This window comes from Cherax quadricarinatus, chromosome 19 (genome assembly GCF_038502225.1).
Source record: "Cherax quadricarinatus isolate ZL_2023a chromosome 19, ASM3850222v1, whole genome shotgun sequence".
Lineage (NCBI taxonomy): Eukaryota > Metazoa > Arthropoda > Malacostraca > Decapoda > Parastacidae > Cherax > Cherax quadricarinatus.
In genome coordinates this window covers 30,069,944-30,135,077 of record NC_091310.1, presented here as the reverse complement: position 1 = coordinate 30,135,077, position 65,134 = coordinate 30,069,944, and the positions used below count along the sequence as shown (strand labels likewise).

General features: G+C 40.4%; 1 protein-coding gene across 5 annotated transcripts; it reads left to right on the top strand.

Moving 5' to 3' along the window:
• Window positions 1-5,340: 5,340 nt before the first annotated feature.
• On the top strand, window positions 5,341-50,207 carry LOC128688267 (L-sorbose 1-dehydrogenase-like). Of its 5 annotated transcripts, none has more exons than XM_070086619.1 (13): window positions 5,341-5,453; window positions 9,740-9,924; window positions 18,162-18,472; window positions 19,136-19,327; window positions 20,686-20,878; window positions 24,023-24,183; window positions 30,489-30,665; window positions 31,514-31,670; window positions 32,748-32,887; window positions 34,016-34,199; window positions 35,451-35,703; window positions 39,157-39,274; window positions 41,853-50,207. In XM_070086619.1, the coding sequence occupies exons 2-13, from the start codon at window positions 9,861-9,863 to the stop codon at window positions 42,087-42,089; spliced, it is 2,187 nt and encodes a 728-aa protein (XP_069942720.1). In that variant the 5' UTR covers window positions 5,341-5,453; window positions 9,740-9,860; the 3' UTR covers window positions 42,090-50,207. The 5 variants fall into 5 exon arrangements, with proteins under 5 accessions (XP_069942720.1, XP_053631968.2, XP_069942721.1 ...); XM_053775993.2 differs by having other exon boundaries at window positions 5,360-5,453; window positions 9,286-9,924; XM_070086618.1 differs by having other exon boundaries at window positions 5,376-5,453; window positions 9,509-9,924.
• Window positions 50,208-65,134: the final 14,927 nt, after the last annotated feature.

Sequence of the window (65,134 nt, the reverse complement as noted above, 5' to 3'; positions counted from 1 at the left end):
GGAGGTCATAGTTGCACGTCCCGTCTGTTTTTCCAGATTTCCCATGTCTGCAGATACCTAGTGCATAGTATGTGCACAGGCTTGGTTTCCGTTTGCCTTGGGTTTCTGTGACTGTATTCCCTATTGCTGTGTACGTTACCTGTGTATGTTACCTGTGTATGTTACCTGTGTATGTTACCTGTGTATGTTACCTGTGTATGTTACCTGTGTGTGTTACCTGTGTATGTTACCTGTGTATGTTACCTGTGTATGTTACCTGTGTATGTTACCTGTGTATGTTACCTGTGTATGTTACTTGTGTGTGTTACCTGTGTATGTCACCTGTATGTGTTACCTGTGTATGTTACATGTGCATGTTACTTGCGTATGTTACCTGTGTGTGTTACCTGTGTATGTTACCTGTGTATGTTACCTGTGTATGTTACCTGTGTATGTTACCTGTGTGTGTTACCTGTGTATGTTACCTGTGTATGTTACCTGTGTATGTTACCTGTGTATGTTACTTGTGTGTTACCTGTGTATGTTACCTGTGTATGTTACCTGTGTGTGTTACCTGTGTATGTTACCTGTGTATGTTACCTGTGTGTGTTACCTGTGTATGTTACCTGTGTATGTTACCTGTGTGTGTTACCTGTGTATGTTACCTGTGTATGTTACCTGTGTATGTTACCTGTGTATGTTACTTGTGTGTGTTACCTGTGTATGTTACCTCGCTATGTTACCTGTGTATGTTACCTATGAATATTACCTGTGTATGTTACCTGTGTATGTTGCCTGTATGTTACCTATGGATGTTACCTGTGTATGTTACCTGTGTATGTTACATGTACATGTTACTTGCGTCTGTTACCTGTGTGTGTTACCTGTGTATGTTACCTGTGTATGCTACCTGTGTAAGTTACCTGTGTGTTACCTGTGTATGTTACCTGTGTGTGTTACCTGTGTATGTTACCTGTGCATGTTACCTGTGTGTGTTACCTGTGTGTGTTACCTGTGTATGTTACCTGCGTATGTTACCTGTGTATGTTACCTGTGTATGTTACCTGTGTGTGTTACCTGTGTATGTTACCTGTGTATGTTACCTGTGTGTGTTACCTGTGTATGTTACCTGTGTATGTTACCTGTGTGTGTTACCTGTGTATGTTACCTGTGTATGTTACCTGTGTATGTTACCTGTGTATGTTACCTGTGTATGTTACCTGTGTGTGTTACCTGTGTATGTTACCTGTGTATGTTACCTGTGTATGTTACCTGTGTATGTTACCTGTGTATGTTACCTGTGTGTGTTACCTGTGTATGTTACCTGTGTATGTTACCTGTGTATGTTACCTGTGTATGTTACCTGTGTATCTTACTTGTGTGTTTATGTTACATGTGTAGGTTACCTGTGTGTGTTACCTGTGTATGTTACTTGTGTAAGTTACCTGTGTATGTTACCTGTGTATGTTACCTGTGTATGTTACCTGTGTATGTTACCTGTGTATGTTACCTGTGTATGTTACCTGTGTATGTTACCTGTGTATGTTACCTGTGTATGTTACCTGTGTATGTTACCTGTGTATGTTACTTGTGTGTGTTACCTGTGTATGTTACCTGTGTATGTTACATGTGTATGTTACCTGTGTATGTTACCTGTGTATGTTACCAGTTACCTGTGTATGTTACCTGCGTATGTTACCTGTGTGTGTTACCTGTGTATGTTACCTGTGTATGTTACTTGTGTGCGTTATCTGTGTATGTTACCTGTGTATGTTACCTGTGTGTGTTACCTGTTTACCTGTGTATGTTACCTGTTACCTGTGTATGTTACCTGTGCGTGTTACCTGCGTATGTTACCTGTCTATGTTACCTGTGTGTGTTACATGTGTATGTTACCTGTGTATGTTACTTGTGTGTGTTACCTCTGTATGTTACCTGTGTATGTTGTTACATGTGTATGTTACCTGTGCATGTTACCTGTGTGTTACCTGTGTATATTACCTGTGTATGTTACCTGTGTATGTTACCTGTGTGTGTTACCTGTGTATGTTACCTGTGTATGTTACCTGTGTGTGTTACCTGTGTATGTTACCTGTGTATGTTACCTGTGTGTGTTACCTGTGTATGTTACCTGTGTATGTTACCTGTGTATGTTACCTGTGTATGTTACCTGTGTGTTACCTGTGTATGTTACCTGTGTATGTTACCTGTGTGTGTTACCTGTGTATGTTACCTGTGTATGTTACCTGTGTGTGTTACCTGTGTATGTTACCTGTGTATGTTACCTGTGTATGTTACCTGTGTATGTTACTTGTGTGTGTTACCTGTGTATGTTACCTGTGTATGTTACCTGTGTGTGTTACCTGTGTATGTTACCTGTGTATGTTACCTGTGTGTGTTACCTGTGTGTGTTACCTGTGTATGTTACCTGTGTATGTTACCTGTGTATGTTACCTGTGTATATTACCTGTGTATGTTGCCTCTGTATGTTACCTGTGTGTGTTACCTGTGTATGTTACCTGTGTATGTTGCCTGTGTGTGTTACCTGTGTATGTTACCTTTGTATGTTGCCTGTGTATGTTACCTGTGTATGTTACACAGGTATGTTACCTGTGTATGTTACCTGTGTGTGTTACCTGTGTGTGTTACCTGTGTAAGTTACATGTGTATGTTACATGTGTGTGTTACCTGTGTGTGTTGCCTGTGCATGTTACCTGTGTGTGTTACCTGTGCATGTTACCTGTGTATGTTGCCTGTGAGTGTTACCTGTGTATGTTACCTGTGTATGTTACCTGTGTGTGTTAATTGTGTATGTTACCTGTGTATGTTACCTGTGTATTTTACTTGTGTGTGTTACCTGTGTATGTTACCAGTGTATGTTACCTTTGTGTATGTTACCTGTGTATGTTACACTTGTATCTCACCTGTGTGTGTTACCTGTGTATGTTAGCAGTGTATGTTACCTCTGTAAGTTACCTGCGTATTACCTGTGTATGTTACCTGTTTTTGTTACCTGTGTATGTTATCTGTGTATGTTACCTGTGTGTGTTACTTGTGTATGTTACCTGTGTATGTTACCTGTGTGTGTTACCTGTGTATGTTACCTGTGTATGTTACCTGTGTATGTTACCTGTGTATGTTACCTGTGTATGTTACCTGTGTATGTTACCTGTGTATGTTACCTGTGTATGTTACCTGTGTGTGTTACCTGTGTATGTTACCTGTGTATGTTACCTGTGTATGTTACCTGTGTGTGTTACCTGTGTATGTTACCTGTGTATGTTACCTGTGTGTGTTACCTGTGTATGTTACCTGTGTATGTTACCTGTGTATGTTACCTGTGTGTGTTACCTGTGTGTGTTACCTGTGTATGTTACCTGTGTATGTTACCTGTGTATGTTACCTGTGTATGTTACTTGTGTGTGTTACCTGTGTATGTCACCTGTGTGTTACCTGTGTATGTTACCTGTGTATGTTACCTGTGTGTGTTACCTGTGTATGTTACCTGTGTGTGTTACCTGTGTATGTTACCTGTGTATGTTACCTGTGTGTGTTACCTGTGTATGTTACCTGTGTATGTTACTTGTGTAAGTTACCTGCGTGTTACCTGTGTATGTTACCTGTGTATGTTACCTGTGTGAGTTACCTCTATATGTTTCCTGTGTAAGTTACTGTGTATGTTTCCTGTGTATGTAACTTTTGTGTGTTACCTGTGTATGTTTCCTGTGTATGTTACCAGTGTATGTTACCTTTGTGTATGTTACCTGTGTATGTTACACTTGTATCTCACCTGTGTGTGTTACCTGTGTATGTTACCAGTGTATGTTACCTGTGTGTGTTACCTGTGTATGTTACCAGTGTATGTTACCTGTGTGTGTGCTACCTGTGTATGTTACACTTGTATGTTACCTGTGTGTGTTACCTGTGTATGTTACCAGTGTATGTTACCTGTGTGTGTTACCTGTGTATGTTACCTGTGTATGTTACCTGTGTATGTTACCTGTGTATGTTACCTGTGTATGTTACCTGTGTGTGTTACCTGTGTGTGTTACCTGTGTATGTTACCTGTGTATGTTACCTGTGTGTTACCTGTGTATGTTACCTGTTTGTTACCTGTTACCTGTGTATGTATGATACCTGTTTATGTTACCTGTGTATGTTACCTGTGTATGCTACATGTGCATGTTACCTGTGTATGTTACCTGTGTATGTTACCTGTGTATGTTACCTGTGTATGTTACCTGTTTAAGTTACCTGTGTGTTACCTGTGTATGTTTCCTGTGTGTGTTACCTGTGTTTGTTACCTGTGTATGTTACCTTTGTGTGTTACCTGTGTATGTTACCTGTGTATGTTACCTGTGTGTGTTACCTGTGTATGTTACCTGTGTATGTTACTTGTGTGTGTTACCTATGTATGTTACATGTGCATGTTACTTGCGTATGTTACCTGTGTGTGTTACCTGTGTATGTTACCTGTGTATGTTACCTGTGTAAGTTACCTTTGTTACCTGTGTATGTTACCTGTGTTACCTGTGAATGTTACCTGTGTATGTTACCTGTGTATGTTGCCTGTATGTTACCTGTGTGTGTTGACTGTATGTTACCTGTGTATGTTACCTGTGTATGTTTCTTGTTTATGTTACCTGAGTATGTTACCTGTTTGTATTACCTGTGTATGTTACCTGTGTTTGTTACCTGTGTGTGTTACCTGTATATAAGTCATGCTGACCGGTTTTTGTTCACTGTTGTTGTTGCTGTTGACTGTTGTTACTGTTTACTGTTTTTGTTGTTGTTGACTTTTGTTATTGTTGTCTGTTGTTGTTGTTGACTGTTATTGTTGCATACTGTTGTTGTTGCTGGCTGCTGTTTTTGTTGACTGTTGTTGCTTTTGACTGTTGTTATTGTTGGTGACTGCTACTACTGTTGTTGTTGTTGTTGACTGTTGTTGTTGTTGATTGTTGTTGTTGACTGTTGTTGTTGACTGTTGTTGTTGACTGTTGTTGTTGTTGACTGTTGTTGTTGTTGACTGTTGTTGTTGTTGACTGTTGTTGTTGTTGACTGTTGTTGTTGTTGACTGTTGTTGTTGTTGACTGTTGTTGTTGTTGACTGCAGGTTAGTAAGACAGTGTAGATTGTCTGGTGAGGAAGAGTGACGCACTCTCCTTCGCTGAATCTTACACTGTTCTCTAATACATTAATACATATTTAATCTCTCTCTCTCTCTCTCTCTCTCTCTCTCTCTCTCTCTCTCTCTCTCTCTCTCTCTCTCTCTCTCTCTCTCTCTCTCTCTCTCTCTCTCTCTCTCTCTCTCTCTCACTGGAGGCGGAGGGGTGGTTGAGGTGGAGGAAAGGAGTGGGTAAGAGAGGGCTACAAGCTAGGCACACCTACGAGTGCCAGCAGTTACTCTCTCTCCTCAGTGAAGACAACACTGGCTCTTCCTCCAGTCACCTTGATAACTGGGAGAGCACGAGGGTGGTGAGGGGTAGTGAGGTGGTAGTAGTGGTGATGGGTAGTGAGGTGGTAGTAGTGGTGATGGGTAGTGAGGTGGTAGCAGTGGTGATGGGTAGTGAGGTGGTAGCAGTGGTGATGGGTAGTGAGGTGGTAGCAGTGGTGATGGGTAGTGAGGTGGTAGCAGTGCTGATGAGTAGGGATGTGGTAGCAGTGGTGATGGGTAGGAAGGTGATAGCAGTGCTGATGAGTAGGGATGTGGTAGCAGTGGTGATGGTTGTGGTAATGGTGATAACAGTGGTGGGCAGTACTGGAGTTCTGTCACTACAACAACAACAAACACACCAGCAGTGTGCTACTACTCTGTCTTACATGGTGGTTACACAGTGGGAACAAAAGCTAGCTATGTTTCCCTGTCATATTCCATCACACACGTTGGATTACATATTTACATGAAGAGCATATATATGTCGTGCCGAGTAGGTAAAACTTGCGATTTTGGCTTAAATAGCAACGCTCTTCATGCCGAATAAGGCAACTGAAAATTTGTGTATGCAATAATTTCGCAAAAATCATTCGGAACCTAACGAGAAAAATATATTTCATTGTGTTTGATTATTATTAAATTATTGTAAATTTATCTAAAATATATGTAGCTGGATTAGGCTAAGTTATATTGCACTTGTTATAATAAGGTTAGGTAAGTTTTCTAAGCTTCTTTTGGTGCAAAGTTAATGTTTAAATTAACATATATGAAAAAAATATATCTTTAAACGTATAAGAGAAAATTTCGGAAAGGACTTAATTTTTAATGAGTTCTTGCTAATTGACCAATTTTACCTTTTTCGGCACGACATATATATATATATATATATATATATATATATATATATATATATATATATATATATATATATATATATATATATATATATATATATATATATATATATATATATATACTGCAAGAGCAGTACACAAACACTGATCTCTGGCCAAATGAGACTCGAACCTACGAAACTTGGAACAAGGTGCAGAGTGCTTAGCACTGCATAGGTTCGAGTCTCCTTCGGCCAGAGATCAGTGTTTATATATATATATATATATATATATATATATATATATATATATATATATATATATATATATATAGAGAGAGAGAGAGAGAGAGAGAGAGAGAGAGAGAGAGAGAGAGAGAGAGAGAGAGAGAGAGAGAGAGAGAGAGAGAGAGAGAGTAAGAGGTGGATGGGACAAAAGGAAAATGGCAACAACAAGTAAGAGAGAGATGAAAGTTTATAAACTAAGGGAGGAAGAAGTTCGGGTGAGATATAAGCAACTATTGGCAGAAAGGTGGGCTGGTGCAAGTATGAGTAGTGGGGGGGTTGAAGAGGGTTGGAATAGTTTTAAAAATGCAGTATTAGAATGTGGGGCAGAAGTTTGTGGTTATAGGAGGGTGGATGCAGGAGGAAAGAGGAGTGATTGGTGGAATGATGAAGTAAACGGTGTGATAAAAGAGAAAAGGGTAGCTTATGAGATGTTTTTACAAAGCAGAAGTGTTATAAGAAGAATAGAGTATATGGAGAGTAAAAGAAAGGTGAAGAGAGTCTTGAGAGAGTGCAAAAGGAGAACAGATGATAGAGTGGGAGAGGCACTTTCAAGAAATTTTGCTGAGAATAAGAAAAAATTTTGGAGTGAGTTAAACAAGCTAAGAAATCATAAGGAACGAATGGATTTGTCAACTACAAACAGAGTAGGGTAGTAGATGGGGAGATGGAGGTATTGGGTAGATAGCGAGAATATTTTGAGGAACTTTTAAATGTCCACGAAGAAAGGGAGGCGGCAATTTCTTGCACTGGCCAGCGAGGTATACCATCTTTTAGGAGTGAAGAAGAGCAGGACGTGAGTGTGGGGGAGGTACGTGAGGCATTACGTCCAATGAAAGGGGGTAAAGCAGCTGTAACTGATGGGATCATAACAGAAATGTTAAAAGCAGGGGGGAAGGTTTTAGTGTTGGAGTGGTTGGTATTTTTGTTTAATAAATGTATGAAAGAGGGGAAGGTACCTAGGGATTGGCGGTGAGCATGTATAGTCCCTTTATATAAAGGGAAGGGAGACAAAAGAGATTGTAAAAATTATCGAGGAATAAGTTTACTGAGTATACCAGGAAAAGTGTACGGTAGGGTTATTATTGAAAAAATTAGAGGTAAGACAGAATGTAGAATTGCGGATGAGCAAGGAGGTTTTAGAGTGGGTAGGGGATGTGTAGATCAAGTGTTTACATTGAAGCATATATGTGAATAGTATTAATATAAAGGTAGGGAAGTTTTTATTGCATTTATGGATTTAGAAAAGGCAGATGATAGAGTGGATAGGGGAGCAATGTGGCAGATGTGGCAGGTATATGGAATAGGTGGTAAGTTACTAAATGCTGTAAAGAGTTTTTATGAGGATAGTGAGGCTCAGGTTAGGGTGTGTAAAAGAGAGGGAGACTACTTCCCGGTAAAAATAGGTCTTAGGCAGGGATGTGTAATGTCACCATGGTTGTTTAATATATTTATAGATGGGGTTGTAAAAGAAGTAAATGCTAGGGTGTTCGGGAGAGGGGTGGGATTAAATTATGGGGAATCAAATACAAAATGGGAACTGACACAGTTACTTTTTGCTGATGATACTGTGCTTATGGGAGATTCTAAAGAAAAATTGCAAAGGTTAGTGGACGAATTTGGGAGTGTGTGTAAAGGTAGAAACTTGAAAGTGAATATAGAAAAGAGTAAGGTGATGAGGGTATGAAATGATTTAGATAAGAAATATTGGATATCAAATTGGGGAGGAGGAGTATGGAAGAAGTGAATGTTTTCAGATATTTGGGAGTTGACGTGTCAGCGGATGGATTTATGAAGGATGAGGTTAATCATAGAATTGATGAAAGAAAAAAGGTGAGTGGTGCATTGAGGTATATGTGGAGACAAAAAACGTTATCTATGGAGACAAAGAAGGGAATGTATGAAAGTATAGTAGTACCAACACTCTTATATGGGTGTGAAGCTTGGGTTGTAAATACTGCAGTGAGGAGGCGGCTGGAGGCAATGGAGAAGTCCTGTCTAAGGGCAATGTGTGGTGTAAATATTATGCAGAAAATTCGGAGTGTGGAAATTAGGAGAAGGTGTGGAGTTAATAAAAGTATTAGTCAGAGAGCCGAAAAGTGGTTGTTGAGGTGGTTTGGTCATTTAGAGAGAATGGATCAAAGTAAAATGACATGGAGAGCGTATAAATCTGTAGGGGAAGGAAGGCGGGGTAGTGGTCGTCCTCGAGAAGGTTGGAGGGTGAGGGTAAAGGAGGTTTTGTGGGCGAGGGGCTTGGGCTTCCAGCAAGCGTGCGTGAGCGTGTTAGATAGGAGTGAATGGAGACGAATGGTATTTGGGACCTGACGAGCTGTTGAAGTGTGAGCAGGGTAATATTTTGCGAAGGGATTAAGGGAAACCGGTTATTTTTATATAGCCGGACTTGAGTCCTGGAAATGGGAAGTTCAATGCCTGCACTTTACAGGAGGAGTTTGGGATATTGGCAGTTTGGAGGGATATGTTGTGTATCTTTATACGTATATACTTCTAAACTGTTGTATTCTGAGCACCTCTGCAAAAACAGTGATTATGTGTGAGTGAGGCGAAAGTGTTGAATGATGATGAAAGTATTTTCTTATATATATATATATATATATATATATATATATATATATATATATATATATATATATATATATATATATATATATATATATATATATATATATATATATATATATATATATATGCATTTCCACATTCTGTAATGTTCTAATTCTATGTTTATGTTACTTCAGAAACACTAAGTAACTCGCAAATTATGAACTAACAAGGTGGATTAGACTAATTAATGAACATCATTTTAATCAAGGGTGGGACCAGGGAAGGTAACTTTGGTCAAAGCTGAGAGTAAGGAAGGTAGGCAGGCAGCACTCACACACACACACACAAACATTGCCTCTCAGAGTGACACAGAGATAGCAGAAAGAGCAGACTGACTTGTCAGTCTCGTGGCGACAGGTCATTGGCGAGGGAGAGGACAGAGACGGAGGAAGTGACTGACAGGGCAGTGTGTGGAGCAGTGGCAGACAGAACCACTGTCTTGAAGCTGCGACACACAGTAGTAGTGTGGGAAGCAGCTACCAACAGTGGCAGTGTCTGGAACAATGACTGACAGAGGCAGTGTCTAGAGCAGTGACTAATAGAAGCAGTGTCTGGAGCAGTGACTAATAGAAGCAGTGTCTTGAGCAGTGACTGACAGAGGCAGTGTCTGAAACAGTAAGGGGACAGAAGCAGTGACGGGGACAGCAGTGATCGCAGGTGTGGCAGTGAGAGGTGTGCAGTGCTTCAGAGAAGAGCTCCTCTCTACACCATGGTGAGGGAGGAAGCACAGCAGCAGGAGGAGCAGCGAGGAGGCTGGAACCTCGGCAGGATAGGTAAGAAGGATCCTAATGGTGTCGGTGAAAAGATCTTGATCCGAGGAATTGGAGCTACCCCTTTCCACTTCTTCCAATCAAATCTGATTATTTCCCACTGTTACATTAAAAAATAATTGTAGTAATAATATGAGCAAAAGCAACGAGGATATTATTATTATTATTATTATTATTATTATTATTATTATTATTATTATTATTATTATTATTATTATTATTGTTATTGTTATTGATATTATTATTATTATTATTGTTATTATTATTATTATTATTATTATTATTATTATTATTATTATTATTATTATTATTATTATTAATTATTATTTTCTTTTATTAATACTGCTACTATTACCACTGCAAGTATTATACTATTATTATCAATTCTACTACTATTACTATTATTATTATTATTATTATTACTACTACTACTATTATTACTATGTACTACTATTACTTTTATTACTACTACTATTACTATTACTATTACTACTACTATTAGTACTACTACTACTACTACTATTCTTTTAATAATAATTAAAATGAGGAAGAAGACGTACTATCAAGAATTATTCCATATTTCTCTTTTTTTTTTTTTTTTGCTAACTTCCACGTCCGGTCTTAAAAACCCGTCATTATTTATCCCTACCCAAGGTGACATGCTGCCCACGAGGCCACCTCTCACCCTCCCGCTGAGAGGTCAGTAAGTCTGACCAACATCTTACACGCTCGTCACAGAAACGGAAGATCAGCAGTGTAAATTATTTATTTTGACAATTTCTAGATGGCAGGTAAATCTTGCTAATTGTTAGTCTGCTTGTGAGTGTTTGTTTCGTTATTCTACCTGCTCGTCCTCTGGTAATTTCTTCGAATTTTCCACGAGGACGTAGGAGAGTTATTTCCGTACAGGAAGGACCGGTAGGAAGTGGTTGGTACCGAGGGACTAGTAGGAAGGAGTTGGTACCGAAAGCCTGATAGGAAGGGGCTGGTACCGAGGGACCGGTAGGAAAGGGTTGGTGCCAAGGGACCGGTAGGAAAGGGCTGGTACAAAGGGACTGGTAGGAAGGGGTTGCTACCGAAGGTCAGGTAGGAAGGGGTTGGTACCGAGGGGACTGGTAGGAAAGGGATGGTACCGAGAGACTGGTAATAAGGGGCTGATACTAAGGGACTGGTTGCTGTTTGTATATGAGTAGGAAGATTGTGAAGAAAAACTGAAGGTGTGCTGTTTGGATGCGCGTGAATGCAGCGCTGTTGTTTAAAGGGAAATACGTTTTAACGTAACGAATTAAACGAAACTTGATGACCCCTGGACCTGAACGAAACAAAGAGTTTCAGTGTGAGGAGTTAAAAGGAACATGTATGCCTAGTGACAGCACAAGAGCGAGTATGTTTGTATAAATGTAAATGTTAGCTGGACTTGAATCCTGGAGGTAGTGACGCTGCAGTCGGAAGGTCGTCTGAACTGTGATGTCAGCATACTTATGGAAAGACGGCGATTGAGTGAATGATGGTGAATGTGTTATTTTTCTCTGGGTCACCCCCTGCCTTGTTAGGTAAAAAGGACACATGCAAAACTAATGTGACTTTTTTTATGGCAACGTTCGCTCTCCAGAAGCTTTATGAAGTTGTTACAAACAACATAGGAACACAAAGGAAATGTATAGTAGGTAACAATGTGAGGCGAAAAGTATAACTGGATCATGTTGTTGGTAGTATTATTAATAGTAGTAGTAGCAGTAGAAGTAGTGCTTGTAGTAGTACTTGTAGTAGTAGTAGTAGTAGTAGTAGTAGTGGAGGTAACTCATGGTTGCTATGTGATTGTGGGATTTATTGCTTTGAGAACTTTTCCTAATACTTCAGAAATGAAGAAGCTGCCTTTATTCTGCTTAGTAGGAAGGGGCTGGAAAAGACAACTAAAGATGTCTCGAGGCATTTTCTTCCGCGGAAATTATGCTCCTGATAACAAGACGAGCGTCGTTAAATCTCATCAAATAGTTGACGGAATTCCTGCGTTGTACACATGCATTGTTCAAGTCATCGTTCATGAATGCATTGATGTCTTCACAGAGTCGTGTTTCCAGGCTCCGTGCTATTTCACCGACGTATACCTTGTCACAGCTTCCACAGGGGATTGTGTAAACACCTGCACTGATCAACTGGTTCGATGTTCTTTGCCTTGGTCTCGGTCAGATCTCTGATGATTGAGTTTTGGAAGTGGAAAGTATGGTGCTTGATCTGTAAAATTTGGTCGCTGATGCTGGGGTTTAGTGAGTCACTGACTCGTGATCTCTGTGCACGTTTGAAAAGACAGACAGGGAGCGAGTAATGGTGAAGTGAAGGATTAGAGAAAGAATAAGATGGTAAGTGTTGACCTACGGAGAATTAGAAGAAGAAGAAACCCACGAATGGGATAGACATCACTCGAGAATAACGAGTTGTTTAGGGAGAGAATAAGACAGCAAGTCTTGATCTACGTAGAAGTTAAAAGGGGAATGCCACGAAGAGTTGCAAAAATCAGTCGAGAATGATGTGTTGTTCATGGGGAGGAAAAAGCATGAGAGATGGATGTTTATCACTAGGAGTGCACGAGTGCAGCCTTCCAGTGAGAGCAGTTAGTTATCGACCCGCCAAGAAAGTTCTTGCAACACCGTGTACAGGAGACTGGAGGCCACGCCCGAGTTATCGAAAATGAATCAACATTCGAATGGAGCGGAGAAGCGAGGAAGAGAAAGATCAAAATAGTCAGTGCCTGTGTGATATAAGTGAATAATAAACATGTGAGTGTGAGTGTGAGGGATGGATAACCATGGAAACCCGAAGTTGCAAGCAAATGTAAAGACTGAAGAATTAGACACATGTGCATCATCTGGGTATCTTTTGAAGACGTTTCGCCATCCAGTGGCTTCATTAATACAATACAAGGACGTATTATATTGATGAAGCCACCGGATGGCGAAACGTCTACAAATAAAGATACCAAGATGTTACACATGTGTCTAATTCTTCATCTTGTAGTTATTGTTTACCGTTCATGTACAGACGTCACAACTGCACCAGACTTCAGTATAAGGTGATGAATCCATCTATCACAATGGATAAAGAGAGACCATCTACCTGGGAAAGAGACCTCACCAGGTAGGTCTGTTTGTGACTTGATAAAGGCCATTGTGCGGGGGAAACGTTGCCAATAAAGGATGGCATTATACGGTATTAGTGTGTCTATCCACCGTGTACGTACTCTATACCTTTTTCCCGCATCTATCACTCTAAAGCAACGCTACCTAGAAAATGCACAGCTTATCTCTCTCTCTCTCTCTCTCTCTCTCTCTCTCTCTCTCTCTCTCTCTCTCTCTCTCTCTCTCTCTCTCTCTCTCTCTCTCTCTCTCCTCTCTCTCTTTTTTTTACACAGGGTTTGACAGGTTAAGGATTCCTAGTTTTATTGACAAGCATTTACATTTTAAGGATTCCTAACTTTATTGACAAGCATTTACAGGTTAAGGATTCCTAACTTTATTGACAAGCTATTTACAGGTTAAGGATTCCTAACTTTATTGACAAGCATTTACAGGTTAAGGATTCCTAACTTTATTGACAAGCTATTTACAGGTTAAGGATTCCTAACTTTATTGACAAGCTATTTACAGGTTAAGGATTCCTAACTTTATTGACAAACTATTTACATGTTAAGGATTCCTAACTTTATTGGCAAACTAAGAGCTGTTACCTACATCAGCTCATTTGAAAGCATTTTTATTGTTATGAGACATACAAGTAGGGAACAGGATGAAGTTGGAGCCATCTGTGGGCCAGCATTTCCATTTGATCAACTGACTTTATCTCGTTGACATCATCATGCTGTACGAATGTGTTCCATACTCGAGTCATCCTGGGTATATATGATCTCAGATGGAGTGATGTTCTGGAGAAGGGTACAGCCAGAGTGAAGTTGCTGCTTTCTGCCCGTCTTGTGGCATAAAAGCTTGTTTCACGCTGTCCTCGAAGTGGATCCAAGTGTGGTACTTTGACAATATTGGCCTTGTACATAACAGTAAGGCCACCCACATCCCTCAAGTGTTGAAGGCTCTGCTGAAATGACAGATCTATCCAGGATGGATCCAGGCGAGAGATGAGACGTCTTGCTCTGTTCTCTACTCTGTCAAGCAGTCGCAGATGAGAGAGGGGCAGGCAAACCTAGAAAGTGGAGCATACTCAAGGTGTGAGTGTACTTGTCTCTCTCTCTCTCTCTCTCTCTCTCTCTCTCTCTCTCTCTCTCTCTCTCTCTCTCTCTTGGCCAGCTGAGTAAACTATTCGTTCTGGCGTGTGGTTGAGATGGTCTTTTGTACACACATACAAAAGTGTATTACAAAGAAACAGCGGATCAAGTCACTTATGAACACTGCAACTGCCCGGCATCACCTCTGTGAGTGATGCCTACCTGGAGTCTACCTGGAGTCTACCTGGAGTCTACCTGGAATCTACCTGGAGTCTACCTGGAGTCTACCTGGAGTCTACCTGGAGTCTACCTGGAGTCTACCCGGAGTCTATTTGTAGTCTACCTGGAGTCCACCTGGAGTCTACCTGGAGTCTACCTGGAGTCTATTTGTAGTCTACCTGGAGTTCACCTGGAGTCTACTTGGAGTCTACCTGGAGTCTACCTGGAGCCTACCTGGAATCTACCTGGAGTCTACCTGGAGTCTACCTCTCAGTAGTAGTAACCAGTTACCAGTAACCAGTGTACCGGTGGTTGACTCACTGCCAACCGTCTCTGCCTGAGTCACTGTCTGAACTCATATTGTGCTGACCTAGCACTATTCAAAGACCCCCTCACATATGGGTACTGTGGGCGGCCAGTCAGAGTTACGAGAGTGAGCAAGAGAGACAAGGTACGGCTGTAAGGGCTCTCCCCACATTATCTGTAATTATACGTACTACCAGCCTACGTGAGTATTACTTTACCCTAATCCACGTGTTTCGAACTCCCACATGATATACCTGGAATCTACCTTAAGGAAATCCCGGGGATCAACGCCCCCCGCGGCCGGGGTCCATGACCGGGCTAGCAGTCCCCCTTCACCTCATTAGCTGAGTTATCTCTACCTACCTGTATCTCTAGAGAAAAAAAAATATTAAGCCATCTCACACTCGTAGATCGACCGAAATCCTTCAACCTACATACACTCTCATGAAAGAGGCGTAGAATGATAAGAAGACACGAGTGACATGAACCTCCCTCTCCTTCCTCTTCCTCACCCCCTTCCTCTCCCCTTCCCCCGTCTCTCCCCTTCCCCAGCTTTACCCCCTCCTCACAGCCAGAGAAAGTATTCCCCCTCCCCCGTATTGTCTGAGCGTGCTGAATTAATACACACGTAATCGAATCTCCGTTTTAAATTAATGTAATAGTCACACCTTAAGTGGCGTCCTTAAGTGAATATCAGCTGCCTCGCATTAACGTTGAGAGAGAGAGAGAGAGAGAGAGAGAGAGAGAGAGAGAGAGAGAGAGAGAGAGAGAGAGGTAATGGTATGAGATATCGACACAATGTACTGGAGGCGCAAATAATTGTATGAAACCTTTGCTGGCAACGTTTCGCCCTCAAAGTGAGCTTTATTGACGACGTTTCGCCCTCACACCATCGCAGACAAAGTGGACGAGTCTCAAAGGGGGGTGAATACACACAAATGTTTGAATAAGACATATGCTACGTATGATGACACTTTTGTTTATGAGACGTTTCGCTCACCAGGAGCTCCTTCAAGCCAACACGGAGTACGTAAAATCGGAGAATGTGTAGTCGAAGGAAAATACTTGAGAAAGCTTCTAGCTTTGTTTAGGAAATCTTCTAGCTTATTTAAAGAAAACTTTTAGCTTTTTTTAAAGGAAACTTCTAGCTTTTGAAAGAAAGCTTCTAGCTTTTGAAAGAAAGCTTCTAGCTTTTTAAAGAAAGCTTCTAGCTTTTTAAAGAAAGCTTCTAGCTTTTTAAAGAAAGCTTCTAGCTTTTTAAAGAAAGCTTCTAGCTTTCTTTAAGTCAGCTCTAACACCGCCACCTCCAGTACTAGTTCTAAGAGTTAAAAGAGGGCGTATAAGAAGTGCGATCCTAATGAACTGAACCCGGGAAGCCAAACTTAGCGGATCCAACTCGCTGATCGTCAGCTGTTTTGTTTTTCGCTCTAAACATGAAAAGCCTTTGCCATGTGAAATGCAGCAGTGCTCTTATGAAACGGTGTACCGAGCTCACCATTACTCTAACAATAGACGGAAGCCGGTGAAGTGAGACTGACTAGTAGAAGCCTCGCTCATCAGGCAGACATACTGGTGCAACACACTCACATAATCCCCTTACCTCCATCACTACCAAGGCTGCATCTACCTACATGTATTGACGGCTACTACTGTTGTTGCTATTCTGCTGTTGTATGTAAAGTAAAAGGACACAAGTGCAACTAATGTGACATTTATTGTGGCAACGTTTCGCTCTCCAGGAGCTTTATCAAGCCATTACAAACAATACATGGACACAGAGGGTATATGGTACCTCACTAGTATTCACCTCACTCTGAGCCTTTATATACCCTCTGTGTCCATGTATTGTTTGTAATGGCTTGATAAAGCTCCTGGAGAGCGAAATGTTGCCACAATAAATGTCACATTAGTTGCACTTGTGTCCTTTTACTTTACATATTGTCGGTAATTCTACCAACTTTATTACTATATTCTGCTGTTGTTCTGCTGCTGATGCTGGTATCATATTACTGAAAATATAGAAAGCCAACAACTTGATGAACAAGACACGTGTGTAACACTTGTTTGTATTTACCTGTGACAGAAAAAAAAGCCTGCTGGACAGGCGAAACGTTTCGCTAGTATAGTTGACGAATCCAGCTTAAACCAGACTGCCTCGCCATTCTCCACAACACACAGGTGCAGTTAACATGTGTTTATGGTCTTAATAAAGGCATCTATTGCCCCTCAGTGCACGGTGTTTACGGTGTTAATGATAGGAGATACACTTAGAGTATCTTCACTAGATGAGTTTGTGTCCGGGGACCAGAGTGACTTTCTTGTGGTGTTATTACCTTCACGAGAGTTGTAAATCTGCACCAACCTTCACATGAGGTGGAAAAGTAGGAAATTTTGTTAAAATATATTCGTTGTTCCTCGTTATTATCGACGTTTCTGTGAAGGAATACGTTTAGAATGCAGTAGCTGGAACAATTCCTAACTAATCCACAATACCGTGGTAGAAGTAGTTCAGTGTTTTGGCTGCAACAATTCACAAATAAGGACAGCGTTTCGGTCCGTCCCGAAAATTTAGTTACCATCATCAGGATTTACATAAGAACAGACGAAACGTATGAGTGGAGCAACATATCAGACGGCTACTGGACCAAACTAGGCAGGTCTAACTCACAATCTCACCCACCCACACCCACTCATATACTTGTCAAACCTGGTTTTAAAGTTATCCCAGGATCACGCCTTAATGACGTTACTCGGAAGTTTGTTCCACTCATCTACAACTCTACTGTCAAGTCATTACTTAGATCCACATATATCCAGTTGGAATCCTCTGCTGCGAGTCCTCTCTTGGTTGAATATTTTCACCGCGTTATTTATATCCCTTTTATTTATTCCAGTTTTTCATTTGTACACTTTGGTCACATCTCCCCAAATTTTGCACCTTTCCAGAGAGTACAGATACAGTACCCGAAGCCAGTCTTCGTAGGAAAAAGTTGTGATATCAACTCCTTACTCCTCCTCCGTATATTTTTCAGCGCATTAATGTCCATTCTGTAATATGGAGACCATAAGTGACAATACATTCTAAACAAGACCTTACCAGGGACATATAATGTTGAAGTACAACCTGAGAGCTTCCATTGTTTATGTTACTTAATGTGAAGCCAAGTATCTAACTGCTTTATTTGCGAAAACACTAATGCGCTGTTGTCTTGGTCTGGAATTACTGCCAACCAGAACTTCTAAAGCCTTATCGCATTCAGTTTGCTCGAGACCTACAATATTTACTTGTTAGTCTCCATAGGTATTTACTTTCTGGAACCAAAACATTGCACTTCACAACCTTCCAGCAACACTTGAGGACAATGGACCAATAAAAAGATTACGGGAGTTCGTTTTATATCTTATATAAAATATATATGAAATATTTAGGTATCTTAATTGACGCTTTAAATATATGATTCCATATTTTACTGCCATCATCATATATTCCGTCTCATTGCAGGCGTGTTGGCAGTTGTTATAGGCGTGGTGGCGTGGCTGTGGCAGGCGTGGTTCGGCTCATCAGTGGGCGTGGTACATAAGGCTGACCCTATATATGACTTTATCATCGTGGGCGGCGGCACTGCAGGCAGTGTAATAGCTGCAAGACTGAGTGAAGAGCCAGAGTACAAGGTCCTCCTGATAGAGGCCGGGGGAGAGGAACCCTGGCTCTCTAAAATCCCTCTAGCTTCTCCGCTCTTGCAGAAGTCTCGCTTCGACTGGCAGTACCTGTCAGTGCCTCAAGAGCTGTCCTCCCAGGGTCTTATAAACAAGGTGAGTGCCGGAAAAAGACAGTACAATGCGATCCTTTATTGACGCCGTTTCGGCCCCCTACAATGAGGGCGAAACGTTGTCAATAGAAGATCGCATTATACTGAATTTGCTTCTTTTCCATCGTGTCAGTTTTTTATACCACTTCTCTTCAGGGTCGGTGGAGGAATCCACAACTAACCCGTGACCTGGTGACTAAAGCTCTCGCTTCACATGGTGAGGGTCCGGGTTCAATTCAGAAACATTGCCCAACTATAAATTTCAATTTAAGATTGATACAATGTGTTGCAGTGCGGAGGGTCACTGGAGCTGTGATGACTGTGCGCCCCTGCCAAGACAGTTGTTGAACGACAGACGATAAATGTGCTTTCTAATTTTCTTGTGCTCGTCCTGACCTGGTGGCTCCTCTGTGAACCTGACTGCAACAAGAGTACACAAATAACCCGCACATGGGAGAAAGAGGCTCATGACGACGTTATGATCAGACTTGGACTATTGACTAGTCACTATGGACTAGTGAATAGTCCAAGTCGGACCAAAATGTCGTCACAAGCTTCTGTCTCCTGTGTGTTAGTTATTTCTGTATTGTTCCAGTGACGGTATTGTACCTTTTTGTTCTTTGCAACAAGAGTGTGACGATGCTGCTTCTCTCTTGAATTACCACAGCAATCATCATGGCCCCGGGGCCGCATGCTGGGTGGGACGGGTTCCATCAACTTCAACATCCACATGTTCGGCTCACCTCAGGACTTCCAGGTGTGGGAGCAGGAGTACGGAGCTGAGGGATGGGACTTCCAGCAAATGAAGAAATACGCCAACAAGGCTGAGTGTCGCAGACTTAGGCCTAAGATCTTCAAGGTGGGCAGGAAATTTTTTTTTTCTTCTTGTAAGACATGTGTCACACTTGGGTGTCATTGTTGACGAGACGACACGTACCTGATGCATATGAGTGACACGTGTGATCACTGACGAAACGACACCTAGGTGATGCACGTGTGTGATACTTAGGTGCCATTGACAACTTAGGTGTCATTGAAGAAACAACACCTACGTGATGCATATGTGCGACACTTAGGTGCCATTGACGAAACGACACCTAGGGGACGCACATGTATCTCGCTTATCAACGTGACGTTGGTGAAGAGTTCTTGATACACGGAACTGAAACTGCCTTTCCAGTTCCCTAAACATTGTATAATCCTTACTTGTTTAGCGCTTCTCAGTGTTTATTAGGCATCACTCAAGGCGAACCTTTAAATGGATGCTTTATTTTTTCTTGATTTTTTTATATTCCTTCAAGTTTTCGATTTTATTTTGCTCACAACTCCAGAACGCCTCATCCGGTTGGATTCAAATTTCGAAGTCTTGCGTACGGTAACGAGAAGTAGATTCCAGAGAAATCTGTCATGTGCAGGTGCCCTACGACCAAAGTTATTAAACACAATTCCATCATCCTGGAAAGGCTGGGAAAACTTACTTAAAGCCTCTCAGCAGCATGGCTTCAAACCTTTTAGAAAACTGACTCCTGATTCGACGGCGGTGGAGAGTGAAATCCATTGTGTACGTATGTGTAGAGTTAACCATTTTAAGTTAATTTGTGTGAAATTTTTATTCCAGCAGCCCAGGACTGGGCCAGTGGGTCGACCACTCCACTACGGTAGTTCTGCATGTAATGAGAATACGTTAATAGAAGACGTTAAGCTTACCACGTTAAACTTACGATGTTAAATTTACAACGTTAGATTTACGGCATTAGACTTATGACTTTAGATTTAACACATTAGACTTTCACTGGTAGTCTGATGACGTTACAATTTCGACTGTCTTCAAACTTAATGTGCTGGTGTATTTTAGGATGTTGGTCCCTCTCAAATAACAAGAACATTTCTCATTAGTGTGTTTTCAAAGCAGTGTTTATTAGTGGAAGTTTTTAATTGATTTAAGTCTGTATATATCCTAATTTGTCACTTCTATTGAAAAAGGGGATATCAGGGTCTATGTGACATCTTGCCAACACAAAATCCAGTTTTGCTTCAGATCTTCAACTCTAATACTTAACTGCGCTGTAAACATATGCCACACTCTGCACTAATCTTTTTGCATGCATTGAGGTACAGGAGGCTGGAGTTATGCAATATGAGGATACCTTTCTCAGATAGCACAGTGACCAATGCATGACTAGTTATACCGACTTATTACTCTGAAATTTGCAACAGGAGCAATGCAGCAACGAGCAAGTTGAGAAGGGGCGGAAAGGCTGCAACAGCAGCAACAAGGAGGAGAGTAAGACAGGTTCAACACACGTAAGACAGCATCAAGACGCTGTTCAGTGCTACCATCCAGCACTACGCGTTCACACCTCGGACTCCATCCTCTCAGACACCTTCCTAGATGCTGGGAGGGAGTTAGGTCAGTGCCATCCCTTCTTCTATCAGGTTAGTGCCACGCCTCTCTTCGTCAGGTCAGTGACACATCTTCCTCCGTCAGGTCAGTGGGAAAATACACTGGCCACTCATTAGGGAAACAACAGATTCTTGACTCACTGTGATAGACTACTATAATCAACTCAGATAACATGATATTTGAAGTAACAGAACGACTATAATAAATTGGTAACCAATACTCAATAAAAATATATGTTTTCTGAGTTGCACGTTTTGTGTGTTTGTGTAGAGAGAGGCAGAGCAGGCAACTTTTATGAAATTTCAGGAAAAAAAGAGAACACCAAGAGACTAGGAAAGTGGTAATGGCATGAAAATTTACTCTCTGCAAGGCCATCAGTCACCTCTCACTGCACCAGGAAAAAGTTGAGTTGGGTTGGAAGATTTTACGACCTGTCAACCGCCAGGATCATTCATAAAGTGTAGGTTACTATCCACCTAAACACTAACATTAAGTGTCATAACAATAATGGTGCACAGTACCGACGCGATGAGGAATTACACACATGTAATATACGTATATATATATAAATATATATATATATATATATATATATATATATATATATATATATATATATATATATATATATATATATATATATATATATATATATATATATATATATATTTATATATATATATATATATATATATATATATATATATATATATGTATTCACCTATATGTGGTTGCAGGGATCGATTCATAGCTCCTGGCCCCGCCTCTTCACTGGTCGATACTAATTCATTCTCTCCCTACTCCATGATCTTTGTCATACCTCTTCTTAAAGCTATTTATGGAACTTGCTTCAACTACTTCACTCTCCAGATTATTCCACTTCCTGACAACTCTAAGGCTAAAGAAATACTTCCTAACATCCCTATGACTCATCTGGATTTTCAGCTTCCAATTGTAGCTCCTCGTTCCTGTTTCCCATCTCTGAAACATTCGATCCCTGTCCATCTTGTCAATGCCTCTCAGTATTGTGTGTGTGTGTGTGTGTGTGTGTGTGTGTGTGTGTGTGTGTGTGTGTGTGTGTGTGTGTGTGTGTGTGAGTGTGTGTGTGTGTGTGTGTGTGTATGTGTGTGTGTACTCACCTCACCTAATTCACCTAATTGTGGTTGCAGGGGTCGAGACTCAGCTCCTGGCCCCGCCTCTTCACTGATCGCTACTAGGTCCTCTCCCTCTCTGCTTCCTGAGCTTTGCCATACCTCTTCTTAAAACTATGTAAGGTTCCTGCCTCCACTACTTCACTTACTAGGCTATTCCACTTCCTGACGACTCTATGACTGAAGAAATACTTCCTAACGTCCCTGTGACTCGTCTGAGTCTTCAGCTTCCAGTTGTGACCCCTTGTTTCTGTGTCCCCTCTCTGGAACATCCTATCTCTGTCCACCTTGTCTATTCCCCGCAGTATCTTGTATGTCATTATCATGTCTCCCCTGACCCTTCTGTCCTCCAGTATCGTCAGTCCGATTTCCCTCAACCTTTCCTCGTACGACATTCCCCTGAGCTCTGGGACTAGCCTTGTTGCAAACCTTTGTACTTTCTCTAACTTCTTGACGTGCTTGACCAGGTGTGGGTTCCAGACTGGTGCTGCATACTCCAGTATGGGCCTAACATACACAGTGTAGTGTTTTGAACGATTCCTTATTAAGGTATCGGAACGCTATTCTCAAGTTTCCCAGGCGCCCGTATGCTGCAGCAGTTATTTGGTTGATGTGTGCCTCCGGTGACGTGCTCGGTGTTATGGTCACCCCAAGGTCTTTCTCCCTGAGTGAGGTCTGTAGTCTTTGTCCACCTAGCCTATACTCTGTCTGCGGTCTTCTTTGCCCCTCCCCAATCTTCATGACTTTGCATTTGGCAGGATTGAATTCGAGAAGCCAGTTTCTGGACCACATGTCCAGCTTGTCCAGGTCTCTTTGCAGTCCTGCCTCACCCTCATCCGATTTAATTCTTCTCATCAACTTCACATCATCTGCGAATAGGGACACTTCAGAGTCTATTCCTTCCATCATGTCGTTCGCATATATCAAAAATAGCACTGGTCCTAGAACTAACCCCTGTGGGACCCTGCTCGTCACAGGTGCCCACTGTGATACCTCTTCACGTACCATGACTCGTTGCTGCCTCCCTGTCAGGTATTCCCTGATACATTGCAGTGCCCTCCCTGTTATATGCACCTGATCCTCCATCTTCTGTGTGTGCGTGTGTGTGTGTGTGTGTGTGTGTGTGTGTGTGTGTGTGTGTGTGTGTGTGTGTGTGTGTGTGTGTGTGTATGTGTGTGTATGTGTGTGTGTATATGTCTCAGTAGTAGTACCAGTTCCTAGTAACCAGTTACCAGTAACCAATGTACCAGTAGATGACTCACTACCAACCGTCTGTGTGAATCACTGACTGTTATTCATGTTGCTGCTGACCATAGCATGATTTCAAACACCGCTCTCCCTGTAGGCACTGGTGAGTCAGTCTAAGATAGGGAGCAGAGAGAGGTAGGTCGGCTGTTGGCGCTGCCCATACTTCCCGTAATATATTATACGTACTACCAGCCTACGTGAGTATTTTTAGCCCATCCACATAATCGAACCCACATGACATATGTGTGTGTGTGTGTATGTATGTGTGTGTGTGTGTGTGTGTGTGTGTGAGTGTGTGTGTGTGTGTGTGTGTGTGTGTGTGTGTGTGTGTGTGTGTGTGTGTGTGTGTGTGTGTGTGTGTGTGTTTTGTCAGTGGTTTTATCAGTTCAATATTATTATTATTATTATTATTATTATTATTATTATTATTATTATTATTATTATTATTATTACTATTATTATTACTATCATCATTAGTATAATAATAATAATAATTATTAATATTATTATTATCATCATTATCATTAGTAGTAGTAAGTAACAGTTGTAGAAGTTTTATTATTATTATTATTATTATTATTATTATTATTATTATTATTATTATTATTATATTATTATTATTATTATTATTATTATTATTATTATTATTATTATTATTATTATTATTATATTATATTATTATTATTATATTATTATTATTATTATTATTATTATTATTATTATTATTATTATTATTATTATCACCCTGCAGGCCTGCCAGTGGGTAACCTCAATGACGATATAGACCACGGAGTGATGGCAGCAGAGACCATGGTCTACAAGGGCCAGCGCTGGAGCACAGCCGCGGGCTACCTCAGACCAGCCCTGGGAAGACCAAACCTCCACGTCCTCCTCCACTCCCACGTCAATAAAGTACACACTCCTGTTTAAACTATATTTTTTAATGGGGGGGTGGACGGGTAAGCCAGCGGAAGGCCTCAGTCAGATGACCAAAACCAGCTGCGGGCTCATCATATGACTAAGACCCGCGTTAGGAAACACTTGTCCTGTTTCCTGACGAACCTGTCTAACCTACTCCCACGTTAATAGATTTCTCACTCCCACAGTAAAGTTCTCACTCCCACAGCAAAGTGCTCACTCCCACAGCAAAGTGCTCACTCCCACAGTAAAGTGCTCACTCCCACAGTAAAGTGCTCACTCCCACAGCAAAGTGCTCAATCCCACAGTAAAGTGCTCACTCCCACAGCAAAGTGCTCACTCCCACAGTAAAGTGCTCACTCCCACAGTAAAGTGCTCACTCCCACAGTAAAGTGCTCACTCCCACAGCAAAGTGCTCACTCCCACAGTAAAGTGCTCACTCCCACAGCAAAGTGCTCACTCCCACAGTAAAGTGCTCACTCCCACAGTAAAGTGCTCACTCCCACAGTAAAGTGCTCACTCCCACAGCAAAGTGCTCACTCCCACAGTAAAGTGCTCACTCCCACAGCAAAGTGCTCACTCCCACAGTAAAGTGCTCACTCCCACAGCAAAGTGCTCACTCCCACAGTAAAGTGCTCACTCCCACAGTAAAGTGCTCACTCCCACAGTAAAGTGCTCATTTCCACAGTAGAGTGCTCACTCCCTCAACTGAACAATCTTCCTGCTAGTCCCTCCCAAGTCTTCCTTCTTTATCTCTATGTAAACTCCACCCCTCTATACCTTTCTTTTTATTCTGTAGCATGGTCTACCGTGAGTATACACTGCTAGGGTATACCAGGCACCTTCCACTTGGTTGGTGAATGAGATTTAAAGCCTATCGACTACACTGGGGTCATTTAGACTGGTAACATCCTCAGCTCACACACTGAAGTGCCTGGAATCGATCCCCGGACCGGGTGAAACATTGGTCATGTTTCCTTACATGTGCTGCCCCTGTTCACCTAGAAGTAGGTACCTGGGTGTTAGTAGAATGTTGTAGGAGGCATCCTGGGTACAAGATTTATCTAAGTTGCCAGAAATGCTCTACATAACCAGGGACTTTTTATACAGTATATCAATAATGTCAGCTAGATTTGTATCACTTGCATCATATACTTGTAGAAACAAAGATTATTATTATTATTATTATTATTATTATTATTATTATTATTATTATTATTATTATTATTATTATTATTATTATTATTATTATTAATCCCTGAAAGGGATAAAATTAAACTCTCTGTAAATATTCGCTGAGAGAAATATACCATTCGGTATACATGGAGTATACCTAGAAAGGGTTTCGGGGGTCAACGCCCCGCAACCCGGTCTGTGACCAGGCCTCATGATGGATCAGGGCCTAATCAACCAGGCTGTTACTGGTGGCCGCACGCAACCCGTAGTACGAACCACAGCCCGGCTAGTCAGGTACTGACTTTAGGCGCCTGTCCAGTGTCTGCTTGAAGACAGTCAAGGGTCTATTAGTAATCCCCTTATGTATGCTGGGAGGCAGTGGAACAGTCTAGGGCCCCCTCACAATTATTGTGTTGTTTCTTATCCTGCTAGTGGCGCCCCTGCTTTTCATTAGGGGGATGTTGCATCGTCTGCCGAGTCTTTTGCTTTCATAGGGAGTAATTTTCTTGTACAATGTTGCTACTAATCTCTAGGATTTTTCAAGTGTATATGATCCTGTATCTCTCCCGCCTGAGTTCTAGGGAGTACAGGTCGAGGAATTTCAAACGTTCCCAGTAATTTAGGTGTTTTATCGGACTATGTGTGCCGTGAACGTTCTCTGTACATTTTCTAGGTCAGCAATTTCACCTGCCTTGAAACATGCTGTTAGTGTGCAGCAGTATTCCAGCCTTGATAGAACAAGCTTCCTGAAGAGTGTCATCATGGGCTTGGCATCCCTAGTTTTGAAGGTTCTCATTATCCATCCTGTTATTTTTCTAGCAGATGCGATTGATACAGTGTTGTGGTCAATGATGGTGAGAACCTTACATTATCACTCCCAGGTCTTTTACATTAGTTTTTCGCTCTATTGTGTAATTGGAATCTGTTTTATACTCCGATACAGTTTTAATTTCCTCACGTTTTTCATATCAGAATAATTGAAATTTCTCATCATTGAACTTCATATTGTTTTCTGTAGCTCATTTAAATATTTGGTTGATGTCCGCCTGGAGTCTTGCAATGTCTTCATTGGAGGACACTGTCATACAAATTCGGGTGTCATCTGCAAAGGAAGACACCGTGCTGTGGCTTACGTCCCTGTCTGTCAGATATGAAGACGAGGAATAGGATGGGAAAGAGTTTACCTGGAGTTTACCTGGAGAGAGTTCCGGGGGTCAACGCCCCCGCGGCCCGGTCTGTGACCAGGCCTCCTGGTGGATCAGAGCCTCATCAACCAGGCTGTTACTGCTGGCTGCACGCAAACCAACGTACGAGCCACAGCCCGGCTGGTCAGGAACCGACTTTAGGTGCTTGTCCAGTGCCAGCTTGAAGATTGCCAGGGGTCTGTTGGTAATCCCCCTTATGTATGCTGGGAGGCAGTTGAACAGTCTCGGGCCCCTGACACTTATTGTATGGTCTCTTAACGTGCTAGTGACACCCCTGCTTTTCATTGGGGGGATTTTGCCTCGTCTGCCAAGTCTTTTGCTTTCGTAGTGAGTGATTTTCGTGTGCAAGTTCGGTACTAGTCCCTCTAGGATTTTCCAGGTGTATATAATCATGTATCTCTCCCTCCTGCGTTCCAGAGAATACAGGTTTAGGAACCTCAAGCGCTCCCAGTAATTGAGGTGTTTTATCTCCGTTATGCGTGCCGTGAAGGTTCTCTGTACATTTTCTAGGTCAGCAATTTCACCTGCCTTGAAAGGTGCTGTTAGTGTGCAGCAATATTCCAGCCTAGATAGAACAAGTGACCTGAAGAGTGTCATCATGGGCTTGGCCTCCCTAGTTTTGAAGGTTCTCATTATCCATCCTGTCATTTTTCTAGCAGATGCGATTGATACAATGTTATGGTCCTTGAAGGTGAGATCCTCCGACATGATCACTCCCAGGTCTTTGACGTTGGTGTTTCGCTCTATTTTGTGGCCAGAATTTGTTTTGTACTCTGATGAAATTTTAATTTCCTCGTGTTTACCATATCTGAGTAATTGAAATTTCTCATCGTTGAACTTCATATTGTTTTCTGCAGCCCACTGAAAGATTTGGTTGATGTCCGCCTGGAGCCTTGCAGTGTCTGCAATGGAAGACACTGTCATGCAGATTCGGGTGTCATCTGTAAAGGAAGGCACGGTGCTGTGGCTGACATCCTTGTCTATGTCAGATATGAGGGTGAGAAACAAGATGGGAGCGAGTACTGTGCCTTGTGGAACAGAGCTTTTCACCGTAGCTGCCTCGGACTTTGTTGACTACTACTCTTTGTGTTCTGTTTGTGAGGAAATTATAGATCCATCTACCAACTTTTCCTGTTATTCCTTTAGCACGCATTTTGTGCGCTATTACGCCATGGTCACACTTGTCGAAGGCTTTTGCAAAGTCTGTATATATTACATCTGCGTTTTGTTTGTCTTCTAGTGCATCTAAGACCTTGTCGTAGTGATCCAATAGTTGAGACAGACAGGAGCGACCTGTTCTAAACCCATGTTGCCCTGGGTTGTGTAATTGATGAATGTTACGTTGGTTTGTCCCTTATTACTTTGATAGTAAGGTTCTCACTACATGTTCTAGTGTGGGGTAGCTTTTACTTAATGGCCTTATCTGTCTAGGGGTAATACTTACATCATGGCTGATCATCTTGAGTGTCTCTGATACCCTTTCACCAGCCCTCTTCACAGGTTATGTAAACTACTACTATAAAAATATAACTGTATTCTCAATAGATATGTACAGAATATACAATCACAGCCTCCATTTTCAAAACAAAATCTACACACTCCATGCCTGTGCTCCACATGGTGTGTTGCAACAACTCTTGTCCTTCACTCTTCCTGACATAACTCTGGGCTAACCAGTGTTTTGACACACTTTAGTCACCCTGGGTATGGTGGCCAAAACTTAAATTATAAAAACTCACCCCTGGAGCACACATGATGCCCCAAAAGATAGGAGAAGGACCCAGAGATCCTGCCAGGTTGAAGGTCAGCCACAGAGAGAGGGAGTCAGTGAGAGGGAGAGAGAGAGAGAGAGAGCCTGGCTAAGCTCCTCCCACCAAAACAAAAGACTGTTGCCAAGCACAATTCTCCAGTTACCACAATTCTACCACACCTTAATTTTACTTTTACAAAAAGAAATACAACTTTATAATCTACTTATTTAAATTGTGTGTTTATGTGTCTATAGTATAACCTATTATATTGAGAAAAATAGGCTTGACCCAGCTGCCTCTCAGTCATAAGGTTGATCAGTCCTTCTGACATTTAGAGCAAAGTCCCCATCAATTCAATATAATTAGGTATTCCAGAGTAACTGTTATTTATAAATACATGTTGGGTCCTATAGCCCCATAACAATGAGTATCTAGATGGTTGGCTATCTAGCTTCTTAGGACCCTTTCAAAGATTTTTATGATATAGGACGTTAACGCTATCGGTCTGTAATTCTTTGCTATTGCTTTACTGCCACCTTTGTGGAGTGGAGCAATGTCTGTTGTTTTTAGTAACTGTGGGACGACCCCCGTGTCCATGCTCCCTCTCCATAGGATGTTAAAAGCATAAAAGTACATGATAGGTGCTTCTTGTAGTTCTTGATGAACACGAAATTCCATGAATCTGGGCCTGGGGCAGAGTGCATGGGCATGTCATTTATTGTATTTTCGAAGTCATTTGGCGTCAGGATAATATCAGATAGGTTTCAGCATATCAAATTCTGTGTCTCGCTCGTAAAAAATATCATTTATTCACTCAGTGGCCACTTTATTAGGTACACATGTACACTCGCTCGTTAATGCAAATATCTAATCAGCCAATCACGTTGCAACGCCTCAGAGCCTAAAATCACGGTCAAGAGGTTCAACTGTTGTTTAGACTGAACATCAGAATGAGGAAGAAATGTGATCTAAGTGACTTTGACAGTGGAATGATTGTTGGTGCCAGACAGACGGGATGGTTTGAGTATCTCAGAAACTGCTGAACTCCTGGGATTTTTACACACAACAGTCACTTGCATTTACAGAGGATGGTATGGAAAACACAGAACATCTAGTGAGTGGCAGTTCTGTGAGCGAAATATCCTTGTTAATGATAGAGATCAGAGAAGAATGGCCAGACTGATTCAAGCTGACAGGAAGGTTACAGTAACTCAAATATCCACACGCTACAGCAGAAGTATGTAGAAGAACATCTCTGAATGCATGATAATAGTAATATAATAATATTTTTATTTACTACAAGTACATGTACATGATATACAGTCCTAGCTGACATCAGTGACATACTACTATATAGAAAGCCCCTTGTTATGCTGAGCATTTCTGGCAATATTAGGTCAGTGTTCCAGGATGCGACCCACACCAGTCAACTAACTCCTGGGTACCCATTTTACTGATGGGTGAACGTAGACAACCGGTGTATAGAAACACGTCCAATGTTTCTACCCTCGCTGGAAACCGAACACAGACCCTCGCCGTGTGAAGGGAGAGCTTTAGCGACCAGGCCACGGGGCACTTCGAACCCTGAAGTGGATGGGCTACAGCAGCAGACCATACAGGGTTCCACTCCTGTCAGCTAAGAACAGGAAACTGAGACTACAGTGGGCACAGGGTTCTCCAAAACTGGACAGTTGAAGATTGGAAAAACGTTGCTTGGTTAGACGAATTACGATTTCTGCTGCGACATGCAGATGGTAGGTTCAGAGCTTGGTTTAAACCTTTGGGACGTGATGGACGGGAGGCTTGCCGATAAATCTGCAGTACCTGTGTGATGCTATCATGTCAACATTAACCAGGATCTCTAAGAAATGTTTACAGCACCTTCTTGAATCCATGCCACCAAGAATTCACGCTGTTTTGGGGGCAAAGGAAGACCCTACCAAGTACTAAAAGGGTGTTCCTAATAAAGTGGCTACTGAGTGTATATATCATGTGCTTATTTATATCCTTCAGTTTGTTTTAAATTATCCAATGTCAAATATTTCTTCACAATTAGTTCTGTATGAAAAAATCTGCAGATTTGTTTTACTTTTTATTTATCTGTTGACTGCTAAATATCTCTAATTTTAAATAACTATTTTTTCAGTTCACGGTCAATACTTTCCAGATTTTGTGGGAGGGGAAACGTGCTGTTGGAGTGGAGTTCACACACTGGGACAACCCTCACATCAACAAGTCAGTGTACGCCAGAGGAGAGGTGATCCTCTCAGCTGGGGCGGTCAACACGCCTCACATACTCATGCACTCAGGAGTGGGACCCAGCACTCTTCTCCACAAATTTAATGTAAATTAAACTTCTTGTTGTTGGACCTGTTATGGGGCCGCTACGGCAAGCGCCGCATTGAACCCTTCCTCCTCCCGGCTCTCAGGAGCTAGAGAATTCTCAAACACTTCATTGGTAATGATAATATTTGTGAAATATTGAGATTGTATCCACATTTTGCACATTAAGGCGACTCAACTAACTCAGTCACAGAAGGGCAGTAGGGGGTGTGGTATGTCCTGTAGGAGATGGAAGAGTCCAGAGGACTCTGGTCAGATATGTTGTAGGCAAGGAGTGGAAGCCACCGCTGAAGCTCTCTGACTCGTACAGAATCTGTGACAAAAACTAAATTTGTCTTGGTAAAACTGTCGAAGGAAAGTAGCAAGTGTGTAGGTCTGCCACTCAAACAATTATATTTGAGTCTAAGCTATTTGGGGAAAAGTCACTAAGCTAAATACCAGGAATTTTTTTCTCTGTAAGTGTCATGTTTCTTAAATTGTTCTTATTATATTTCAGAAAAGCGCTCATCCATTGTGAGTCATTCCACTCATCTTCTCCTCAAACGATTTATTAATAATCTAAAAATGCCTTTAAATATTTTATTATAATGAGATACATATATATTTCCCAGCATCTCGATTACAAATAAAATAAAAATTGTACGCATTATTTTTCTCGTAGTTTGTTGTCATGAAATTCATATTACACTCGACAACTCTCAGTTACTTTTCATGACATCTACGCCATCTCATGAAGTTTTATTTTTATTTACCTTTTTCACTGTCTTCTTAATCACTAAACAAAAAACAGCTGAAGAGACGATGCGATATGTCGTTGACAGTTTTACTCTCAGATGAACCTACCTACAGATTCCAGTAGTGTCTGTACTGGAGGGTGTAGGTGGCAACCTGCAGGACCACCTCTGCATGCCCGTGTATGTGTCCCTGGAGGAGGATGTCTCGCTCAACCCCGTCAAGCTGCGCACTGTATCTAATATTTGGAACTATTTCGTCAATGGTGGCAAAGGTAATAAATATAGTAACACATTCGCCGATTTTTTTTTTCACATAATTCACTTTACAGGCTGTTGTCTCATTCCATCTCGTTACAGTCTTGCCTATCATTATCCACACTACCGCTATCCCTCCTATCCCCAAGATGTCACCTGTATCCCTCAACTGAGACCCAGATACCTAAAAATATTGCTTCATTTCGAATCTGGTTTCAAAATATAGGTTTACCGAGTGGTTAAGTAACTACTACTAATGTGGAAAATTGCATTTATCTGAATGTAACTAATTATGTACATAACAGTAAATGATAACAAAGATAATTATTGTTTATCAATGTTACATAGACAAGTAGGAATTTGGGACACCTAGGTCGCAAAAAATGTCCCCCTTCGATACCTACCACTGTCATAACCACAAGTTGCTCTGGACCTATTAATTAAATGAAATATACATACACCAGGAATACTGGTAAATATATAAATTTGTGGACTGTATATTAAAAATAATAAATGGTTATATATATATACACAATTACATAACAGAAGGAAAATATATCTTAATATCACTCACCAATTTGACTGGATATTAAGTTGTATCATACTCAGAAAACCTCACTCTAACTAAATCTATGAAAATAATGCTGGCCAGAATTACACACAAATCTAGAGAGCTTATCTGAGGTTCCTGGAGCTGTCTTGTCCAGTCGTCTGATATCTCAAGTTATGCAGGAATGCACATCCACCAATTTCGCCTCCTATTTGAGAGGTGTCAACACAATTTTAACCTCTAGAGCACAAAAAATTCTTCCCATTACACCAACGTTTGTACAAAATTCAAAACCAAGATGGCGAGTCTCTCGTCTGCGCAGACGCAGGCTTTCCGTTTTCTATGACATAAATATTATTAAATACAGTATGGCCATCTATTTACATATAAATACTGAATTTCTGGAAAATATATACAGTATTTTCCACAACTAACAAAAATTCAGCGTTTGGTCTTACGGATAAGTTAAACCACACAACCTACATTGTGTTAAGTTTTATTATTTTTTTTAAGTTTATATAGTTGTGTTGACGTTGTCCTGCAGGTGACCTGGGTCGTGCAGCCATCGAAGGGATTGGTGTGATGCGCTTGGCCCATCAACAACCCGAGGTGGGTCTCATCCTCTTCAATATGGGAGCTGTGGACAAACATCTCTACGCGAGCGTTGAAAATATGGAACTGGACGTGAGTGCTCTTATGTGTGTGTGTGCGTATGTTTGTGTACTTTTTACAAATGCTATTAAAGTTTTGCTTATTGTGTTTAGTGTTAAAGCAGGAGGCGTGTCAATATAGAACTGTTCTTGTAGTGGAGGCAAAGACTACATAATGAGAGAGAGAGAGAGTTGATGTCAGTCTGAGGGAAAAATATTATTGATTATTATGATCATTGGGGGGCGCTAAACCCGTAGATTATACAGCGCATGTGGGGGGAGAGATGGAGCACAGATACAATTCCCTAGATCAAGAGCCCCTCACCAGCGTCAAGAACCCTCCCTTGAGGGGAAATATTGAAATCGTTACATTGATAATTAAGACGCATATGCAGCACATGGGTACCTTTACTGGCGTAACTTTTCGCTTGCACAGCAGACTTCTTCAGTCGAGGCAATACAAGAAGTAATTTCGAAGTGATTAATCTTTCAGCCTTGATAGGAGGTGCTCAGACACTTAACCTATCCGCATTGAATATCATCAGTAATATAAAATATTGCACTATCTTGCATATTTATGAGGAAGGGCTAAACCCGTAGGGTTCATACAGTGCCTGGGGAAATAGGAGTTAATCAAGTTTGTTTCAGGGAAGGATAGGATACCTTCAGTATTTCAGATCAAGAGTCCTTCACCAGAACGGTGACACTGAAGGACTCTCTCACTTTAATTTCAAGTGCTGGAATACGCACCCTAAATTTTCTGCTACTTAATGACGTAGCAGAAAATTCTTAATTATAATTTTCTGTTGTTTTTTTTTTTTTATATTTTATTGAAAATACACTTCATTACAACAATGAACCCTGTAACCAAGGGTGAAAACAATTAAATCATAAAACATACAATGTTGCACCATACCGGCATACACAGTTTACCTAGAACAATATATATAACCATCGCAAATTCGTGTATCGTTTTTACATATATCTCATTGAGCAGTGCATAGGCCTATGAATATTATTATATCTGCATTCTGCAAGAAGTGCTTAACCTAGACTTATAAATTTAGAGAGATGCATCAGAGTTTCGTAAGTAATTATCTTTCCTTTTTATTTGCAGTAACAGAACGGTACAAACCTAATTTTTCAAACAACTGTTTTGCAGTATTTTGAAACCTTATGCACCAACATGGACAACCAGAGTGCTGCCGGCTTTATGTTCATGGCGTTGTGTTTACATCCAAAAAGCCGGGGCCGGATAGACATAGTCTCCAGTGACCCTCGCCACCCACCCTCCATTAACCCAGACTACCTGCGTCATCCTTATGATATGACCTGCATGAGAGATGGTGAGCCTCACTAGCTAGTGAACACACTCCTACACTACTCTTTGCAACTTAATAATAACATTATATTCCTATTATTTTAATTTTCATGGGGTAAGCTTAAACCAATGGCATCACAGGAGTCACGCTACGCCTGAGGAATGGGAAATAGTAACCAAGTTTGATGAAAGAAAAAGGAGAGTCAGAGTCAAAGATTTAAGGGGCACGTAAGTATCCCTGTCTTCAAATAACAATGATCTATTGTTACAATATAACAATGATCTATTGTTACAATATATTCTACCTTGTCCATAATTAATATCGCATTTGCTTTGTCTGTTTCGTAAGTTTAAGTCTATGTTCTTTCCTTAATTCATGGTATAACTTAACAAATCTTTGAGGACAATTGTGTTGTAGACGTCTGAGCAGAGCTCACACCTCTGCAACACAATTGTCTTCAAAGATTTGTTAAGTTATACCATGAATTAAGGAAAGATCCTGGACTTCACCTTACGAAACAGATAAAGTAAATGCGATAGTAATTATGGACAAGGTAGATTATAGTGGAAAACTCAACATGTTATTAGAAGACGGGGGAACTTACGTGCTTCTTAATTCCATATGATGCAATGTTCGTACTGAGATGGGTGACATTTGGTTGCACATAGAGAAAGACCATAGTTATGCAGAGCATTTCGAGCAAGCTTTGGCGAATAGATGGCAGGGTAATACCGACAAGTGTTTTTTAAAGAGACGCTAGCAGCTTTTACCAAAGAGAGTGGCTTCGATTCTTGGCCTCAGAGCCCTGCACTAGCTAATACCATATTCACAAATAATATGAATGCAGAATACCGTGACTGAAACAACGCACAGATAACCCGCACATGGTTAGTTAGTTTAATATGTTTATTATGCACCCCATACCCATCCTGTGGGCGGCAAACGATTACAGAGGTACATAATTGGTCCAGGGACTGGACTCCAAAGTTTTGATAGCTGAGCAAGTTACAGAGGTAATGAACTCACAATTTACAAAGGTAATGAACTCACAATTTACAAAGGTAATGAACTCACAATTTACAAAGGTAATGAACTCCAGGATGGGAGAATGAAACTCAACGTTTCGCTCCGACTTGGACCATTAACTAGTCACAAGTCGTCATCAGTTTCATTCTCCTATGTGTGGGTTATTTGTGCATTGTTCCAGTCACGATATTGTCCCTTTTTGTTCTTTATAATATTAATTTATGCTTGTTTTTGTCTCTTTACCTTCAGCCTACAAGTTTGCGGTGCGCATGGTGCGTACGAATGCGTTCCAGAGCCTGGGTGCGTCCGTGCACTTACCACGCTTCCCGGAGTGTTTGGTGCGCACTAGTCAAGGTGGAGGAGTGGACGATGCAAGAGCGTTGTACCAAGAATATGTTTCCTGTATCATTCGTGTGGCGGCCATTAGTGGACACCATCCATTAGGGACAGCTCGTATCGGACGCAGAGGCGACCCTCTGGCAGTGGTCGACCCTCAACTCAAGTACATTAATATTGTTATTAATTAGTTTTAGCTATATTAACTATTATCATTATTAACAGCAGTAATAGAAGCAATAATAATAGTAGTTAGTAGCACATTATATATCCTATATTGATGCTGAGGTTGTCCAGACTCCATACATCTCATGAGCGCGCACGGGCACACACATACACACACACACACACACACACACACACACACACACACACACACACACACACACACACACACACACACACACACACACACACACACCCACACCCTTTTCGCAGATAATGTATACCTAACTTTCTAACTTATCGGTGAATTAAATCAGATGAGGATCAGGCAGGACTACGAAGAGATCTGGACAGGCTGGATACCTGGTCCAGCAACTGGCTTCTCGAATTCAACCCTGCCAAATGCAAAGTCATGAAGATCGGAGAAGGGCAAAGGAGACCGCAGACAGAGTATAAGCTAGGTGGCCAAAGACTGCAAACCTCACTCAAGGAGAAAGATCTTGGGGTGAGTATAACACCGAGTACGTCTCCGGAAGCACACATCAACCAGATAACTGCTGCGGCATATGGGCGCCTGGCAAACCTGAGATAAGCGTTTCGATACCTAAGTAAGGAATCTTTCAAGACACTACACCGGGTACGTCAGGCCCATACTGGAGTATGCAGCACCACTTTGGAACCCGCACCGGGTCAAGCACGTTAAGAAATTAGAGAAAGTGCAAAGGTTTGCGACAAGGTTAGTTCCAGAGCTAAGGGGAATGTCCTACGAAGAAAGGTTAAGGGAAATCGGCCTGACGACACTGGAGGACAGAAGGATTAGGGGAGACATGATAACAACATACAAAATACTGCATGGAATAGACAGGATGGACAGAGACAACATGTTCCAGAGAGGGGACACAGAAACAAGGGGTCACAATTGGAAGTTAAAGACCCAAATGAGTCAAAAGGATGTTGGGAAGTATTCAGTCACAGAGTAGTCTGGAAGTGGAATAGCCTAGCAAGTGAGGTAGTGGAGGCAGGAACCATACATAGCTTTAAGATGAGGTATGAAAAAGGTCATGGAGCAGGGAGAGAGGGGACCTAGTAGCACTCAGTGAAGAGACAGGGCCAGGAGCTGAGTCTCGACCCCTGCAACCACAATTAGGTGATTACACACACTGGAGAGTGAAGTAGTAGAGGCAGGATCCTTACATAGCTTTAAAAAGAGGTACGATAAGGCTCATGGAGCAGGGAGAGAGTGGACCTAGTAGCGACCAGTGAAGAAGCGGTGCCAAGAGCTGTGAATCGACCCCTTCAACCACACATAGGCGAGTACACATACAGTGAAGTGAAGAGGCTGCTAAGCGAGCTGGATACCTCAAAGGCGATGGGGCCAGATAACATCTCTCCATGGGTCCTGAGAGAGGGAGCAGAGGTGCTTTGTGTACCACTAACAACTATCTCCAATACATCTATCGAAACAGGGCGACTACTGGAAGTATGGAAGACAGCAAATGTAGTCCTAATTTTTAAAAAAGGAGACAGACACGAAGCATTAAACTACAGACCAGTGTCACTGACGTGTACACTATGCAAGGTCATGGAGAAAATTATCAGGAAAAAAGTGGTGGAGCACCTAGAAAGAAATGAGCTTATCAACGGCAGCCAGTGTAGTTTCAGGGACATGAAATCTTGCGTCACAAACGTACTGGAATTCTATAACAGGGTGATGGCAGTAAGACAAGAGAGAAAGGGGTGGGTAGATTGCATTTTCTTGGACTGTAAGAAGGCACTTGACACAGTCCCACACTACAGATTAGTGCAAAAGCTGGAGGACCAGGCATTGATAACAGGGAAGGCACTGCAATGGATCAGGGAATACCTGTCAGGAAGACAACAGAGAGTCATGGTATGCAGCGAGGTGTCAGAGTGGGCGCCTGTAACGAGTGGGTTGTCACAGGGATCAGCCCTAGGACCGGTGCTGTTTCTGGTATATGTGAACAACGACATGACAGAAGGAATAGACTCTGAAGTGTCCATTTGTGGATGATATGAAGTTGATGAGAAGAGTTCAATTGGACGAGGACCAGGCAGAACTACAGAGGGATCTAGACAGGCTGCAGGCCTGGTCCAGCAACTGGAGTTCAACCCCACCATGTGCAAAGTCATGAAGACTGGGGAAGGGCAAAGAAGACCACAGATGGAGTACAACCTAGAGGGCCAGAGCCTACAAACCTCACTCAAGGAAAAGGATCTTGGGATGAGTATAACACCAGGCTCATCTCTGAGGTGCACACCAACCAAATAACTGCTGCAGCATACGGGCACCTGGCACACCTAAGAACAGCATTCCAACATCTAAATAAGGAGTCATTCATGACCCTGTACACTGTGTACGTTAGGCCCATACTGGAGTATGCGGCACCAATTTGGAACCCTCATCTACCCAAGCATGTGAGGAAACTAGAGAAAGTGCAAAGGTTTGCAAGAAGACTAGTCCCGGAGCTAGACGTCCTGTGAGGAGAGGTTAAGGGAAATCGACTTGACAATATATATGATAACAATATATGATAATATATAAAATACTGAGAGGACTCGACAAGGTGGATAGAGAAAGGATGTTCCAGAGATGGGACACAGCAACAAGGGGTCACAGTTGGAAGTTCAAGACTCAGATGAACCACAGGGATGTTAGGAAGTATTTCTTCAGTCACAGAGTTGTCAGGAAGTGGAATAGCCTGGGTAGTGATGTAGTGGAGGTAGGATCCATACATAGCTTTAAGAAGAGGTATAATAAAGCTCATGAAGTGGGAAGAGTGACTTAGTAGCGGCAAGTGAAGAGGCGGGGCCAGGAGCTGTGACTCGACCCCTGCAACCACAACTAGGTGAGCATGCACACACACACACACACAACTAAAGGCCAGTGTCACTAACATGCAGTACGAATGTAACCCTAAACCTGGGCAAAGAATTATCAAAAGAATAGTGGGGCACTTAGAAAGGTTCAGATTCATAAACAAAAACCAGCACGGTTTGTGAGATGGTAAATCCTGTCTCATAAACCTGCTATAGTTCTATGAGAAGGACCACCCACAGGATGGGTAAAAAGTGCCTAATAAAGATAATAAACTTACTATAAGACGGTATCAAAAGTTAATACAGAAGAGAGAGAGGGATGGATGGACTTTATATATTTCTGAACTACAAGAATGCGTTCGATAGTTACCCGCAAGAGGCTGGAAGACGAGCTAGAGCAGCAGGATTCACCAGTCTACCTCTTTAAAAATTAAGGTTAAATTTACAACTATTTGGTTCTTGAGTAGTCGAGAGGTAGGAACAGCCACAACTAGTTAAGAACATAATATCAAGTTATATAATAGCCAGCATATTATTTTTAACGTCCTCCTCCCCCTTTGCACACCAAATAATAAGTGTATATCAAATTGTCACTGAAACACTTTTCTCTGGCCAGAGTGATAGGCACAGAGCGTGTGAGGGTGGTGGATGCTTCAGTCATGCCGACACAAATCTCAGGAGTACCCAACTCTGCCATCACTGTTATAGCAGAGAAAGCCTCAGATCTTATCAAAGTAAGTTCCTTCTTTTAATTGTCATCACACACACACACCTGTTTTTAAAACCTTCACCCAACACTAATACTTCCAGCAGGTCTGCAGTGTTATTACATTCACATTTTTTGCCCAGGTTTAGGGTTACACTCATATAGAGTTGTTACTTCATGTATTAACGTATCTGTGGTTCCAGAGATTGAGTGCTAGCTCCTGGCACTGGCTGCTACTGGATTCACTCCTTCCTCACTTTATGAGCTGTATCATAGCTAATCTCAACCTTATAGCTCCAGCATTTACTACTACTCTGTACAGTGCATTCCATTTCCTGACTACTCAGCCTTAAAATAATACTTTTATTTATTTATTTATTTATTTATTTATTTCTGACATCTTCCCGTTTCATGTGTGCTTTTAGCTTCCGATTCTTACCACATGTACCTATTTCTCACCTCTAGGAATTTTTATTGACCTAAGACAAGCTTTTGACACAGTAGACCACGGCATCCTACTCCACAAACTTGACCATTATGGTATAAGAGGCCATGCGCTTGCATATTTCAAATCTTACCTTACTAATAGGTATCAGTATGTCACCATTAAAGACACAGCATCAACAACACGGCCACTTGATACTGGAGTTCCACAGGGAAGTGTCCTTGGTCCCCTGCTCTTCCTCATATACATCAATGAACACCTGAACCCCGTTCTCTTTGCTGACGACACGACTTATGTCATCTCTCACCCTAATCTTGCCACCCTCAACACCATTGTTAACGAGGAGCTGATCAAAATATCGACTTGGATGACAGCCAATAAACTTATGCTTAACACTGACAAAATGTACTAGATTATGTTTGGTAGCAGAGCAGGAGTTGCACAAATTAACATTAAGATCGACAACACTCTAATTGCCAGACATAATGAGGGCAAATTCCTAGGCCTATATACCTCGACAACAACCTGAATTTCAGCACCCATATCCAACACATAACCAAAAAAGTATCCAAAATGGTTGGGATCCTCTCCAAGATACGATACTACGTACCACAAAATGCCCTTCTCACACTATACCACTCACTTATTTATCCATACCTCACCTATGCTATTTGTGCTTGGGGATCAACTGCAGCAACACACCTAAAGCCAATAATAACCCAACAAAAAGCTGCAGTAAGAATAATCACTAAATCCCATCCCTGGCAACACCCCCCCCCCCCCACTCTTCATAGATCTAAACTTACTCCCTGTGCAGTACATCCACACTTACTACTGTGCAATCTACATCTACAGGACCTTAAATTCCAATATTAACCTTGACCTAAAACGCTTTCTTGATAGTTACGACAGAACCCACAGGCATAACACCAGACACAAACATCTCTATGACATTCCCCGTGTCCGACTAAACCTTTACAGAAATTCAATGTATGTCAAAGGCCCTAAAATCTGGAACACCCTACCTGAAAACTCTAGAACTGCAGACACATTCATCACCTTCAAAACTACCATAAGAAAACATCTCATCTCCCTGATACACCCCGTCAACTAATTACACGAATACCACCTGGTGGTTCACACTTACACTCACTCACCCATTTGACCATAAACAGAAATATCAATCTCAATCTTAAAATAATGAATGCTAACTAGTCATAAGTTGGCCTGTGATACTCCAATACTGAAACTATGTATTGTGCCAAAACAAAAGCATTCACATTGCTAAACTCACAAACTAGTATTTAGTCACTTAGCCATAATACCAACTTACCTCATAATTTGTAATACGTATTTTAAATTTAAGAATTAATCTAAGTCTGCCCGAAATGCCTAGCCATGCTAGGTGTTCTAGTGGTGCACTCTCTAATTATTATTTTACTACATTATTATTATTATTATAATAAAAAAAGAAGCGCTAAGCCACAAGGACTATACAGCGCTGTTATTTTACTACATGTAAACCACACAATAACCAAATTCTGTAAACTCAGCATTGTAATCCTTATAGAGAACAAACTTTGAATTTGAATTTGAATTTCAACTGGCTGTCCCTGTCCAGTCACTCAAATCCTGAATATTTTGTATGTTATCATACCTCCACTGGTCCTTCTGTCCTCTAATGGTCATCAGGTTTAACTCCTTTAGTCATTCTTCTCTGGACTTGCTTTTTTTATATAGACAAAATAGCTGCAGTGTAAAGGGCTTATGAAATCCTATACTAAAGACCAAGGAAAAAATTTAGGACCTGCCATTATTACTTAATCTGTTCAATAATAATCAATCAAAACTAAGCACTAAACCCACAAGGGTCATACAGACAATAATAAGAATAAGAGACTGCTTCGAGGAGGTGAGAGTAAAAGAAGGTATTAGGTAAGGAATAAGAGCTTCCTGACCACATTTGTGGAATCTGCAAATTACTAGATTCATGAGGGAGAGCTAAGCCTATAGAGGCTATACAACTTGGAGAGGAGGGGTAGGGAATGGGAAACAATCTCTGAGGGAGTGGGGCCAGTTCCTTGGATGAAGAGAACCTTATTGAGTTTCCTTGAGGGTTGTACAGTAACACTAATAACCGATATTCTTTTGTTTCTAACAGGAAACTTGGAGTGACAAATCTAAACTGGCGAGCGAGAAGATTTGTTCCACTTCAGCAGACTGTGAGGAGAAGCTCCTCTTACTGATGACAAGTTCAGCAATATCTGTCTCTCACATCTCACCACTCATCATTGCTGTCTCAGCCCTCTGGGCTACATCTGTCTATCCCCATACACCGCCCTTATCTCTACCTCTCGTCATGTTCATCCATTATCCTGGAGTAGTGCCAAGACCATGAGGGAAAAGTTAGTTCAAATTCCTTGGATGAGACCAGCATCAAGGGACCTCTACTGAAGGAACAACATTCATACACATTCTTCAGTGAAGGCACTCTACTTCCCACCTCCAGGATTTAAGCCATGAATAAATTATTTTCACAACAAATAAAACACCCATCCTGTAATTCAATGAACAAAACAAACAACTTCATTTCTATAAAGTGGAGTAAAATGTACAATTGACATTAGAGTAAGTTACACCTGTATGAACTATATAGGAGCCCCTGGTTATGAAGAGCATGTCAGGTAGCCTTAAAATTAATTTATAATTACTACTAGACAATGAGATAAATATAGTATAGCAGGTTATTAGAATGTTAAGAGCTTGCCATGTTAGACATATATCCCAGGGTAAACCAGTCACTAGGAAAAAGGGTGCTACAGGATAATCATTATGATGGATAACATGGAAAATTTATTATTATAATCAAAAAGAAGCGCTAAGCCACTTATAACATGGAAAAGGTACCAAAAGATAATCATTATGATGGGTAACATGGGAAGGGTGCCACAAGATGATCAGAATGATGGGTATTATTATAATCATAACTAAATGTTAAACCTATAAGGGTCCTACAGCAGAATGATGGGTAATGTGGGTATTTGAGATACACAAGGCACCAATATCACTTTATAGTGCTTTGTTTTACAGCATTTTGCTAATGCAGTAGTTTTCAATTATACCCATTCATTTATTCAGATTTCCTACAATAAATGTATATTCACTCACTTTAAGCTAAGGATGAAAATATTTTAAGGTAAGTAATGTTTACCTGGAGAGAGTTCCGGGGGTCAACGCCCCCGCAGCCCAGTCTGTGACCAGGCCTCCTGGTGGATCAGAGCCTGATCAACCAGGCTGTTACTGCTGGCATATATATATTTTAGGCCTAGCTCTATTTCTCACTTGATATATAGTAGTGTAAATATGTTATCAGGCTTTTTATATGCATTTGAAAGTGAAAAATGGCTATGTTTCCCTCTACAGTAGCAGCCCAGAACCTAACCTATAAGCAGGGCCCTCCTCTATTATTACATTCATGAAGCACCAAACCCTTTAGGATCATAAAGTGCCATGGGGACTGGGAGGTGATCAAGTTTGACCCTACAAAGGAGGGGTCATGTCCAATTCCTTAGACCAAGAACCCCTTACTAATGACGAGGAACCTCCTTTGCAGGGGTGGAGGGGAACATTATCATCAGAGATCATATGGTATTGTTTCTCTTGTAGATAGTGAGCCCTGCAATCCCACTTAAGACAGGATATTGACAGCAACACAAGAAGTGATCCCCCTGCACAATAAAGGTAGCCCGATGGAAAGCACTGAAAGGGTTACTGTCAACTGTAGAGATGGAGATAGGACACTGACCTAGTGGCCAAATTGTCAGCAGTGCTGGCACTGTTGCAGTTTGTTGCAACTCCATAACAGCTAGCCATCAATGCGAGGGAGTGACAGTTAAGCATGTTTTTGGTCATATTTTTCTACTAAGTTTTTTAATTTAGCAAAATTGGATACATCAACATTGTGCTGATACCCTATTAAGATAGCTTTTGTTCCCATTGTGTAATTATGTGTTCCTGTCATATTCCATTCAGTAGAATGGGGGCTGAAATCTGTCAGCCTGAGTTGGGAAGCTTCAGTAGGGGAATTAGAATATCAGATTATTATTATAATCATGGAGGAGTGCTAAACCCATAGGATTATACAGATTAGAATATCAAGTTACGGGTTCACCAGCTACAACAGCTTCAAAGGTTTTGTTTCAGTACAATTTGAGTTACTGTCACCTGGGAATTGCCATTTCTCAGAATACACTCAGATAGTGGCAGCAGTCATGAGGAGGGTTGGGCAATGGTCTCTCCTCTTTGAAATAACTAGTCCTTGAAGCTTGAGTTACCTGCTAATACCTCCTGCACACTCCTCAAAGAACTGTGAGAAAAACCGTCCAAGAAAAGATAATCATCAAGCAACATGAATGCATTTGCCCATGGTGATTGACAATGATGGAAAGTACCAGCTACTGAATGCAGTGAAAAAGAGCATCATCTCATAAATAATTACATTACTTCACAATGTCTAAGGGCAATGTGTGGTGTAAATATTATGCAGAAAATTCGGAGTGTGGAGTTAATAAAAGTATTAGTCAGAGGACTGAAGAGGGGTTGTTGAGGTGGTTTGGTCATTTAGAGAGAATGGATCAAAGTAGAATGACATGGCAAGCATTTAAATCTGTAGGAGAAGAAAGGCGGGGTAGTGGTCGTCCTCGAAAAGGTTGGAAGGAAGGGCTAAGGGAGGTTTTGTGGGCGAGGGGCTTGGACTTCCAGCAGGCGTGCATGAGCGTGTTCGATAGGAGTGAATGGAGAAGAATGGTATTTGGGACTTGACGATCTGTTGGAGTGTGAGCAGGGTAATATTTAGTGACGGGATTCAGGGAAACCGGTTATTTTCATATAGTCGGACTTGAGTCCTGGAAATGGGAAGTACAATGTCTGCATTTTAAAGAAGGGGTTTTGGGATATTAGCAGTTTGGAGGGATATGTTGTGTATCTTTATGTTTTTTTTTTTTTTCAACAAGTCGGCCGTCTCCCACCGAGGCAGGGTGACCCAAAAAAGAAAGAAAATCCCCAAAAAGAAAATGCTTTCATCATCATTCAACACTTTCACCACACTCACACATTATCACTGTTTTTGCAGAGGTGCTCAGAATACAACAGTTTAGAAGCATATACGTATAGAGATACACAACATATCCCTCCAAACTGCCAATATCCCAAACTCCTCCTTATATGCCTATATGTATATGCTTCTAAACTGTTGTGTTCTGAGCACCTCTGCAAAAACAGTGATTATGTGTGAGTGAGGTGAAAGTGTTGAATGATGATGAAAGTATTTTCTATTTGGGGGTTTTCTTTCTCTTTGGGTCACCCTGCCTCGGTGGGAGACGGCCGACTTGTTAAAAAAAAAAAAAAAAAAAAAAAAAATCACAATGTAAATCTGGTTGTGCAATTTATAGGAAACAATCCTGTGGCTAACTAATACGTGTTTTAGAAAGTATTACTCACTCCTCTCTAATGGTTATAATCATAACTATAATTTTTACAATGGGTAGTTCATGATAGGTGCAGTAATTCAAGATAGGTGTAATGGTCATGATAAGTAGAGATCATGACAGGTATTGTAGGACATGATACAAAGTAGAGTAGGACATGATAGAAGGTAGAGTAGGACATGACAGAAGGTAGAGTAGGACATGATAGAAGGTAGAGTAGGTCATGATAGAAGGTAGAGTAGGTCATGATAGAAGGTAGAGTAGGTCATGATAGAAGGTAGAGTGGGTCATGACAGAAGGTAGCATAGGTCATCAAAGGTAAAGTAGGTTGTGACAGAAGGTAGAATAGGTCGTGACAGAAGGTAGAGCAAGTTGTGATAGAAGGTAGAGTATGACATGATAGAAGGTAGAGCAGGACATGATAGGAATAAATCCAGTGTGTGTGTGTGTGTGTGTGTGTGTTTGTGTTTGTTTTTTACCTATTTGTGGTTGCAAGGGTTGAGACTCGGCTCCTGGCCCTGCCTCTTCACTGATCACTACTAGGTCCTCTCTCTCCCTGCTCCATGAGCTTTATCATACCTCATCTTAAAGCTATGTATGGTTCTTGCCTCCACTGCATCACTTGCCTGATTATTCCAGTTCCTAACAACTCTATGACTGAAGAAATACTTTCTAACATCCCTCTGACTCATCTGAGTCTTCAACTTCCAATTGTGGCTGTTTGTTTCTGTGTCCCATCTCTGGAACATCCTGTCTCTGTCCACCTTATCTATTCCTCGCAGTATTTTGTATGTTGCTATCAAGTCTCCCCTAACCTTCCTGTCCTCCAGTGTCGTCAGGACGATTTCCCTTAACCTATCTTTGTAGGACATTCCCTTTAGCTCTGGAACTAGCCTTGTTGCAAACCTTTGCACTTTCTCTAATTTCTTGATGTGCTTGACCAGGTGTGGGTTCCATACTGGTGCTTCATACTCCAGTGTCGGCCTGACGTACACAGTGTACAGTGTCTTGAATGATTCCTTACTGAAGTATTGGAATGCTATTATTAGATTTGCCAGGCGACCATATGGTGCAGCAGTCACCCGGTTGATGTGTGCTTTCAGAGACGTCCTCGGTATTATACTCACCCAAAGATCTTTCTCCTTGGGTAAGGTTTGCAGTCTTTGGCCACCTAGCCTATACTCTTGTCTGCAGTTTTCTTTGCCCTTCCCCGATCTTCATGACTTTGCATATGGTGGGGTTAAATTCGAGGAGCCAGTTGCTGGACCACACATCCTGCCTGATCCTCATCTGATTTAATTCTCGTCAATAACTTCACATCATCTGCGAACAGGGACACTTCTGAGTCTATCCATGTGTGCGTGTATGTGTGTGTGTGCACGTGTGTGTTTTGGTACATATATCCAAGCTGGTGGATGCAAAAATAAAAGAACATTTTCTGAGTTTCACTGACAATTTTAGATGCCATATAGTGGAACCCCAGATTTTGCACACACTGGATATTGGGCTTTTCGGATTTCAGACATTGTCCCGGGAATCGCACATATTAGACGCGTCCACCTGCCGGGACGCCACTTCAGTCTAGCTCTGTCACTGGCTGAGTGAGCATTGATCCGAAACATTTCGCAACTTTTGTGCTCATTTATTGATTGTGACTGCGAAATAAGCCACCACGGGCCCAAAGAAAGTTCCTAGTACCAGCCCTTTGGTAAAGAAATTGAGAAACAGTATAGGATTAAAGAAACTGTAGAAAACTCCTCGCCTTCAATACACCAGCAAGAGTCTTCAATAAAGGTATGTAATGTTTATATTTATTTATATTTATTTATCATTGTTTTCTGTATGTAAAACTATAGTTATTCTTTAAAAATGAATTTTTTGTGAATATTTTTGAGTGTCTAGAATGGATTAATTGTATTTACATTATTTTTTATGGGAAATATTACTTCGGTTTTCGAGCTTTTCGGATTTAGAACGACCTTCTGGAACAGATTAAGTACAAAATCCGGGGTGCCACTGTACTTTATATTATTTCAAGAAGTATTAAGCTGTAGTGATTATATTATATATAATTAGCATAACAGATATTAGAGTATCCATAGTGTAGGAAAATCATGTAGTGAAGATGCAAATATTAAGATATATATCAGCATGTTTTTAATTATACATCATATTACATTATTATACAATGCTAATGAATACTGCATTTATTCTGAATGCAATACAGTCGCAGTCAAGCAATCTTAACAATGCAAGACAAGCCATGGGAATGGAAATCTTCAGCTCAAGTACTCTCACACATCTCTGTGCATCATGAGCTATGGAATGTTGCAAGAGTAGCAACAGGAGGAATGAGGGGAAGTTTTATCAGAGTAGAGTAGCTTGGTGACAACAGGCAGCTCCACTCAGATATCTGAGGAAATTAAAACTGTATCAAGGTATACATCAAATTCTAACCATACAGTAGAGAAAAAAAGTAATGTGAATGACCTGGGAGTGATAATGTCAGAGGATCTCACCTTCAAAGACCACAACAATGTATCTATCACATCTGCTAGGAAAATGATAGAATGGATAATGAGAACCTTCAAAACTATGGGCGCCAAGCCCATGATGATTCTCTTCAAATCGCTTGTTCTCTCTAGGCTGGAATACTGCTGTATACTTACTGCCTCCTTCGAGGCAGGTGAAATTGCTAATCTGGAGAGTGTACTAATAACTTTTACGGCACACATAAGTATGATAAGGCACCTAAATTACTGGAAACAGTTGAAGTCCCTTGATTTGTATTCCCTGGAATGCAGGCGAAAGAGATGCATGATGATACACACTTGGAAAATCCTAGAGGGATTAGTACCAAACTTGCACATGAATATCACTCCCTATGAAAGCAAGAGACTTTGCAGATGCAACATTTCCCCAATGAAAAGCAGGGGTGCCATGAGTATACTTAAAGACAACACAGTAAGTTTCAGGGGCCCAAGACTGTTCAACTGCCTCCCAGCATACATAAGGGGAATTACCAATAGACCCCTGGCTGTCTTCAAGAAGGCACTGGACAGGCACCTAATGTCAGTACCTGACCAGCCGTACTGTGGTTCATACGCCAGTTTGCGTGCGGCCAGAAGTAACAGCCTGGTTGATCAGACCCTAATCCACCATGCCTGGTCTCAGACCAAACTGCAGGGGCAGTGACCCCCGAAACCCTCTCCGGGTATACTTCAGGTATACCCTACTTTGAGAAAACTTCCCCTCATTAATTTGAATAATAAGTCAGAAAAGCTGGTCACATCCCTGGAAAATACAATGTCTACATCCACAGGATTAAAACAACCTTAACAGTTTATATAATATGTTGGGTCAAGCATACTTTATAAACCATCCAGCCTTAGACATATTTAATAAAACAATAAAAATCTGTGGGACAATTCTGAACTGGAATTTAATAATGACCAACATGTTCTCCAAGACCTCATGTCTGGAAGTGGGAGATGAAATATGATTACATTATAGAACTAAAAATGTTTAGCTCAAGTCAGCACTGCAAATGTCAAATGAAGAGACACTAAACATGTAGGAACAAAAAATATTTTTGGCTTAACTTTCAAGAAACATTAATAAATAATATCAGTGTATGGAATTACATTTTCTATAATAATGCACTCGGATGGTTTATTAAATACAAAAAATATACATTCCTACTCACAAATAACTACGACATGGACTAATATACAGTATGTGAAATTTTTAAGCTTAAAATTATTGTCTTTATAATACATTTGGCATAAAATACTGCCCTTGAAAAAGTTAGGAAATACAAATACAGCCTCTCCTCACTTAAGGATAGAGTTCTGTTTCTAAGACCACGTCGTTAAATGAATTCGTTGCTAAGTGAGGAGCATACTATAAAGGTAGTGGGTTTGTGTCAACCATCTTTGATATTGTTTTAATGTCACCTTTGCACCATTTATAACATTTCTGGTATATTTTTAAGTGATTATACAGTAGTGTACTGTATGTACATTGAAATAAACAGAAGAGAGGAGATCAGTTCTAATATACATTATTTAGGTATAAATACTGGTCAGAAAGCCTGCCGTAGGTCCAAGTTGTCAATAAAAGAGTACTTCACTAGGTGAGGAGAGGCTGTATTGTACTGCCAAAATAACAGAAAAACACCAATTAAGAATCATTTTGAGCCATATATGTTCAAGTATAATACAGTGGTACCTTGACTTACGAGTGCCCCAAATTATGAGCCATTGCTTGGTCGATTTTTTGCTTTGAGTTGCAAGCCAAAATCTGAGTTACGAGCAAGCTTCAGATACGCCGCCACTCGCAGGAGATACCAAGGAAATACCAGCCAGCTGGCGGCTGGTTTGCTGGCTGATTTGCTTTGGCTGTCTCTATCTCCCATCTGTCTGTATATATCTGTCTCTGTCTATCTGTGTCTGTGTTTCTATCTATATTTCTATCTCTGTCTCTGTCTATCTGTGTCTGTGTTTCTATCTATATTTCTATCTCTGTCTCTATCTCTGTTCCTGTCTGTCTATCGCTCTATCTCAAAGGTACACATATATACAGCTAGACAGTGTAAATTACCTAGGATAACCCAAAAAATCCAGACAGTGCTATACTATGCTTGTAGATATAAGGCATAATAAGCATGGCTGGCAAGTAATACACATTTTCACTTGTTCAGGAATTAGATGTGATGACTCTGCATCATGTGTAATACCTGTTGGTTCATGAGCAGCTCTCTCTGAGGCAGACACACAAGTAGAGACAGGAAGACAAACACAGACAGAAAGATAATTAGAGACAGGGATAAACACAGAGCTAGACAGACAGATACAGACAGATAGAAACAAACAGATATGTTTATGTGTATCAGTGAAAAATAAAGCCAAGGCAGTGCACAATCATCAAATGTCACTCCACTGCTACACTGTCAGCAGTGGAGTGACACTCATCTTACACCATGCTTCAAGGAGTTTCATATATACTCCAGCATTTCTAAAACATTGGTGGGACCTGGCAAAAAAGGCAAAAATCATTTCTTATTTATAAATACATTTTTCTTATTTAAAAACCCGTAACAAAAAAATTGGGGTGGTTTTTTTGGGGGCTGTAACAGATTAATGGCATTTCAGTTAATTCCAATGAGAAAAGTTGATCTGATATACTGAACAAGCAAATTGAGTTACAAGCTCGGTCACGGAACGAATTAAACTCGTAAGTCAGGGTACCACTGTAATCAAGAAAAATAACGAAAGTCCACGATTGAAGACATCTTAACACGGAAAAAATTAAGAAGCTGCAAAATTATTAAATTAATGATGGTGGACGAGGTAACAGCCATTCAACTGACACAAGTAGCACACTTCCTTTTTATTTAATAACTGAGGTTGGCTAAACACAAAATCTCAACCAACAGTTTTACCAATTAAAAAAGAAAAGCAAAAATAGCAACTTATATCCAAAAGAATTGAAGTCACAATGTTATGACTGGAGCAGTTCACAACTAACCCACAAGCTCAAGATAAATCTTGAGATGATGATTCAGTCTATCCTGGAGCATTATCAAATTACTACTGAAACACTTGATAACCATTCAGCACAGCCAGAAACATTCTCCAAAGATTTATCTCCTATTTATGAGTTACCTGTGGAATTACATCCATTTATGGAACAAATATTTTCCTTTTAACAAGTGTTAAAAATTATTTCAAAACATTTTAAAATGCATTATTATGTTGAAGCATTTATCACTTTGGTAATCGTTTGTCAAAAGTGAATTTCATATGAATCCTTGAGAACATCCCTGTATATATCAGACTGTGAGCTCCACATTCCAACAGCCTGGATGATTAAGCCATCAATTAGGAAGCTTGGGCAGTGACCAGATTGTAAGGGGAGGGGGGTATATGATCCGCAGATCCATCACTAGGTAAAGGCTCATACAATAGAGCAATAGCTACATTTCTATATCTTATATATTTGATTTAGGTATAATTAATGATTATATATATATACATACATACATCTCCCACTAAGGCAGGGTGACTCAAAAAAGAAAACATTTACCATCATTCATTCAATCGCTGTCTTGACGAAGTATGCTGACGTTACAATTTAGATTATATTCTGAATACAACATCCCTACCTTTTAGACAGCTCTGGAAGACAAAGTCCAGAGAATTCTGTAACTCGAGAAATATTAAACTTTTCTGTGAATGTATAATTGCTTTCTTTTAGTAATAATAATATATTGTAATAACAGTCAAAATATTTCTCCAATTTAATTTTATTTATTATTTTTATGCAAAATTTTATCTACAAATTCTTTAACTTCCTTATGAGAAACCAGCCCAATAAATTTTTCGATCACAATTCCACGGTGTATTCCCAACACGGCCGGCACTGCTGTGACTTCAAAGGCATGCAGGAGGTCCACATGTTCATCTACCATTACCTGTTGAAATGAACCATTAGGATTCCTTAAATAATTGAAAAGATATTATGCAATTAAAAAGTAATACATAAATCTTCTTCCAAAGTCCTACAAATGTACTACATGCAGAATATTTTTATACTCTTAATGGAATCCCTTAAAATACTTCTAAAACAATCTAAGTGTCTTAGTCAACTGCTTTATATTTTTCCTGGTATACAGTATATAATGCCCTGCATCTATACATACACATTATGATGACTACTGAAATTAAAAATAAAATCCACAAATACTGGGATAAACTCAATCTTCTTGTGTAAAGGCTCTGGCTGGCAAAATGTTTCCAGAATAAAGATATCCAAATGTCGCAAAAGTGTCTCATTTATCAACTTGTCAGCTTTCTAAACCATTTATTCATATAGGAATGCCAATGTTAGTTTGAATGGATTGTGAACATTAGCATTTCATATTTAACTTAAGATCACCTACTTGTGTGAATATTTTAACTTTACTTATTTTCTTACCTCTGCTAGATGAAGGCGACCAACATTTTCAGTAGCAATTTTGTTTAGCAACGGCCTGAGGGAATGACATGGCTCGCACCAATCAGCATGAAAGTTAACAATTACTGGCAGAGAGTTTCTCATGACTTTGTTCTTAAACTCATCTTCATTTTGTATTTCAAACACATCCATTAGCTGGTCACTCTTATGAAAGTTCCTTACCCCAGAGGTAGCTGTTAAAAGCTGTACCTGAGTACAGTTATTGAAAAGCATCCTAACTGGGACCTTCTGAAGCAAAGTACACATAACTGGATTATAGGTGATAATTTTACAAAGTACAAACTTGTACAGATAAATTTGTTACATATATTTATTCAACTTGAGCTGCCCTTATGTTATTATTTACCAGTATTATTTTGTACTCATCAAATTTTACTAGTGCACCCAAGACTCTTGAGTTTACTAAAGCTTAACTTTTTTTAACGACCCTGCAAGTATGGGTTCAGTCCAGTGGTTAACGATTGCTCCAAGTCCTGCAAGTGCTGAAAAGCCCAAGATCAGCACTATAACCACCCGAGGGATGAAGAGATGATCAATCACCTGAAAATAATTAAAACGTGAGAATCTTTAAATACAGGTTCTGTATATTATAAATTGTAATGCAAAAATATTCCATTTAGGCACAAATTACTTGAAATACAGCTCTGACAATATTCTAAAGTATTAAAATAGCCACACTGAGAATAAAATTACTTTATTCTTGTATCTCAACTTGTGACAATGAGATGCTAAATAGTTATTGATAAAAATTCCTATTTACAATTAGTGTATACCATAGTATGTACTAATGAAAGTTTTAGAGCATGCAACTTGTCCCAGACATGACAAAAAATAAGCAGGGTAAGCATGCAGTATGAGGCAGCAGTGCGAGTGTTGAGACTGGGGTTGGAAAAAATACTACAGTATGTACATTATTGTGTTGGCAACAATTTAAAATTTTTACTATTCTTCACTCAAGATTCAACTGGTCCGCGCAATAACAAAAGTAAATGCTGTGTTTGAATTTTGCGGTAAGTGTAGGATAGCCGAGGTTCTTTTAAATTTTTTGAGAATGCAATGTATATGTAGATAAACAAGCACAGTGCAATAGTTACAACATAAACAAAATTGTTAAGATCCAAACAAAACTCCTACCACTTCCTCTATGATGGGCTGGTGGGGCGATGAATGTTGGGGTAGGAGGAGCAACAAGAGAGAGAGCACTGCTGTAGCGAGAGTAACCCCCACCGCTGCGACTGTACGACTGCGCCCACAGGCAATTACGGCCACTGCAGCTGCTACCCACACCACAACCAGCACCACTACACCCACCCCTACGCCAAGCACCCGCATGTTACTCCCAGAAGGCACAGCATGCACGTTAGCCAGCTGCACAAGACAACATTTGTTAATGTTCTACACGTATGATTAAATGTTGCAATGCCAAAATATACGTACAGTATTTACTAGGGGATACCTAAAAAAAAAATTAAATAGTAAATAAAATTACCTTACGGCCCAATTCCCAGCAAGGTATGGTAAGGAACTTAGCACTATTGTATCTCCACAGCTTTAGATACATCTAGTACCATACTAAATAATATAAATAATTAAAAATTCCAAATACTGTACTGAAATTTATAATACTGTATACACAAAACAGCTGAGAATAAAAAATAAAAAAAAAACATTGTCAAAAAATGTTTATCAGTTCTCTACATCAATTTCAAATAACTAGATTAAATGCCCAAAAAACAATAATGTCAATATGGGTGTTTTTTTATGTAAATTCTCCAGTACTAGGCATGCTGTGCATGGAAGATATATGATGCATATATATAGTACCTATGGGAAAAGGCCTCTCTTTTTTTTTTTTTTTTTTTTTTTTTTTTTTAATATAACTTCACCTAATGTTAACCAACTTAACCTAACCAACAAATCTGCAGCTGGTCTAGGCTAGGCTAAGTTATGGTATGGTATTAAAATAACTTATCAACATAATGCTTCTTTTCTATTATGTTTAAAATATAAATGACTCCATTGAACAATGCAATTAATAAAAAAGAATTTACATAATAAATTATATTCTCATTTTTGCCTATTATCACCTAAATAATAAATTTCCAAAATAAATATATATTTTTCCTTTGCAATAAATAACATGGTTATTTATAAAATGATAACGAACTTTTGTCCTGGGAAACATGTACATAATGATACAAAATTCATTAACAGCTTAACTTGGTAAAAATTAATGCAAGCACTAATCAAAATAATAATGACTAATCAATTTCCATGTACTCTTCTATTTAATTTTTTTAGCTATTTACACAAAGTAATCTATTTTAAATTTAGAAATGATTTTACATTGATGGCAAATCCTATTTAATTATCCATGATGACTTTCTACACCACAGTAAAAGGGAAGTACTTCCTTAGTAAACATATAGCTCAGTTTCCAATACTGGACATACATACTGTATACAGCATTGACAGTTCAGTTACAAACGCATATCCTAAATACAGGAAAGGCATTCATAGTTTCTAACAAATAGTGCCAAAGGCAATAGCATTCAGAACCTGAAATTTGCAGGAATAAAGAGACATGACAAAACATACTGCACACCCACAAGCTAGTACAGTATAACTAGGGATGGGACAATACCAAATTTTCTGCTGATAGTGATAATTTAAGGCCAGTACCCACCCCTACATGAATGAAGAAGTGCACAAACACAAACAGATTAGGATAAAGGAGGACAGCTTGATTTAGTTAAATTGATTTTATTATGCTAAACCTAGTTGCTACCCCTAGATGGACCCTTGCCCCTTAATCCTAATGAAATTTGGATTAAAATTCTTTGAATTTGTCCTGTCAACCCCTAACTATGGATCCAAACTTTGAAGTTACTAAGGCTGAGAGACTGTTCACTCCCTTCAAACCTCTATGTCTTAGAGACTGATTACAGAAGTCCCCTTGTATCCACGTATATATAGGGTTCGCTACTCTCCACAGCAGGTCTAGGAATGTATTCCAAGACCTACTGTGGAGAGTAGCGAACCCTATATATAAGTACGTATATCATTTTTCATTTACATACATACCTATGATAAAGTTTAATTGATAAATAAAGCAAAATAAGTCTAGAATTAGCACTTTTTCACTGATGGGAAACATTTCACGGCTTCTCTTAGGCTTTGAAGAACTGCCAGCATCACTGCTTTTGGGGCCATTATTAAGCAAAATTAATGGTTATTCTTGGGCCACAGTAAACCATCAATAACTGAAACTACAGATGCAGAATCCATGGATACAGGGGTCCTACTGCACTTCACCTTGCTTAAAATATCTAAATGACTGCTATATTTTGACTGAAGAAGCCTAAAAAGCAGGTGGAACACATTGACAATAAAGATGCCAAACTGTTGCATGTTACTCATGAATAGATATTGAATCAAGCCCTTCACTGGGATCAAAGCACCTCTTGGAAGGTCCAAGGAAAGACAGGGTGGCTCTGATTCCTTGGATCAAGAGCCCTTCACAGGAATCAAGACATCTGCCAGTGAAAAATCTATTTTTTATGACTGCAGCTAATGGAAGGGAAGAATGCAACGTTTTGTATGTACTAAGTCCTTAAAGGTTCCTTGATGCTGGTGATGGGGTCTTGATTTAAGGAATTGGACCTGTGCTCCAACTCCTTGAATAGAGACTAAATACCTTCCATTCTCCCCTCCAAGTGTTGTATCACCCCTTCGGATTTAGCGCTCCCCCTACAATGTAAGACTAATAATGGATATAATGACTATTACCTGTGATGCAACGATTTTCTAGTAATGGCTGCCGCCTATAGGATGGTTATAGGGTGCATAAAATTAACAAGTTAACTAGGAATGAAAAATGTAAACAGGGAACTCCTAGAGAGGCCAATGACCCCGGAAAAAAAAGTGGGGAAAAAAAAAAAGTTTAATGGTGAACGAAGTGAGCCAACATGTTAAGTCTCGGTGGTATTACGAGAACCACAAAGTATTAATGCAAGTAATTGACTTACACAAAACACTAGCCTATTAGAGGCACCTCCTCACATCAACTCCTCTGTAAATTCATAAAGAGAAGAATCCGTCAATAAACAAGAAGCAGCAAGAGTGGAGTCCAAGTTGTTTACATCTCACACCAACACATTCGTGAGTGACTGACCGTAAAACGAATTATATTAAAGATCCGTATTCTAATAACTGTTATACAGAAAAGTTAATTATTTAATATAATTTTCCCCAGTCTATATAAATTAATTAGAAGTGAATTATTTCTTGGGCAAAATGAGAAGGTAGGGAAATTTATTTAATGACTGAATGCAAGATATGACATCTAATACTGTCAAGTATTTTCAAATTCAAATTTAGTATGCCTACAGTCTTGGAAATTTTCTTAGAAATTTGATGTATATGTGTATGAAATTTGAGTCTATTATCAAGGTGGATTCCTAAGAATTTTCCCTCTGTTAGTTTTGTGATAGGTGATCCATTTATCATTATGTTAAGAGGGACATCTGTAGCTCTGTTACCAAACTGAATGAAGTAGGTTTTGTCAATGTTTAGTGTAAGTTTGTTAGTCCTCATCCAGGTAGATATTTTCTGTAATTCGGTATTTACAGTATTGGCTAGCGTGACTGGGCTCGGGTGAGAGAAGACGTATGTAGTGTCATCTGCAAATAGTGTGGGTTTGAGTAATTGCGAAGCATTTGGAAGGTCATTTATGTATAGGAGAAAGAGAAGAGGGCCAAGGACACTTCCCTGTGGGACACCAACTGTAATTGGTTGTGCAGAAGAGTTTGCCCCATTTGCGTACACATATTGGCTTCTGTTGCTGAGGTAAGACTTGAGGTAGTTGAGGGAGTGCCCAAAGTTTATTCTCTATAAAGATTACAATGTTGATTTTACAGAATTTGGTTGTTGTGTGGTTTACATGTAGTTAAATAATGATTACAGAGTGTACCACTAGAACGCCTAGCATGGCTAGGCATTTCGGGCAGACTGAGTTTAATTCTTTATTTTAAAATAATAATAATAATAATAATAATAATAATAATAATAATAATAATCTTTATTTACTACAAGTACATGTACAAGGTATACAGTCCTAGCTGACAACAATGACATACTACTACATAGAAAGCCACTTGTTATGCTGAGCATCTCGGGCAAATTAGGTCAGTGTCCCAGGATGCGACCCACACCAGTCGACTAACACCCAGGTACCCATTTTACTGATGGGGAACATAGACAACAGGTGGAAAGAAACACGCCCAATGTTTCTACTCTGGCTGGGAATCGAACCCAGGCCCTCGCCGTGTGAAGCGAGAGCGCGTTAACCACCAGGCCACCAGAGCCCCCAAAAATATTACAAATTATGAGGTAAGTTGGTATTATGGCTAAGTGACTAAATACTAGTTTGTGAGTTTAGCAATGTGAATGCTTTTGTTTTGGCACAGTACATAGTTTCAGTATTGGAGTATCATAGGATTCATTATTTTAAGATTGAAATTAATATTTCTGTTTATGGTCAAATGGGTGAGTGAGTGTAAGTGTGAACCATCAGGTGGTATTCGTGTAGTTAGTTGATGGGGTGTATCAGGGAGATAAGATGTTTTCTAATGGTAGTTTTGAAGGTGATGAATGTGTCTGCAGTTCTAGAGTTCTCAGGTAGGGTGTTCCAGATTTTAGGGCCTTTCACATACATTGAATTTTTGTAAAGGTTTAGTCGGACACGGGGAATGTCGTAGAGATGTTTGTGTCTGGTGTTATGCCTGTGGGTTCTGTCGTAACTACCAAGAAAGCGTTTTAGGTCAAGGTTGATATTGGAGTTTAAGGTCCTGTAGATGTAGATTGCACAGTAGTAAGTGTGGATGTACTGAACAGGGAGTAAGTTTAGATCTAGGAAGAGTGGGGGGGGGGTGTTGCCAGGGATGGGATTTAGTGATTATTCTTACTGCAGCTTTTTGTTGGGTTATTATTGGCTTTAGGTGTGTTGCTGCAGTTGATCCCCAAGCACAAATAGCATAGGTGAGGTATGGATATATAAGTGAATGGTATAGTGTGATAAGGGCAGTTCGCGGCACGTAGTATCGTATCTTGGAGAGGATCCCAACTGTTTTGGATACTTTTTTGGTTATGTGTTGGATATGGGTGCTGAAATTCAGGTTGTTGTCAAGGTATAGGCCTAGGAATTTGCCCTCATTATGTCTGGTAATTAGAGTGTTGTCGATCTTAATGTTAATTTGTGCATCTCCTGCTCTGCTACCAAACATAATATAGTAGGTTTTGTCAGTGTTAAGCATAAGTTTATTGGCTGTCATCCAAGTCGATATTTTGATCAGCTCCTCGTTAACAATGGTGTTGAGGGTGGCAAGATTAGGGTGAGAGATGACATAAGTCGTGTCGTCAGCAAAGAGAATGGGTTTCAGGTGTTGGGATACGTTTGGAAGATCATTGATGTATATGAGGAAGAGCAGGGGATCAAGGACACTTCCCTGTGGAACTCCAGTATCAAGTGGCCGTGTTGTTGATGCTGTGTCTTTAATGGTGACATACTGATACCTATTAGTAAGGCAAGATTTGAAATAAGCAAGCGCATGGCCTCTTATACCGTAATGGTCAAGTTTGTGGAGTAGGATGTCGTGGTCTACTGTGTCAAAAGCTTTTCTTAGGTCAATAAAAATTCCTAGTGGATATTCCTTATTTTCCAATGCTGTGTAAAGCAGATCTAGCATTTTTATGATTGCATCATTAGTGCTTTTATTTTTCCTGAATCCAAATTGGCAGGGGTTGAGTATGTTTTGTGTTGTTATAAATGAATATAGTCTCCTGTGCACGAGTTTCTCAAAGATTTTGGATAGCAATGGTAAGTTTGATATTGGCCTATAGTTGTTTAAGTCTGTAGGGTCACCACCTTTATGTATTGGTGTAACCCTTGCCATCTTGAGTAGTTTCAGGAAGGTGCTAGTTTCTAGTGACTTGTTAAAAAGTAATGAAATAGCATGTGAAAGGATATGGGCCGCTTGCTTGTACAGTAATGGTGGGACATTAGACAGATTCTCCGAGTTGTTTTTAAGTGACTTTATAATCTCGGTGACTTCCGAGGGCTCAGTTGGTGCAAGATAGAAGGAATTTGGGAAATTCCCATCTAGGTAGTCCCCGGCATGGGCATTGGTATGTGGGATTTTATTGGCGAGATTAGATCCTATGGTTGAGAAGAAGTCGTTTATCTTGTTAGCTGTGTCAGTGGGATGTAGTGGTGTTTCATTAGGTTTAGTTAGGACAATATTCTTGGTTTTTTTCAGTTTGTGGGTCCCTAGAATCTGAGAGAGTGTTTTCCAGGTCTTTTTTATATCTCCTCTAGTGTCTGTGAATCTACTGGAGTAGTATAGTTGTTTGGCTTTCTTTATTACTTTGGTGAGAACTGATGAATAGTATTTAAGAATATCTTTGTGTATTAAGCCCTGTCTATATTGCTTTTCATATTGGTGTTTCTTGTCAATGGATTTCAGAATGGTGCTGGTTAGCCATGGGCAACCAAGCCGTTTGTTTGTGATCTGTTTCGTTTTTATAGGACAATGTTTGTTGTATAGTCTAAGTAATTTGTTAAGAAAAATGTCTGTCCAGTCATCAATACCATTGGCCTTGGAGAATTCTGTAGGCCAGTCAACAATCTCTAGGTCAGCTGTGAACTTCCTTATTGAGGCCTCGTCATGGAGTCTAAATGAGACTTTGTTGAATTCAAGTGGTGGTTTACTAATGTTTGTCAGGAGGAAGGTAGGGTAGTGGTCTGTAGTGCTATCTGTGATTATCCCTGATTTAAGGGGGGCTAGAATATTGGTCCATATATGGTCTATTATGGTTGCACTTGTCTCAGTGAGCTTGGTTGGTTTAGTTATTGTTGGTATGAGAAGTGTATTGTTCATATTGTTGATGAAATCAGTTACAGGCTGATCATCTAGTAAGCCAAGGTTGATGTTGAAGTCTCCAGCCCAGCTAAGAGAAGGTGGTGCTTATTCATTTATCTGTTTGTTATTAGTGATTAATTTCTCACTGAAATTTGGGATGTTTGTGTGAGGTATCCGGTAAATGGCACCGATTGTTATAGGTGTCTTAAGGTTTTTTACAGTAAAATTAGCAAAAATGTATTCCCCATATTCATCACTAAAGCAAGTGGTGCTAATACAAGATAATTGGTTAGAGTAATAGATTGCAATACCACCCCCAACTTGGTTTGGTCTGCAGTTGTGAATTGCTGTGTATCCTGGTAGAGGGTAGATATCTATTGTGTCCTGCTTAAGCCAGGTCTCAGTAAGAATAATGCAGGAGAAGGGTGTCTTTAGTGATTCAATTAACCACAAAATATGTATGTACAAACATTTTCGTATTAATATCCAATATACAAAACGACCGTTTATTAATGAGAATTTGTTGGTTGTTTTTTTGTGGCAAGTTATAATAAAGAAGGATGACAGCCCTGACAGGACAGAGCTTCAGAGAGTGAGAACTACTGTATCTGAAGTAAGTAAGTTTACTCAGGTATACACAAATACAGTTACATAGAATTATCATACATAGCAGCATATGTGTAGAGAACCTAGGATAACCCAAAAAAGTCAGACAGGGTGACTTATTTCCACTGGGGTCCATTATTCCATTGGGGTCCTTTTACTACTAGTAATAAATTTTCAGTCAAGACACTTTGCAAAATATACAACACTCAGGAATTTGTATTGATGAAAAGTTTTGCCTGCTCCTTGGCTCAGCTGGTAGTGTCCTTAGCTCCTACAATAAGGGCGCGAGTGAAACGTTGGTCATGTTTCCCTACATTTTCTGTAAGAAAACTTGGATGTTAGTCACCTTACACCTGCTGTCCTTGTTTGCCTATCAGTAAGTAGGTACCTGGATATGAGTAGACCTGTGTGACGAATGGTTTTGAAAACCGACAAGTTGAAGAATTGAGACACTTATGCAACATATGGGAATCTTTATTGAAGAAACGTTTCGTCACACAGTGACTTCATCAGTCCAATACAAAGAAATGGGTAAGGAGAGGAGTGATGGACTGAACACATCGATTCCAGGTTGAGGGACTGATTACCTCAAACTCCCCCTCTCCTTACCCATTTCTCTTTGTATTGGACTGATGAAGCCACTGTGTAGCGAAACATTTCTTCAATAAAGATTCCCATGATGAAGATTGAGACACTTATGCAGCATATGGAAATCTTTATTCAGGAAACGTTTCGCCACACAGTGGCTTCATCAGTCCAATACAAAGAGGAAGGCGTAAGGAGAGGAGGAGAATGAGGTAATCAGTCCCTCAACCTGGAGTCGATGTGTTCAGTCCATCAATCTGAACACATCGACTCCAGGTTGAGGGACTGATTACCTCATTCTCCTCCTCTCCTTACACCTTCCTCTTTGTATTGGACTGATGAAGCCACTGTGTGGCGAAACGTTTCCTGAATAAAGATTCCCATATGCTGCATAAGTGTCTCAATCTTCAACTTGTCGGTTTTTCAAACCATTCATCACAAAGATTCCCATATGTTGCATAAGTGTCTCAATTCTATGAGTAGACCGTTGTGGCTTGCAACCTGGGGAGGGAAGACGATTAAAGGACCACAATAGAAACAGACAGTCCCAGATGACGCACTTCAGTGCTGAAGATAATAGAAGCAGAGATAATCTGAGGTGATCAGTCCCTCACTCTTAAGAGATAGAAAATAGTCCGTCTCTTAGCCAAAGAGACTGACCATCTTCAGTCAAGCTCAAACTCTTCACCCCCACAAGTTTATATTATCATCTGTAAAGTCAACAAGTACTTGGATCGTAAATATCTGGTGTTAGACCACTGTGACAAACCCCAGTCGACTCTTCAATAATCTGATACCATTTAAGTGCCAAACCCAGTGACTCCCTCACCCTTCATCCATTCCTGTCTACACTGCAAACTGAAATGTTTGCAATCCAACTGGCGCTAAAGCTAACTTATGACACTAAGCTTGACTATCATCATTACTATGTCATCATTGAAGGCTCTTGACTCGTATAATGACTCCAACATGCTCATTGGAGAAGCCAGGTATAGATACTCAAAAATCCGGGACAAAGGAATCAATGTACAATTGATATGGATCCCATCACACATTGGATTACTCCTTCATGATAAAGTTGATATGTTAGCCAAGAAGGGTACCCAGAAGGAGACTATAGAATATACCTTTGGTATATCTGTGTCTAGCATTAGGAATAATATTAGTTGAGAAGTAAATAATGAAAATGATTGTTATAGGAATGCAGTTAGAAGTCGGAGTAGATCTATAACCCACTATGATAACATGAACGTAGATATGTTTATGGAGCAACTTGCAATGTTGATAAATTAGACATGTGCAACTCTTGGGTATCTTTATTGAGGAAACGTTTCGCCACACAGTGGCTTCATCAATCCATCCGTAGGAGAAACTTGAAGAACAGGAGAAGAATGAGGTAATCAGTCCCTCAACCTTGAGTCGATGTGTTCAGTCCATCAATCTTGAATAGAATACGGCATATGAGCGGAGAAGCAGCTTATAAACCGTATGGCAGGAGAGGTGCAGCAGTCATAGGTGGTGTCACATTTGTTCAATGTGGAAGTAGGTCGTGCCCAAGAATTAGGCAAGCGAAGAATTCCTAAGTATTAAGATCTCAAGAAGTTGCAGTGTCTGACAGGTTTGTAGATGAATGGACTGATGAAGCCACTGTGTGGCGAAACGTTTCCTCAAAGATACCCAAGAGTTGCACATGTCTCTAATTTATCAACATGTCGGTTCTCTGAACCATTCATCTACAAACTTGCAATGTGAACAGACCGACTGATGTTGTAGTGGCCTGGCAGTTTGGGAGACACACAGATGATGATCAAACTAAATGCAAATTATGTGGTCAGGCATATGGTCACTGTCTTGAACACTATGTGCTTAATTGTCCACTTATTGAGGAATACAGAGATAGTGTAATAACCTATGTGACATGTCAAGATATCTTATTAATGAAAATAAGATATCAGATATACTAAGCAAATTTCCTAAATTTGCTTAGTATATTTCCTAAATTTGCTTGTAGCAGATAAGTGAACTGTAGATATGTAGATATAAACCCATAAGTACACCTGTTAACCCTTTTCGGGCCTAGTTCCTAGGCCTTTTGTGTATCCACATGCTCTTGCGGTACCGTCCGACGGATAAATATGGGGTGCACAATAAACTAGCCACTTCGATGGCAAAATCTAATGTGTATATAAAAATTACAAAAATCACCCAACAACAGTTTGGTGTGTGTCATGGGCGCCAACACATGACGTCTGTTCGGGTGCCGTTACCGACCGAATTTGTTCCCATAAGGAATATTGTGAAATAGATTAGTCCGTTTCAGACCCCCAAAAATTCACGCACGAAAGCACTTACAAAAATGATGATGATCTGATACGAAATGTCACCATATCAAAAACAATATACTCAGATGACAACATAATTGAGGTTCAGACATGTATGAGCGGAGCCCCAGACCGACAAAATGAGATTAGTCACGAGGGAGCATTCACCAAATTCAACTTCAATAACAAAAACAAAGTGGGACCAAGTAAACCAAATCCTAACTGATATAAGCTGGGAAGATATACTAAGCAACACAGACCCCAACTTATGCCTAGAACAGATTAACTCGGTGGCGCTCGATGTATGCACAAGGCTTATTCCTCTAAGAAAAAGGAGGAGTAGATGTAAAATAGAAAGGGACAGGCGCTCCCTTTACAGGCGACGGAAAAGAATAACAGAGGCTAAAAGAGGTCAATATATCTGAAAGGCGTAGGGAGACACTGGTCAGAGAAATAGCAAGCATCGAACTTAAGCTAAAGGAATCTTATAGGAGTCAGGAATCGCGGGAAGAACTAAAAGCCATAAATGAAATCGAAAGAAACCCAAAGTATTTCTTCTCCTATGCCAAATCAAAATCGAGAACAACGTCCAGTATTGGGCCCCTACTTAAACAAGATGGGTCCTACACAGATGACAGCAAGGAAATGAGTGAGCTACTCAAGTCCCAATATGACTCAGTTTTTAGGAAGCCGCTAACCAGACTGAGAGTCGAAGATCAAAATGAATTTTTTATGAGAGAGCCACAAAATTTGATTAACACAAGCCTATCCGATGTTATCCTGACGCCAAATGACTTCGAACAGGCGATAAATGACATGCCCATGCACTCTGCCCCAGGGCCAGACTCATGGAACTCTGTGTTCATCAAGAACTGCAAGAAGCCCCTATCACGAGCCTTTTCCATCCTATGGAGAGGGAGCATGGACACGGGGGTCGTCCCACAGTTACTAAAAACAACAGACATAGCCCCACCCCACAAAGGGGGCAGTAAAACAACAGCAAAGAACTACAGACCAATAGCACTAACATCCCATATCATAAAAATCTTTGAAAGGGTTCTAAGAAGCAAGATCACCACCCATCTAGAAACCCATCAGTTACACAACCCAGGGCAACATGGGTTTAGAACAGGTCGCTCCTGTCTGTCTCAACTATTGGATCACTACGACAAGGTCCTAAATGCACTAGAAGACAAAAAGAATGCAGATGTAATATATACAGACTTTGCAAAAGCCTTCGACAAGTGTGACCATGGCGTAATAGCGCACAAAATGCGTGCTAAAGGAATAACAGGAAAAGTCGGTCGATGGATCTATAATTTCCTCACTAACAGAACACAGAGAGTAGTCGTCAACAGAGTAAAGTCCGAGGCAGCTACGGTGAAAAGCTCTGTTCCACAAGGCACAGTACTCGCTCCCATCTTGTTCCTCATCCTCATATCCGACATAAACAAGGATGTCAGCCACAGCACCGTGTCTTCCTTTGCAGATGACACCCGAATCTGCATG

Bases quoted from the DNA above. Each gene is read 5' to 3' on its own strand.
- LOC128688267 (XM_070086619.1), top strand. From the start codon at position 9,861: ATGGTGAGGGAGGAAGCACAGCAGCAGGAGGAGCAGCGAGGAGGCTGG. The intron at 9,925-18,161 runs GTAAGAAGGATC...GTCTCATTGCAG, and splicing joins CTGGAACCTCGGCAGGATAG to GCGTGTTGGCAGTTGTTATA. The intron at 34,200-35,450 runs GTGAGCCTCACT...CTTTACCTTCAG, and splicing joins TATGACCTGCATGAGAGATG to CCTACAAGTTTGCGGTGCGC.